Genomic DNA, 69,041 nt, shown 5'->3' on the forward strand with positions numbered 1-69,041 from the left:
GCGTTTCAGGGCCCAGACGGCCTTTCCCTCACAGAGGTTAGCCCGCAGGGAAGCAGACTAGCAGCAGGGTGTTTGGCCCTGAGCAGAAAGGCCGCCTCTCTCCCGCTTTGCAGTGGGCTAAGGATTGCTTGCCATCAGGCCCCACTGTGAATGTTGACACACACAGTCTGGGTGTGTGCAGGTTCCAAGCAGTGAAAGAGAAGCACATGCCACACCTTGCGAACTTCCACACACAGCGTAGCTCTGGAGAGGATCTGTGCATGGCCTAAGAGGGAGAAGGCTGTAGCTGGGCCCATGGGAAACTGTGACGTGCCAGGGCCTCCCCAGCAATGCACAGGGCAACCTGTCTATTGAGTGCAGGCAGGAGGCATCTGCCATGATCTGCTTGAGGTGCTGAGACGTGTGCTAAGTCTTGCCTGGGTGTGTGCTCAGCACGGGGTTTGCGTCCATGCAGCTCCAGGAGCCACCCTCAAGGCGACCCCACGGGTACTCACACCCGCACTCCAGCAATGCTCCTGAGGCAGCTTGCTAGCTGGGAAGCCTTTCTCTCCAAGGAGAGCTGCCTGCCTGGAACACCCCTTGGCACCCAACGGTGACTGCAAGCCTCCCTGCTGCTGGAGGGGGTTCTGAAGCGTGGGAGAGATTTGGGACACCCTGGCTTCCCCCATGGAAAAGGGTGTGGACTGAAGCATGGGATCCTTCGGGAAACCTCTCCCCTGGCAAGACTTCTCTGCCTGAGTTTGCTTGCCAACGGCTGGTTTCCTTTCTGGATAGGGATGGGGCAGCTCCCTGGGAGGCCTCTGGTGAAGGTGCCAACTCACCAGTCAGAGAGCGAGGGCTGTCGGTGAAGTCCTAGCAAGGAATGCAAAGCACCTGTGTCTTTCAGCTAGCCTCCTAAGTTCTCAGGGAGGCTTTCCACCAGGGAAGAGGAGACGGCCACACGGGGGCTATGCAGGCAGTTTGGAAGCCACAGCTAGCCTGCTGCCCCGGACGCACAATGCTGATTTTCCTCTCAGCCCCAGTGTTCCCCTTGCCAGCCAGCCTCTGTGGAGGCAGTCTCGGAGCCACCAAAAGACACACGCCACACACTGGCCATTCCAGGAAGACCCCTTGCACCCCAGGGGGTCGACATGCAGTGGAGGGCCTAAGGGAGGCAAAGGCCGAGAGAGACCAAGGGGACACGGGGACTAGGCCTGGCCTAGCCATGCTCAGGGAGACTGTCTGGTGTGGTGCCACTGGGTGCACTTGCCAATTGTTGGGAGAGCTAGAGAGCTCAGGGAGGAGATCTCAGCGTGAAGGCCAAAGCCCGAGTTTGGAGCAGGCCTCTCCAAGGTGGTCACCCGGACAGGCAAGCAGGGAGGGGGAAAGCTCCCTAGAGCTGCATTCCTGAGGCCAGTTCAAAGCAGGGAGCTCTCTGGCTAGCAACACTGGAGAGCCCTGCTGAGGGCTGTGCTCTACCAACCAAGCCCATTCCACGGGCGCCTGAGCTGCAGGCTGCCTTGGAGCCAGAACAGAGCTCTTCAGCACTCGCTGTTCCCCACTGGAAAAGCGAGTGGACCCGAGGCCTCCTTGCCTCCTTGCAAAGCATATTCAAGGGCAAGGCCCTCAATGAGCAAGGTTTCCTGCAAGCTGCTTCCTGCCTCTTGTGGGCTTCCAAAGGCAGCTCACATGGTGGCTCCAGGAGAAGGATGCCTTTCCAAAAGACAGCGTTGCAAAGGAGCACCTAGGAGTGGGTGGCCAGGTGCTTGCGTTTCAGGGCCCAGACGGCCTTTCCCTCACAGAGGTTAGCCCGCAGGGAAGCAGACTAGCAGCAGGGTGTTTGGCCCTGAGCAGAAAGGCCGCCTCTCTCCCGCTTTGCAGTGGGCTAAGGATTGCTTGCCATCAGGCCCCACTGTGAATGTTGACACACACAGTCTGGGTGTGTGCAGGTTCCAAGCAGTGAAAGAGAAGCACATGCCACACCTTGCGAACTTCCACACACAGCGTAGCTCTGGAGAGGATCTGTGCATGGCCTAAGAGGGAGAAGGCTGTAGCTGGGCCCATGGGAAACTGTGACGTGCCAGGGCCTCCCCAGCAATGCACAGGGCAACCTGTCTATTGAGTGCAGGCAGGAGGCATCTGCCATGATCTGCTTGAGGTGCTGAGACGTGTGCTAAGTCTTGCCTGGGTGTGTGCTCAGCACGGGGTTTGCGTCCATGCAGCTCCAGGAGCCACCCTCAAGGCGACCCCACGGGTACTCACACCCGCACTGCAGCAATGCTCCTGAGGCAGCTTGCTAGCTGGGAAGCCTTTCTCTCCATGGAGAGCTGCCTGCCTGGAACACCCCTTGGCACCCAACGGTGACTGCAAGCCTCCCTGCTGCTGGAGGGGGTTCTGAAGCGTGGGAGAGATTTGGGACACCCCGGCTTCCCCCATGGAAAAGGGTGTGGACTGAAGCATGGGATCCTTCGGGAAACCTCTCCCCTGGCAAGACTTCTCTGCCTGAGTTTGCTTGCCAACGGCTGGTTTCCTTTCTGGATGGGGATGGGGCAGCTCCCTGGGAGGCCTCTGGTGAAGGTGCCAACTCACCAGTCAGAGAGCGAGGGCTGTCGGTGAAGTCCTAGCAAGGAATGGAAAGCACCTGTGTCTTTCAGCTAGCCTCCTAAGTTCTCAGGGAGGCTTTCCACCAGGGAAGAGGAGACGGCCACACGGGGGCTATGCAGGCAGTTTGGAAGCCACAGCTAGCCTGCTGCCCCGGACGCACAATGCTGATTTTCCTCTCAGCCCCAGTGTTCCCCTTGCCAGCCAGCCTCTGTGGAGGCAGTCTCGGAGCCACCAAAAGACACACGCCACACACTGGCCATTCCAGGAAGACCCCTTGCACCCCAGGGGGTCGACATGCAGTGGAGGGCCTAAGGGAGGCAAAGGCCGAGAGAGACCAAGGGGACACGGGGACTAGGCCTGGCCTAGCCATGCTCAGGGAGACTGTCTGGTGTGGTGCCACTGGGTGCACTTGCCAATTGTTGGGAGAGCTAGAGAGCTCAGGGAGGAGATCTCAGCGTGAAGGCCAAAGCCCGAGTTTGGAGCAGGCCTCTCCAAGGTGGTCACCCGGACAGGCAAGCAGGGAGGGGGAAAGCTCCCTAGAGCTGCATTCCTGAGGCCGGTTCAAAGCAGGGGGCTCTCTGGCTAGACACACTGGAGAGCCCTGCTGAGGGCTGTGCTCTACCAACCAAGCCCATTCCACGGGCGCCTGAGCTGCAGGCTGCCTTGGAGCCAGAACAGAGCTCTTCAGCACTCGCTGTTCCCCACTGGAAAAGCGAGTGGACCCGAGGCCTCCTTGCCTCCTTGCAAAGCATATTCAAGGGCAAGGCCCTCAATGAGCAAGGTTTCCTGCAAGCTGCTTCCTGCCTCTTGTGGGCTTCCAAAGGCAGCTCACATGGTGGCTCCAGGAGAAGGATGCCTTTCCAAAAGACAGCGTTGCAAAGGAGCACCTAGGAGTGGGTGGCCAGGTGCTTGCGTTTCAGGGCCCAGATGGCCTTTCCCTCACAGAGGTTAGCCCGCAGGGAAGCAGACTAGCAGCAGGGTGTTTGGCCCTGAGCAGAAAGGCCGCCTCTCTCCCGCTTTGCAGTGGGCTAAGGATTGCTTGCCATCAGGCCCCACTGTGAATGTTGAAACACACAGTCTGGGTGTGTGCAGGTTCCAAGCAGTGAAAGAGAAGCACATGCCACACCTTGCGAACTTCCACACACAGCGTAGCTCTGGAGAGGATCTGTGCATGGCCTAAGAGGGAGAAGGCTGTAGCTGGGCCCATGGGAAACTGTGACGTGCCAGGGCCTCCCCAGCAATGCACAGGGCAACCTGTCTATTGAGTGCAGGCAGGAGGCATCTGCCATGATCTGCTTGAGGTGCTGAGACGTGTGCTAAGTCTTGCCTGGGTGTGTGCTCAGCACGGGGTTTGCGTCCATGCAGCTCCAGGAGCCACCCTCAAGGCGACCCCACGGGTACTCACACCCGCACTGCAGCAATGCTCCTGAGGCAGCTTGCTAGCTGGGAAGCCTTTCTCTCCATGGAGAGCTGCCTGCCTGGAACACCCCTTGGCACCCAACGGTGACTGCAAGCCTCCCTGCTGCTGGAGGGGGTTCTGAAGCGTGGGAGAGATTTGGGACACCCCGGCTTCCCCCATGGAAAAGGGTGTGGACTGAAGCATGGGATCCTTCGGGAAACCTCTCCCCTGGCAAGACTTCTCTGCCTGAGTTTGCTTGCCAACGGCTGGTTTCCTTTCTGGATGGGGATGGGGCAGCTCCCTGGGAGGCCTCTGGTGAAGGTGCCAACTCACCAGTCAGAGAGCGAGGGCTGTCGGTGAAGTCCTAGCAAGGAATGGAAAGCACCTGTGTCTTTCAGCTAGCCTCCTAAGTTCTCAGGGAAGCTTTCCACCAGGGAAGAGGAGACGGCCACACGGGGGCTATGCAGGCAGTTTGGAAGCCACAGCTAGCCTGCTGCCCCGGACGCACAATGCTGATTTTCCTCTCAGCCCCAGTGTTCCCCTTGCCAGCCAGCCTCTGTGGAGGCAGTCTCGGAGCCACCAAAAGACACACGCCACACACTGGCCATTCCAGGAAGACCCCTTGCACCCCAGGGGGTCGACATGCAGTGGAGGGCCTAAGGGAGGCAAAGGCCGAGAGAGACCAAGGGGACACGGGGACTAGGCCTGGCCTAGCCATGCTCAGGGAGACTGTCTGGTGTGGTGCCACTGGGTGCACTTGCCAATTGTTGGGAGAGCTAGAGAGCTCAGGGAGGAGATCTCAGCGTGAAGGCCAAAGCCCGAGTTTGGAGCAGGCCTCTCCAAGGTGGTCACCCGGACAGGCAAGCAGGGAGGGGGAAAGCTCCCTAGAGCTGCATTCCTGAGGCCGGTTCAAAGCAGGGGGCTCTCTGGCTAGACACACTGGAGAGCCCTGCTGAGGGCTGTGCTCTACCAACCAAGCCCATTCCACGGGCGCCTGAGCTGCAGGCTGCCTTGGAGCCAGAACAGAGCTCTTCAGCACTCGCTGTTCCCCACTGGAAAAGCGAGTGGACCCGAGGCCTCCTTGCCTCCTTGCAAAGCATATTCAAGGGCAAGGCCCTCAATGAGCAAGGTTTCCTGCAAGCTGCTTCCTGCCTCTTGTGGGCTTCCAAAGGCAGCTCACATGGTGGCTCCAGGAGAAGGATGCCTTTCCAAAAGACAGCGTTGCAAAGGAGCACCTAGGAGTGGGTGGCCAGGTGCTTGCGTTTCAGGGCCCAGACGGCCTTTCCCTCACAGAGGTTAGCCCGCAGGGAAGCAGACTAGCAGCAGGGTGTTTGGCCCTGAGCAGAAAGGCCGCCTCTCTCCCGCTTTGCAGTGGGCTAAGGATTGCTTGCCATCAGGCCCCACTGTGAATGTTGACACACACAGTCTGGGTGTGTGCAGGTTCCAAGCAGTGAAAGAGAAGCACATGCCACACCTTGCGAACTTCCACACACAGCGTAGCTCTGGAGAGGATCTGTGCATGGCCTAAGAGGGAGAAGGCTGTAGCTGGGCCCATGGGAAACTGTGACGTGCCAGGGCCTCCCCAGCAATGCACAGGGCAACCTGTCTATTGAGTGCAGGCAGGAGGCATCTGCCATGATCTGCTTGAGGTGCTGAGACGTGTGCTAAGTCTTGCCTGGGTGTGTGCTCAGCACGGGGTTTGCGTCCATGCAGCTCCAGGAGCCACCCTCAAGGCGACCCCACGGGTACTCACACCCGCACTCCAGCAATGCTCCTGAGGCAGCTTGCTAGCTGGGAAGCCTTTCTCTCCATGGAGAGCTGCCTGCCTGGAACACCCCTTGGCACCCAACGGTGACTGCAAGCCTCCCTGCTGCTGGAGGGGGTTCTGAAGCGTGGGAGAGATTTGGGACACCCCGGCTTCCCCCATGGAAAAGGGTGTGGACTGAAGCATGGGCTCCTTCGGGAAACCTCTCCCCTGGCAAGACTTCTCTGCCTGAGTTTGCTTGCCAACGGCTGGTTTCCTTTCTGGATGGGGATGGGGCAGCTCCCTGGGAGGCCTCTGGTGAAGGTGCCAACTCACCAGTCAGAGAGCGAGGGCTGTCGGTGAAGTCCTAGCAAGGAATGGAAAGCACCTGTGTCTTTCAGCTAGCCTCCTAAGTTCTCAGGGAGGCTTTCCACCAGGGAAGAGGAGACGGCCACACGGGGGCTATGCAGGCAGTTTGGAAGCCACAGCTAGCCTGCTGCCCCGGACGCACAATGCTGATTTTCCTCTCAGCCCCAGTGTTCCCCTTGCCAGCCAGCCTCTGTGGAGGCAGTCTCGGAGCCACCAAAAGACACACGCCACACACTGGCCATTCCAGGAAGACCCCTTGCACCCCAGGGGGTCGACATGCAGTGGAGGGCCTAAGGGAGGCAAAGGCCGAGAGAGACCAAGGGGACACGGGGACTAGGCCTGGCCTAGCCATGCTCAGGGAGACTGTCTGGTGTGGTGCCACTGGGTGCACTTGCCAATTGTTGGGAGAGCTAGAGAGCTCAGGGAGGAGATCTCAGCGTGAAGGCCAAAGCCCGAGTTTGGAGCAGGCCTCTCCAAGGTGGTCACCCGGACAGGCAAGCAGGGAGGGGGAAAGCTCCCTAGAGCTGCATTCCTGAGGCCGGTTCAAAGCAGGGGGCTCTCTGGCTAGACACACTGGAGAGCCCTGCTGAGGGCTGTGCTCTACCAACCAAGCCCATTCCACGGGCGCCTGAGCTGCAGGCTGCCTTGGAGCCAGAACAGAGCTCTTCAGCACTCGCTGTTCCCCACTGGAAAAGCGAGTGGACCCGAGGCCTCCTTGCCTCCTTGCAAAGCATATTCAAGGGCAAGGCCCTCAATGAGCAAGGTTTCCTGCAAGCTGCTTCCTGCCTCTTGTGGGCTTCCAAAGGCAGCTCACATGGTGGCTCCAGGAGAAGGATGCCTTTCCAAAAGACAGCGTTGCAAAGGAGCACCTAGGAGTGGGTGGCCAGGTGCTTGCGTTTCAGGGCCCAGACGGCCTTTCCCTCACAGAGGTTAGCCCGCAGGGAAGCAGACTAGCAGCAGGGTGTTTGGCCCTGAGCAGAAAGGCCGCCTCTCTCCCGCTTTGCAGTGGGCTAAGGATTGCTTGCCATCAGGCCCCACTGTGAATGTTGACACACACAGTCTGGGTGTGTGCAGGTTCCAAGCAGTGAAAGAGAAGCACATGCCACACCTTGCGAACTTCCACACACAGCGTAGCTCTGGAGAGGATCTGTGCATGGCCTAAGAGGGAGAAGGCTGTAGCTGGGCCCATGGGAAACTGTGACGTGCCAGGGCCTCCCCAGCAATGCACAGGGCAACCTGTCTATTGAGTGCAGGCAGGAGGCATCTGCCATGATCTGCTTGAGGTGCTGAGACGTGTGCTAAGTCTTGCCTGGGTGTGTGCTCAGCACGGGGTTTGCGTCCATGCAGCTCCAGGAGCCACCCTCAAGGCGACCCCACGGGTACTCACACCCGCACTGCAGCAATGCTCCTGAGGCAGCTTGCTAGCTGGGAAGCCTTTCTCTCCATGGAGAGCTGCCTGCCTGGAACACCCCTTGGCACCCAACGGTGACTGCAAGCCTCCCTGCTGCTGGAGGGGGTTCTGAAGCGTGGGAGAGATTTGGGACACCCCGGCTTCCCCCATGGAAAAGGGTGTGGACTGAAGCATGGGATCCTTCGGGAAACCTCTCCCCTGGCAAGACTTCTCTGCCTGAGTTTGCTTGCCAACGGCTGGTTTCCTTTCTGGATGGGGATGGGGCAGCTCCCTGGGAGGCCTCTGGTGAAGGTGCCAACTCACCAGTCAGAGAGCGAGGGCTGTCGGTGAAGTCCTAGCAAGGAATGGAAAGCACCTGTGTCTTTCAGCTAGCCTCCTAAGTTCTCAGGGAAGCTTTCCACCAGGGAAGAGGAGACGGCCACACGGGGGCTATGCAGGCAGTTTGGAAGCCACAGCTAGCCTGCTGCCCCGGACGCACAATGCTGATTTTCCTCTCAGCCCCAGTGTTCCCCTTGCCAGCCAGCCTCTGTGGAGGCAGTCTCGGAGCCACCAAAAGACACACGCCACACACTGGCCATTCCAGGAAGACCCCTTGCACCCCAGGGGGTCGACATGCAGTGGAGGGCCTAAGGGAGGCAAAGGCCGAGAGAGACCAAGGGGACACGGGGACTAGGCCTGGCCTAGCCATGCTCAGGGAGACTGTCTGGTGTGGTGCCACTGGGTGCACTTGCCAATTGTTGGGAGAGCTAGAGAGCTCAGGGAGGAGATCTCAGCGTGAAGGCCAAAGCCCGAGTTTGGAGCAGGCCTCTCCAAGGTGGTCACCCGGACAGGCAAGCAGGGAGGGGGAAAGCTCCCTAGAGCTGCATTCCTGAGGCCGGTTCAAAGCAGGGGGCTCTCTGGCTAGACACACTGGAGAGCCCTGCTGAGGGCTGTGCTCTACCAACCAAGCCCATTCCACGGGCGCCTGAGCTGCAGGCTGCCTTGGAGCCAGAACAGAGCTCTTCAGCACTCGCTGTTCCCCACTGGAAAAGCGAGTGGACCCGAGGCCTCCTTGCCTCCTTGCAAAGCATATTCAAGGGCAAGGCCCTCAATGAGCAAGGTTTCCTGCAAGCTGCTTCCTGCCTCTTGTGGGCTTCCAAAGGCAGCTCACATGGTGGCTCCAGGAGAAGGATGCCTTTCCAAAAGACAGCGTTGCAAAGGAGCACCTAGGAGTGGGTGGCCAGGTGCTTGCGTTTCAGGGCCCAGACGGCCTTTCCCTCACAGAGGTTAGCCCGCAGGGAAGCAGACTAGCAGCAGGGTGTTTGGCCCTGAGCAGAAAGGCCGCCTCTCTCCCGCTTTGCAGTGGGCTAAGGATTGCTTGCCATCAGGCCCCACTGTGAATGTTGACACACACAGTCTGGGTGTGTGCAGGTTCCAAGCAGTGAAAGAGAAGCACATGCCACACCTTGCGAACTTCCACACACAGCGTAGCTCTGGAGAGGATCTGTGCATGGCCTAAGAGGGAGAAGGCTGTAGCTGGGCCCATGGGAAACTGTGACGTGCCAGGGCCTCCCCAGCAATGCACAGGGCAACCTGTCTATTGAGTGCAGGCAGGAGGCATCTGCCATGATCTGCTTGAGGTGCTGAGACGTGTGCTAAGTCTTGCCTGGGTGTGTGCTCAGCACGGGGTTTGCGTCCATGCAGCTCCAGGAGCCACCCTCAAGGCGACCCCACGGGTACTCACACCCGCACTCCAGCAATGCTCCTGAGGCAGCTTGCTAGCTGGGAAGCCTTTCTCTCCATGGAGAGCTGCCTGCCTGGAACACCCCTTGGCACCCAACGGTGACTGCAAGCCTTCCTGCTGCTGGAGGGGGTTCTGAAGCGTGGGAGAGATTTGGGACACCCCGGCTTCCCCCATGGAAAAGGGTGTGGACTGAAGCATGGGATCCTTCGGGAAACCTCTCCCCTGGCAAGACTTCTCTGCCTGAGTTTGCTTGCCAACGGCTGGTTTCCTTTCTGGATGGGGATGGGGCAGCTCCCTGGGAGGCCTCTGGTGAAGGTGCCAACTCACCAGTCAGAGAGCGAGGGCTGTCGGTGAAGTCCTAGCAAGGAATGGAAAGCACCTGTGTCTTTCAGCTAGCCTCCTAAGTTCTCAGGGAGGCTTTCCACCAGGGAAGAGGAGACGGCCACACGGGGGCTATGCAGGCAGTTTGGAAGCCACAGCTAGCCTGCTGCCCCGGACGCACAATGCTGATTTTCCTCTCAGCCCCAGTGTTCCCCTTGCCAGCCAGCCTCTGTGGAGGCAGTCTCGGAGCCACCAAAAGACACACGCCACACACTGGCCATTCCAGGAAGACCCCTTGCACCCCAGGGGGTCGACATGCAGTGGAGGGCCTAAGGGAGGCAAAGGCCGAGAGAGACCAAGGGGACACGGGGACTAGGCCTGGCCTAGCCATGCTCAGGGAGACTGTCTGGTGTGGTGCCACTGGGTGCACTTGCCAATTGTTGGGAGAGCTAGAGAGCTCAGGGAGGAGATCTCAGCGTGAAGGCCAAAGCCCGAGTTTGGAGCAGGCCTCTCCAAGGTGGTCACCCGGACAGGCAAGCAGGGAGGGGGAAAGCTCCCTAGAGCTGCATTCCTGAGGCCGGTTCAAAGCAGGGGGCTCTCTGGCTAGACACACTGGAGAGCCCTGCTGAGGGCTGTGCTCTACCAACCAAGCCCATTCCACGGGCGCCTGAGCTGCAGGCTGCCTTGGAGCCAGAACAGAGCTCTTCAGCACTCGCTGTTCCCCACTGGAAAAGCGAGTGGACCCGAGGCCTCCTTGCCTCCTTGCAAAGCATATTCAAGGGCAAGGCCCTCAATGAGCAAGGTTTCCTGCAAGCTGCTTCCTGCCTCTTGTGGGCTTCCAAAGGCAGCTCACATGGTGGCTCCAGGAGAAGGATGCCTTTCCAAAAGACAGCGTTGCAAAGGAGCACCTAGGAGTGGGTGGCCAGGTGCTTGCGTTTCAGGGCCCAGACGGCCTTTCCCTCACAGAGGTTAGCCCGCAGGGAAGCAGACTAGCAGCAGGGTGTTTGGCCCTGAGCAGAAAGGCCGCCTCTCTCCCGCTTTGCAGTGGGCTAAGGATTGCTTGCCATCAGGCCCCACTGTGAATGTTGACACACACAGTCTGGGTGTGTGCAGGTTCCAAGCAGTGAAAGAGAAGCACATGCCACACCTTGCGAACTTCCACACACAGCGTAGCTCTGGAGAGGATCTGTGCATGGCCTAAGAGGGAGAAGGCTGTAGCTGGGCCCATGGGAAACTGTGACGTGCCAGGGCCTCCCCAGCAATGCACAGGGCAACCTGTCTATTGAGTGCAGGCAGGAGGCATCTGCCATGATCTGCTTGAGGTGCTGAGACGTGTGCTAAGTCTTGCCTGGGTGTGTGCTCAGCACGGGGTTTGCGTCCATGCAGCTCCAGGAGCCACCCTCAAGGCGACCCCACGGGTACTCACACCCGCACTGCAGCAATGCTCCTGAGGCAGCTTGCTAGCTGGGAAGCCTTTCTCTCCATGGAGAGCTGCCTGCCTGGAACACCCCTTGGCACCCAACGGTGACTGCAAGCCTCCCTGCTGCTGGAGGGGGTTCTGAAGCGTGGGAGAGATTTGGGACACCCCGGCTTCCCCCATGGAAAAGGGTGTGGACTGAAGCATGGGCTCCTTCGGGAAACCTCTCCCCTGGCAAGACTTCTCTGCCTGAGTTTGCTTGCCAACGGCTGGTTTCCTTTCTGGATGGGGATGGGGCAGCTCCCTGGGAGGCCTCTGGTGAAGGTGCCAACTCACCAGTCAGAGAGCGAGGGCTGTCGGTGAAGTCCTAGCAAGGAATGGAAAGCACCTGTGTCTTTCAGCTAGCCTCCTAAGTTCTCAGGGAGGCTTTCCACCAGGGAAGAGGAGACGGCCACACGGGGGCTATGCAGGCAGTTTGGAAGCCACAGCTAGCCTGCTGCCCCGGACGCACAATGCTGATTTTCCTCTCAGCCCCAGTGTTCCCCTTGCCAGCCAGCCTCTGTGGAGGCAGTCTCGGAGCCACCAAAAGACACACGCCACACACTGGCCATTCCAGGAAGACCCCTTGCACCCCAGGGGGTCGACATGCAGTGGAGGGCCTAAGGGAGGCAAAGGCCGAGAGAGACCAAGGGGACACGGGGACTAGGCCTGGCCTAGCCATGCTCAGGGAGACTGTCTGGTGTGGTGCCACTGGGTGCACTTGCCAATTGTTGGGAGAGCTAGAGAGCTCAGGGAGGAGATCTCAGCGTGAAGGCCAAAGCCCGAGTTTGGAGCAGGCCTCTCCAAGGTGGTCACCCGGACAGGCAAGCAGGGAGGGGGAAAGCTCCCTAGAGCTGCATTCCTGAGGCCGGTTCAAAGCAGGGGGCTCTCTGGCTAGACACACTGGAGAGCCCTGCTGAGGGCTGTGCTCTACCAACCAAGCCCATTCCACGGGCGCCTGAGCTGCAGGCTGCCTTGGAGCCAGAACAGAGCTCTTCAGCACTCGCTGTTCCCCACTGGAAAAGCGAGTGGACCCGAGGCCTCCTTGCCTCCTTGCAAAGCATATTCAAGGGCAAGGCCCTCAATGAGCAAGGTTTCCTGCAAGCTGCTTCCTGCCTCTTGTGGGCTTCCAAAGGCAGCTCACATGGTGGCTCCAGGAGAAGGATGCCTTTCCAAAAGACAGCGTTGCAAAGGAGCACCTAGGAGTGGGTGGCCAGGTGCTTGCGTTTCAGGGCCCAGACGGCCTTTCCCTCACAGAGGTTAGCCCGCAGGGAAGCAGACTAGCAGCAGGGTGTTTGGCCCTGAGCAGAAAGGCCGCCTCTCTCCCGCTTTGCAGTGGGCTAAGGATTGCTTGCCATCAGGCCCCACTGTGAATGTTGACACACACAGTCTGGGTGTGTGCAGGTTCCAAGCAGTGAAAGAGAAGCACATGCCACACCTTGCGAACTTCCACACACAGCGTAGCTCTGGAGAGGATCTGTGCATGGCCTAAGAGGGAGAAGGCTGTAGCTGGGCCCATGGGAAACTGTGACGTGCCAGGGCCTCCCCAGCAATGCACAGGGCAACCTGTCTATTGAGTGCAGGCAGGAGGCATCTGCCATGATCTGCTTGAGGTGCTGAGACGTGTGCTAAGTCTTGCCTGGGTGTGTGCTCAGCACGGGGTTTGCGTCCATGCAGCTCCAGGAGCCACCCTCAAGGCGACCCCACGGGTACTCACACCCGCACTGCAGCAATGCTCCTGAGGCAGCTTGCTAGCTGGGAAGCCTTTCTCTCCATGGAGAGCTGCCTGCCTGGAACACCCCTTGGCACCCAACGGTGACTGCAAGCCTCCCTGCTGCTGGAGGGGGTTCTGAAGCGTGGGAGAGATTTGGGACACCCCGGCTTCCCCCATGGAAAAGGGTGTGGACTGAAGCATGGGCTCCTTCGGGAAACCTCTCCCCTGGCAAGACTTCTCTGCCTGAGTTTGCTTGCCAACGGCTGGTTTCCTTTCTGGATGGGGATGGGGCAGCTCCCTGGGAGGCCTCTGGTGAAGGTGCCAACTCACCAGTCAGAGAGCGAGGGCTGTCGGTGAAGTCCTAGCAAGGAATGGAAAGCACCTGTGTCTTTCAGCTAGCCTCCTAAGTTCTCAGGGAGGCTTTCCACCAGGGAAGAGGAGACGGCCACACGGGGGCTATGCAGGCAGTTTGGAAGCCACAGCTAGCCTGCTGCCCCGGACGCACAATGCTGATTTTCCTCTCAGCCCCAGTGTTCCCCTTGCCAGCCAGCCTCTGTGGAGGCAGTCTCGGAGCCACCAAAAGACACACGCCACACACTGGCCATTCCAGGAAGACCCCTTGCACCCCAGGGGGTCGACATGCAGTGGAGGGCCTAAGGGAGGCAAAGGCCGAGAGAGACCAAGGGGACACGGGGACTAGGCCTGGCCTAGCCATGCTCAGGGAGACTGTCTGGTGTGGTGCCACTGGGTGCACTTGCCAATTGTTGGGAGAGCTAGAGAGCTCAGGGAGGAGATCTCAGCGTGAAGGCCAAAGCCCGAGTTTGGAGCAGGCCTCTCCAAGGTGGTCACCCGGACAGGCAAGCAGGGAGGGGGAAAGCTCCCTAGAGCTGCATTCCTGAGGCCGGTTCAAAGCAGGGGGCTCTCTGGCTAGACACACTGGAGAGCCCTGCTGAGGGCTGTGCTCTACCAACCAAGCCCATTCCACGGGCGCCTGAGCTGCAGGCTGCCTTGGAGCCAGAACAGAGCTCTTCAGCACTCGCTGTTCCCCACTGGAAAAGCGAGTGGACCCGAGGCCTCCTTGCCTCCTTGCAAAGCATATTCAAGGGCAAGGCCCTCAATGAGCAAGGTTTCCTGCAAGCTGCTTCCTGCCTCTTGTGGGCTTCCAAAGGCAGCTCACATGGTGGCTCCAGGAGAAGGATGCCTTTCCAAAAGACAGCGTTGCAAAGGAGCACCTAGGAGTGGGTGGCCAGGTGCTTGCGTTTCAGGGCCCAGACGGCCTTTCCCTCACAGAGGTTAGCCCGCAGGGAAGCAGACTAGCAGCAGGGTGTTTGGCCCTGAGCAGAAAGGCCGCCTCTCTCCCGCTTTGCAGTGGGCTAAGGATTGCTTGCCATCAGGCCCCACTGTGAATGTTGACACACACAGTCTGGGTGTGTGCAGGTTCCAAGCAGTGAAAGAGAAGCACATGCCACACCTTGCGAACTTCCACACACAGCGTAGCTCTGGAGAGGATCTGTGCATGGCCTAAGAGGGAGAAGGCTGTAGCTGGGCCCATGGGAAACTGTGACGTGCCAGGGCCTCCCCAGCAATGCACAGGGCAACCTGTCTATTGAGTGCAGGCAGGAGGCATCTGCCATGATCTGCTTGAGGTGCTGAGACGTGTGCTAAGTCTTGCCTGGGTGTGTGCTCAGCACGGGGTTTGCGTCCATGCAGCTCCAGGAGCCACCCTCAAGGCGACCCCACGGGTACTCACACCCGCACTGCAGCAATGCTCCTGAGGCAGCTTGCTAGCTGGGAAGCCTTTCTCTCCATGGAGAGCTGCCTGCCTGGAACACCCCTTGGCACCCAACGGTGACTGCAAGCCTTCCTGCTGCTGGAGGGGGTTCTGAAGCGTGGGAGAGATTTGGGACACCCCGGCTTCCCCCATGGAAAAGGGTGTGGACTGAAGCATGGGATCCTTCGGGAAACCTCTCCCCTGGCAAGACTTCTCTGCCTGAGTTTGCTTGCCAACGGCTGGTTTCCTTTCTGGATGGGGATGGGGCAGCTCCCTGGGAGGCCTCTGGTGAAGGTGCCAACTCACCAGTCAGAGAGCGAGGGCTGTCGGTGAAGTCCTAGCAAGGAATGGAAAGCACCTGTGTCTTTCAGCTAGCCTCCTAAGTTCTCAGGGAGGCTTTCCACCAGGGAAGAGGAGACGGCCACACGGGGGCTATGCAGGCAGTTTGGAAGCCACAGCTAGCCTGCTGCCCCGGACGCACAATGCTGATTTTCCTCTCAGCCCCAGTGTTCCCCTTGCCAGCCAGCCTCTGTGGAGGCAGTCTCGGAGCCACCAAAAGACACACGCCACACACTGGCCATTCCAGGAAGACCCCTTGCACCCCAGGGGGTCGACATGCAGTGGAGGGCCTAAGGGAGGCAAAGGCCGAGAGAGACCAAGGGGACACGGGGACTAGGCCTGGCCTAGCCATGCTCAGGGAGACTGTCTGGTGTGGTGCCACTGGGTGCACTTGCCAATTGTTGGGAGAGCTAGAGAGCTCAGGGAGGAGATCTCAGCGTGAAGGCCAAAGCCCGAGTTTGGAGCAGGCCTCTCCAAGGTGGTCACCCGGACAGGCAAGCAGGGAGGGGGAAAGCTCCCTAGAGCTGCATTCCTGAGGCCGGTTCAAAGCAGGGGGCTCTCTGGCTAGACACACTGGAGAGCCCTGCTGAGGGCTGTGCTCTACCAACCAAGCCCATTCCACGGGCGCCTGAGCTGCAGGCTGCCTTGGAGCCAGAACAGAGCTCTTCAGCACTCGCTGTTCCCCACTGGAAAAGCGAGTGGACCCGAGGCCTCCTTGCCTCCTTGCAAAGCATATTCAAGGGCAAGGCCCTCAATGAGCAAGGTTTCCTGCAAGCTGCTTCCTGCCTCTTGTGGGCTTCCAAAGGCAGCTCACATGGTGGCTCCAGGAGAAGGATGCCTTTCCAAAAGACAGCGTTGCAAAGGAGCACCTAGGAGTGGGTGGCCAGGTGCTTGCGTTTCAGGGCCCAGACGGCCTTTCCCTCACAGAGGTTAGCCCGCAGGGAAGCAGACTAGCAGCAGGGTGTTTGGCCCTGAGCAGAAAGGCCGCCTCTCTCCCGCTTTGCAGTGGGCTAAGGATTGCTTGCCATCAGGCCCCACTGTGAATGTTGACACACACAGTCTGGGTGTGTGCAGGTTCCAAGCAGTGAAAGAGAAGCACATGCCACACCTTGCGAACTTCCACACACAGCGTAGCTCTGGAGAGGATCTGTGCATGGCCTAAGAGGGAGAAGGCTGTAGCTGGGCCCATGGGAAACTGTGACGTGCCAGGGCCTCCCCAGCAATGCACAGGGCAACCTGTCTATTGAGTGCAGGCAGGAGGCATCTGCCATGATCTGCTTGAGGTGCTGAGACGTGTGCTAAGTCTTGCCTGGGTGTGTGCTCAGCACGGGGTTTGCGTCCATGCAGCTCCAGGAGCCACCCTCAAGGCGACCCCACGGGTACTCACACCCGCACTCCAGCAATGCTCCTGAGGCAGCTTGCTAGCTGGGAAGCCTTTCTCTCCATGGAGAGCTGCCTGCCTGGAACACCCCTTGGCACCCAACGGTGACTGCAAGCCTTCCTGCTGCTGGAGGGGGTTCTGAAGCGTGGGAGAGATTTGGGACACCCCGGCTTCCCCCATGGAAAAGGGTGTGGACTGAAGCATGGGATCCTTCGGGAAACCTCTCCCCTGGCAAGACTTCTCTGCCTGAGTTTGCTTGCCAACGGCTGGTTTCCTTTCTGGATGGGGATGGGGCAGCTCCCTGGGAGGCCTCTGGTGAAGGTGCCAACTCACCAGTCAGAGAGCGAGGGCTGTCGGTGAAGTCCTAGCAAGGAATGGAAAGCACCTGTGTCTTTCAGCTAGCCTCCTAAGTTCTCAGGGAGGCTTTCCACCAGGGAAGAGGAGACGGCCACACGGGGGCTATGCAGGCAGTTTGGAAGCCACAGCTAGCCTGCTGCCCCGGACGCACAATGCTGATTTTCCTCTCAGCCCCAGTGTTCCCCTTGCCAGCCAGCCTCTGTGGAGGCAGTCTCGGAGCCACCAAAAGACACACGCCACACACTGGCCATTCCAGGAAGACCCCTTGCACCCCAGGGGGTCGACATGCAGTGGAGGGCCTAAGGGAGGCAAAGGCCGAGAGAGACCAAGGGGACACGGGGACTAGGCCTGGCCTAGCCATGCTCAGGGAGACTGTCTGGTGTGGTGCCACTGGGTGCACTTGCCAATTGTTGGGAGAGCTAGAGAGCTCAGGGAGGAGATCTCAGCGTGAAGGCCAAAGCCCGAGTTTGGAGCAGGCCTCTCCAAGGTGGTCACCCGGACAGGCAAGCAGGGAGGGGGAAAGCTCCCTAGAGCTGCATTCCTGAGGCCGGTTCAAAGCAGGGGGCTCTCTGGCTAGACACACTGGAGAGCCCTGCTGAGGGCTGTGCTCTACCAACCAAGCCCATTCCACGGGCGCCTGAGCTGCAGGCTGCCTTGGAGCCAGAACAGAGCTCTTCAGCACTCGCTGTTCCCCACTGGAAAAGCGAGTGGACCCGAGGCCTCCTTGCCTCCTTGCAAAGCATATTCAAGGGCAAGGCCCTCAATGAGCAAGGTTTCCTGCAAGCTGCTTCCTGCCTCTTGTGGGCTTCCAAAGGCAGCTCACATGGTGGCTCCAGGAGAAGGATGCCTTTCCAAAAGACAGCGTTGCAAAGGAGCACCTAGGAGTGGGTGGCCAGGTGCTTGCGTTTCAGGGCCCAGACGGCCTTTCCCTCACAGAGGTTAGCCCGCAGGGAAGCAGACTAGCAGCAGGGTGTTTGGCCCTGAGCAGAAAGGCCGCCTCTCTCCCGCTTTGCAGTGGGCTAAGGATTGCTTGCCATCAGGCCCCACTGTGAATGTTGACACACACAGTCTGGGTGTGTGCAGGTTCCAAGCAGTGAAAGAGAAGCACATGCCACACCTTGCGAACTTCCACACACAGCGTAGCTCTGGAGAGGATCTGTGCATGGCCTAAGAGGGAGAAGGCTGTAGCTGGGCCCATGGGAAACTGTGACGTGCCAGGGCCTCCCCAGCAATGCACAGGGCAACCTGTCTATTGAGTGCAGGCAGGAGGCATCTGCCATGATCTGCTTGAGGTGCTGAGACGTGTGCTAAGTCTTGCCTGGGTGTGTGCTCAGCACGGGGTTTGCGTCCATGCAGCTCCAGGAGCCACCCTCAAGGCGACCCCACGGGTACTCACACCCGCACTGCAGCAATGCTCCTGAGGCAGCTTGCTAGCTGGGAAGCCTTTCTCTCCATGGAGAGCTGCCTGCCTGGAACACCCCTTGGCACCCAACGGTGACTGCAAGCCTCCCTGCTGCTGGAGGGGGTTCTGAAGCGTGGGAGAGATTTGGGACACCCCGGCTTCCCCCATGGAAAAGGGTGTGGACTGAAGCATGGGCTCCTTCGGGAAACCTCTCCCCTGGCAAGACTTCTCTGCCTGAGTTTGCTTGCCAACGGCTGGTTTCCTTTCTGGATGGGGATGGGGCAGCTCCCTGGGAGGCCTCTGGTGAAGGTGCCAACTCACCAGTCAGAGAGCGAGGGCTGTCGGTGAAGTCCTAGCAAGGAATGGAAAGCACCTGTGTCTTTCAGCTAGCCTCCTAAGTTCTCAGGGAGGCTTTCCACCAGGGAAGAGGAGACGGCCACACGGGGGCTATGCAGGCAGTTTGGAAGCCACAGCTAGCCTGCTGCCCCGGACGCACAATGCTGATTTTCCTCTCAGCCCCAGTGTTCCCCTTGCCAGCCAGCCTCTGTGGAGGCAGTCTCGGAGCCACCAAAAGACACACGCCACACACTGGCCATTCCAGGAAGACCCCTTGCACCCCAGGGGGTCGACATGCAGTGGAGGGCCTAAGGGAGGCAAAGGCCGAGAGAGACCAAGGGGACACGGGGACTAGGCCTGGCCTAGCCATGCTCAGGGAGACTGTCTGGTGTGGTGCCACTGGGTGCACTTGCCAATTGTTGGGAGAGCTAGAGAGCTCAGGGAGGAGATCTCAGCGTGAAGGCCAAAGCCCGAGTTTGGAGCAGGCCTCTCCAAGGTGGTCACCCGGACAGGCAAGCAGGGAGGGGGAAAGCTCCCTAGAGCTGCATTCCTGAGGCCGGTTCAAAGCAGGGGGCTCTCTGGCTAGACACACTGGAGAGCCCTGCTGAGGGCTGTGCTCTACCAACCAAGCCCATTCCACGGGCGCCTGAGCTGCAGGCTGCCTTGGAGCCAGAACAGAGCTCTTCAGCACTCGCTGTTCCCCACTGGAAAAGCGAGTGGACCCGAGGCCTCCTTGCCTCCTTGCAAAGCATATTCAAGGGCAAGGCCCTCAATGAGCAAGGTTTCCTGCAAGCTGCTTCCTGCCTCTTGTGGGCTTCCAAAGGCAGCTCACATGGTGGCTCCAGGAGAAGGATGCCTTTCCAAAAGACAGCGTTGCAAAGGAGCACCTAGGAGTGGGTGGCCAGGTGCTTGCGTTTCAGGGCCCAGACGGCCTTTCCCTCACAGAGGTTAGCCCGCAGGGAAGCAGACTAGCAGCAGGGTGTTTGGCCCTGAGCAGAAAGGCCGCCTCTCTCCCGCTTTGCAGTGGGCTAAGGATTGCTTGCCATCAGGCCCCACTGTGAATGTTGACACACACAGTCTGGGTGTGTGCAGGTTCCAAGCAGTGAAAGAGAAGCACATGCCACACCTTGCGAACTTCCACACACAGCGTAGCTCTGGAGAGGATCTGTGCATGGCCTAAGAGGGAGAAGGCTGTAGCTGGGCCCATGGGAAACTGTGACGTGCCAGGGCCTCCCCAGCAATGCACAGGGCAACCTGTCTATTGAGTGCAGGCAGGAGGCATCTGCCATGATCTGCTTGAGGTGCTGAGACGTGTGCTAAGTCTTGCCTGGGTGTGTGCTCAGCACGGGGTTTGCGTCCATGCAGCTCCAGGAGCCACCCTCAAGGCGACCCCACGGGTACTCACACCCGCACTGCAGCAATGCTCCTGAGGCAGCTTGCTAGCTGGGAAGCCTTTCTCTCCATGGAGAGCTGCCTGCCTGGAACACCCCTTGGCACCCAACGGTGACTGCAAGCCTCCCTGCTGCTGGAGGGGGTTCTGAAGCGTGGGAGAGATTTGGGACACCCCGGCTTCCCCCATGGAAAAGGGTGTGGACTGAAGCATGGGATCCTTCGGGAAACCTCTCCCCTGGCAAGACTTCTCTGCCTGAGTTTGCTTGCCAACGGCTGGTTTCCTTTCTGGATGGGGATGGGGCAGCTCCCTGGGAGGCCTCTGGTGAAGGTGCCAACTCACCAGTCAGAGAGCGAGGGCTGTCGGTGAAGTCCTAGCAAGGAATGCAAAGCACCTGTGTCTTTCAGCTAGCCTCCTAAGTTCTCAGGGAGGCTTTCCACCAGGGAAGAGGAGACGGCCACACGGGGGCTATGCAGGCAGTTTGGAAGCCACAGCTAGCCTGCTGCCCCGGACGCACAATGCTGATTTTCCTCTCAGCCCCAGTGTTCCCCTTGCCAGCCAGCCTCTGTGGAGGCAGTCTCGGAGCCACCAAAAGACACACGCCACACACTGGCCATTCCAGGAAGACCCCTTGCACCCCAGGGGGTCGACATGCAGTGGAGGGCCTAAGGGAGGCAAAGGCCGAGAGAGACCAAGGGGACACGGGGACTAGGCCTGGCCTAGCCATGCTCAGGGAGACTGTCTGGTGTGGTGCCACTGGGTGCACTTGCCAATTGTTGGGAGAGCTAGAGAGCTCAGGGAGGAGATCTCAGCGTGAAGGCCAAAGCCCGAGTTTGGAGCAGGCCTCTCCAAGGTGGTCACCCGGACAGGCAAGCAGGGAGGGGGAAAGCTCCCTAGAGCTGCATTCCTGAGGCCGGTTCAAAGCAGGGGGCTCTCTGGCTAGACACACTGGAGAGCCCTGCTGAGGGCTGTGCTCTCCAACCAAGCCCATTCCACGGGCGCCTGAGCTGCAGGCTGCCTTGGAGCCAGAACAGAGCTCTTCAGCACTCGCTGTTCCCCACTGGAAAAGCGAGTGGACCCGAGGCCTCCTTGCCTCCTTGCAAAGCATATTCAAGGGCAAGGCCCTCAATGAGCAAGGTTTCCTGCAAGCTGCTTCCTGCCTCTTGTGGGCTTCCAAAGGCAGCTCACATGGTTTCTCCAGGAGAAGGATGCCTTTCCAAAAGACAGCGTTGCAAAGGAGCACCTAGGAGTGGGTGGCCAGGTGCTTGCGTTTCAGGGCCCAGACGGCCTTTCCCTCACAGAGGTTAGCCCGCAGGGAAGCAGACTAGCAGCAGGGTGTTTGGCCCTGAGCAGAAAGGCCGCCTCTCTCCCGCTTTGCAGTGGGCTAAGGATTGCTTGCCATCAGGCCCCACTGTGAATGTTGACACACACAGTCTGGGTGTGTGCAGGTTCCAAGCAGTGAAAGAGAAGCACATGCCACACCTTGCGAACTTCCACACACAGCGTAGCTCTGGAGAGGATCTGTGCATGGCCTAAGAGGGAGAAGGCTGTAGCTGGGCCCATGGGAAACTGTGACGTGCCAGGGCCTCCCCAGCAATGCACAGGGCAACCTGTCTATTGAGTGCAGGCAGGAGGCATCTGCCATGATCTGCTTGAGGTGCTGAGACGTGTGCTAAGTCTTGCCTGGGTGTGTGCTCAGCACGGGGTTTGCGTCCATGCAGCTCCAGGAGCCACCCTCAAGGCGACCCCACGGGTACTCACACCCGCACTCCAGCAATGCTCCTGAGGCAGCTTGCTAGCTGGGAAGCCTTTCTCTCCATGGAGAGCTGCCTGCCTGGAACACCCCTTGGCACCCAACGGTGACTGCAAGCCTCCCTGCTGCTGGAGGGGGTTCTGAAGCGTGGGAGAGATTTGGGACACCCCGGCTTCCCCCATGGAAAAGGGTGTGGACTGAAGCATGGGATCCTTCGGGAAACCTCTCCCCTGGCAAGACTTCTCTGCCTGAGTTTGCTTGCCAACGGCTGGTTTCCTTTCTGGATGGGGATGGGGCAGCTCCCTGGGAGGCCTCTGGTGAAGGTGCCAACTCACCAGTCAGAGAGCGAGGGCTGTCGGTGAAGTCCTAGCAAGGAATGGAAAGCACCTGTGTCTTTCAGCTAGCCTCCTAAGTTCTCAGGGAGGCTTTCCACCAGGGAAGAGGAGACGGCCACACGGGGGCTATGCAGGCAGTTTGGAAGCCACAGCTAGCCTGCTGCCCCGGACGCACAATGCTGATTTTCCTCTCAGCCCCAGTGTTCCCCTTGCCAGCCAGCCTCTGTGGAGGCAGTCTCGGAGCCACCAAAAGACACATGCCACACACTGGCCATTCCAGGAAGACCCCTTGCACCCCAGGGGGTCGACATGCAGTGGAGGGCCTAAGGGAGGCAAAGGCCGAGAGAGACCAAGGGGACACGGGGACTAGGCCTGGCCTAGCCATGCTCAGGGAGACTGTCTGGTGTGGTGCCACTGGGTGCACTTGCCAATTGTTGGGAGAGCTAGAGAGCTCAGGGAGGAGATCTCAGCGTGAAGGCCAAAGCCCGAGTTTGGAGCAGGCCTCTCCAAGGTGGTCACCCGGACAGGCAAGCAGGGAGGGGGAAAGCTCCCTAGAGCTGCATTCCTGAGGCCGGTTCAAAGCAGGGGGCTCTCTGGCTAGACACACTGGAGAGCCCTGCTGAGGGCTGTGCTCTCCAACCAAGCCCATTCCACGGGCGCCTGAGCTGCAGGCTGCCTTGGAGCCAGAACAGAGCTCTTCAGCACTCGCTGTTCCCCACTGGAAAAGCGAGTGGACCCGAGGCCTCCTTGCCTCCTTGCAAAGCATATTCAAGGGCAAGGCCCTCAATGAGCAAGGTTTCCTGCAAGCTGCTTCCTGCCTCTTGTGGGCTTCCAAAGGCAGCTCACATGGTGGCTCCAGGAGAAGGATGCCTTTCCAAAAGACAGCGTTGCAAAGGAGCACCTAGGAGTGGGTGGCCAGGTGCTTGCGTTTCAGGGCCCAGACGGCCTTTCCCTCACAGAGGTTAGCCCGCAGGGAAGCAGACTAGCAGCAGGGTGTTTGGCCCTGAGCAGAAAGGCCGCCTCTCTCCCGCTTTGCAGTGGGCTAAGGATTGCTTGCCATCAGGCCCCACTGTGAATGTTGACACACACAGTCTGGGTGTGTGCAGGTTCCAAGCAGTGAAAGACAAGCACATGCCACACCTTGCGAACTTCCACACACAGCGTAGCTCTGGAGAGGATCTGTGCATGGCCTAAGAGGGAGAAGGCTGTAGCTGGGCCCATGGGAAACTCTGACGTGCCAGGGCCTCCCCAGCAATGCACAGGGCAACCTGTCTATTGAGTGCAGGCAGGAGGCATCTGCCATGATCTGCTTGAGGTGCTGAGACGTGTGCTAAGTCTTGCCTGGGTGTGTGCTCAGCACGGGGTTTGCGTCCATGCAGCTCCAGGAGCCACCCTCAAGGCGACCCCACGGGTACTCACACCCGCACTGCAGCAATGCTCCTGAGGCAGCTTGCTAGCTGGGAAGCCTTTCTCTCCATGGAGAGCTGCCTGCCTGGAACACCCCTTGGCACCCAACGGTGACTGCAAGCCTCCCTGCTGCTGGAGGGGGTTCTGAAGCGTGGGAGAGATTTGGGACACCCCGGCTTCCCCCATGGAAAAGGGTGTGGACTGAAGCATGGGCTCCTTCGGGAAACCTCTCCCCTGGCAAGACTTCTCTGCCTGAGTTTGCTTGCCAACGGCTGGTTTCCTTTCTGGATGGGGATGGGGCAGCTCCCTGGGAGGCCTCTGGTGAAGGTGCCAACTCACCAGTCAGAGAGCGAGGGCTGTCGGTGAAGTCCTAGCAAGGAATGGAAAGCACCTGTGTCTTTCAGCTAGCCTCCTAAGTTCTCAGGGAGGCTTTCCACCAGGGAAGAGGAGACGGCCACACGGGGGCTATGCAGGCAGTTTGGAAGCCACAGCTAGCCTGCTGCCCCGGACGCACAATGCTGATTTTCCTCTCAGCCCCAGTGTTCCCCTTGCCAGCCAGCCTCTGTGGAGGCAGTCTCGGAGCCACCAAAAGACACACGCCACACACTGGCCATTCCAGGAAGACCCCTTGCACCCCAGGGGGTCGACATGCAGTGGAGGGCCTAAGGGAGGCAAAGGCCGAGAGAGACCAAGGGGACACGGGGACTAGGCCTGGCCTAGCCATGCTCAGGGAGACTGTCTGGTGTGGTGCCACTGGGTGCACTTGCCAATTGTTGGGAGAGCTAGAGAGCTCAGGGAGGAGATCTCAGCGTGAAGGCCAAAGCCCGAGTTTGGAGCAGGCCTCTCCAAGGTGGTCACCCGGACAGGCAAGCAGGGAGGGGGAAAGCTCCCTAGAGCTGCATTCCTGAGGCCGGTTCAAAGCAGGGGGCTCTCTGGCTAGACACACTGGAGAGCCCTGCTGAGGGCTGTGCTCTCCAACCAAGCCCATTCCACGGGCGCCTGAGCTGCAGGCTGCCTTGGAGCCAGAACAGAGCTCTTCAGCACTCGCTGTTCCCCACTGGAAAAGCGAGTGGACCCGAGGCCTCCTTGCCTCCTTGCAAAGCATATTCAAGGGCAAGGCCCTCAATGAGCAAGGTTTCCTGCAAGCTGCTTCCTGCCTCTTGTGGGCTTCCAAAGGCAGCTCACATGGTGGCTCCAGGAGAAGGATGCCTTTCCAAAAGACAGCGTTGCAAAGGAGCACCTAGGAGTGGGTGGCCAGGTGCTTGCGTTTCAGGGCCCAGACGGCCTTTCCCTCACAGAGGTTAGCCCGCAGGGAAGCAGACAAGCAGCAGGGTGTTTGGCCCTGAGCAGAAAGGCCGCCTCTCTCCCGCTTTGCAGTGGGCTAAGGATTGCTTGCCATCAGGCCCCACTGTGAATGTTGACACACACAGTCTGGGTGTGTGCAGGTTCCAAGCAGTGAAAGAGAAGCACATGCCACACCTTGCGAACTTCCACACACAGCGTAGCTCTGGAGAGGATCTGTGCATGGCCTAAGAGGGAGAAGGCTGTAGCTGGGCCCATGGGAAACTGTGACGTGCCAGGGCCTCCCCAGCAATGCACAGGGCAACCTGTCTATTGAGTGCAGGCAGGAGGCATCTGCCATGATCTGCTTGAGGTGCTGAGACGTGTGCTAAGTCTTGCCTGGGTGTGTGCTCAGCACGGGGTTTGCGTCCATGCAGCTCCAGGAGCCACCCTCAAGGCGACCCCACGGGTACTCACACCCGCACTCCAGCAAAGCTCCTGAGGCAGCTTGCTAGCTGGGAAGCCTTTCTCTCCATGGAGAGCTGCCTGCCTGGAACACCCCTTGGCACCCAACGGTGACTGCAAGCCTCCCTGCTGCTGGAGGGGGTTCTGAAGCGTGGGAGAGATTTGGGACAGCCCGGCTTCCCCCATGGAAAAGGGTGTGGACTGAAGCATGGGCTCCTTCGGGAAACCTCTCCCCTGGCAAGACTTCTCTGCCTGAGTTTGCTTGCCAACGGCTGGTTTCCTTTCTGGATGGGGATGGGGCAGCTCCCTGGGAGGCCTCTGGTGAAGGTGCCAACTCACCAGTCAGAGAGCGAGGGCTGTCGGTGAAGTCCTAGCAAGGAATGCAAAGCACCTGTGTCTTTCAGCTAGCCTCCTAAGTTCTCAGGGAGGCTTTCCACCAGGGAAGAGGAGACGGCCACACGGGGGCTATGCAGGCAGTTTGGAAGCCACAGCTAGCCTGCTGCCCCGGACGCACAATGCTGATTTTCCTCTCAGCCCCAGTGTTCCCCTTGCCAGCCAGCCTCTGTGGAGGCAGTCTCGGAGCCACCAAAAGACACACGCCACACACTGGCCATTCCAGGAAGACCCCTTGCACCCCAGGGGGTCGACATGCAGTGGAGGGCCTAAGGGAGGCAAAGGCCGAGAGAGACCAAGGGGACACGGGGACTAGGCCTGGCCTAGCCATGCTCAGGGAGACTGTCTGGTGTGGTGCCACTGGGTGCACTTGCCAATTGTTGGGAGAGCTAGAGAGCTCAGGGAGGAGATCTCAGCGTGAAGGCCAAAGCCCGAGTTTGGAGCAGGCCTCTCCAAGGTGGTCACCCGGACAGGCAAGCAGGGAGGGGGAAAGCTCCCTAGAGCTGCATTCCTGAGGCCGGTTCAAAGCAGGGGGCTCTCTGGCTAGACACACTGGAGAGCCCTGCTGAGGGCTGTGCTCTACCAACCAAGCCCATTCCACGGGCGCCTGAGCTGCAGGCTGCCTTGGAGCCAGAACAGAGCTCTTCAGCACTCGCTGTTCCCCACTGGAAAAGCGAGTGGACCCGAGGCCTCCTTGCCTCCTTGCAAAGCATATTCAAGGGCAAGGCCCTCAATGAGCAAGGTTTCCTGCAAGCTGCTTCCTGCCTCTTGTGGGCTTCCAAAGGCAGCTCACATGGTGGCTCCAGGAGAAGGATGCCTTTCCAAAAGACAGCGTTGCAAAGGAGCACCTAGGAGTGGGTGGCCAGGTGCTTGCGTTTCAGGGCCCAGACGGCCTTTCCCTCACAGAGGTTAGCCCGCAGGGAAGCAGACTAGCAGCAGGGTGTTTGGCCCTGAGCAGAAAGGCCGCCTCTCTCCCGCTTTGCAGTGGGCTAAGGATTGCTTGCCATCAGGCCCCACTGTGAATGTTGACACACACAGTCTGGGTGTGTGCAGGTTCCAAGCAGTGAAAGACAAGCACATGCCACACCTTGCGAACTTCCACACACAGCGTAGCTCTGGAGAGGATCTGTGCATGGCCTAAGAGGGAGAAGGCTGTAGCTGGGCCCATGGGAAACTGTGACGTGCCAGGGCCTCCCCAGCAATGCACAGGGCAACCTGTCTATTGAGTGCAGGCAGGAGGCATCTGCCATGATCTGCTTGAGGTGCTGAGACGTGTGCTAAGTCTTGCCTGGGTGTGTGCTCAGCACGGGGTTTGCGTCCATGCAGCTCCAGGAGCCACCCTCAAGGCGACCCCACGGGTACTCACACCCGCACTCCAGCAAAGCTCCTGAGGCAGCTTGCTAGCTGGGAAGCCTTTCTCTCCATGGAGAGCTGCCTGCCTGGAACACCCCTTGGCACCCAACGGTGACTGCAAGCCTCCCTGCTGCTGGAGGGGGTTCTGAAGCGTGGGAGAGATTTGGGACACCCCGGCTTCCCCCATGGAAAAGGGTGTGGACTGAAGCATGGGATCCTTCGGGAAACCTCTCCCCTGGCAAGACTTCTCTGCCTGAGTTTGCTTGCCAACGGCTGGTTTCCTTTCTGGATGGGGATGGGGCAGCTCCCTGGGAGGCCTCTGGTGAAGGTGCCAACTCACCAGTCAGAGAGCGAGGGCTGTCGGTGAAGTCCTAGCAAGGAATGCAAAGCACCTGTGTCTTTCAGCTAGCCTCCTAAGTTCTCAGGGAGGCTTTCCACCAGGGAAGAGGAGACGGCCACACGGGGGCTATGCAGGCAGTTTGGAAGCCACAGCTAGCCTGCTGCCCCGGACGCACAATGCTGATTTTCCTCTCAGCCCCAGTGTTCCCCTTGCCAGCCAGCCTCTGTGGAGGCAGTCTCGGAGCCACCAAAAGACACACGCCACACACTGGCCATTCCAGGAAGACCCCTTGCACCCCAGGGGGTCGACATGCAGTGGAGGGCCTAAGGGAGGCAAAGGCCGAGAGAGACCAAGGGGACACGGGGACTAGGCCTGGCCTAGCCATGCTAAGGGAGACTGTCTGGTGTGGTGCCACTGGGTGCACTTGCCAATTGTTGGGAGAGCTAGAGAGCTCAGGGAGGAGATCTCAGCGTGAAGGCCAAAGCCCGAGTTTGGAGCAGGCCTCTCCAAGGTGGTCACCCGGACAGGCAAGCAGGGAGGGGGAAAGCTCCCTAGAGCTGCATTCCTGAGGCCGGTTCAAAGCAGGGGGCTCTCTGGCTAGACACACTGGAGAGCCCTGCTGAGGGCTGTGCTCTACCAACCAAGCCCATTCCACGGGCGCCTGAGCTGCAGGCTGCCTTGGAGCCAGAACAGAGCTCTTCAGCACTCGCTGTTCCCCACTGGAAAAGCGAGTGGACCCGAGGCCTCCTTGCCTCCTTGCAAAGCATATTCAAGGGCAAGGCCCTCAATGAGCAAGGTTTCCTGCAAGCTGCTTCCTGCCTCTTGTGGGCTTCCAAAGGCAGCTCACATGGTGGCTCCAGGAGAAGGATGCCTTTCCAAAAGACAGCGTTGCAAAGGAGCACCTAGGAGTGGGTGGCCAGGTGCTTGCGTTTCAGGGCCCAGACGGCCTTTCCCTCACAGAGGTTAGCCCGCAGGGAAGCAGACTAGCAGCAGGGTGTTTGGCCCTGAGCAGAAAGGCCGCCTCTCTCCCGCTTTGCAGTGGGCTAAGGATTGCTTGCCATCAGGCCCCACTGTGAATGTTGACACACACAGTCTGGGTGTGTGCAGGTTCCAAGCAGTGAAAGACAAGCACATGCCACACCTTGCGAACTTCCACACACAGCGTAGCTCTGGAGAGGATCTGTGCATGGCCTAAGAGGGAGAAGGCTGTAGCTGGGCCCATGGGAAACTGTGACGTGCCAGGGCCTCCCCAGCAATGCACAGGGCAACCTGTCTATTGAGTGCAGGCAGGAGGCATCTGCCATGATCTGCTTGAGGTGCTGAGACGTGTGCTAAGTCTTGCCTGGGTGTGTGCTCAGCACGGGGTTTGCGTCCATGCAGCTCCAGGAGCCACCCTCAAGGCGACCCCACGGGTACTCACACCCGCACTCCAGCAATGCTCCTGAGGCAGCTTGCTAGCTGGGAAGCCTTTCTCTCCATGGAGAGCTGCCTGCCTGGAACACCCCTTGGCACCCAACGGTGACTGCAAGCCTCCCTGCTGCTGGAGGGGGTTCTGAAGCGTGGGAGAGATTTGGGACACCCCGGCTTCCCCCATGGAAAAGGGTGTGGACTGAAGCATGGGCTCCTTCGGGAAACCTCTCCCCTGGCAAGACTTCTCTGCCTGAGTTTGCTTGCCAACGGCTGGTTTCCTTTCTGGATGGGGATGGGGCAGCTCCCTGGGAGGCCTCTGGTGAAGGTGCCAACTCACCAGTCAGAGAGCGAGGGCTGTCGGTGAAGTCCTAGCAAGGAATGCAAAGCACCTGTGTCTTTCAGCTAGCCTCCTAAGTTCTCAGGGAGGCTTTCCACCAGGGAAGAGGAGAGGGCCACACGGGGGCTATGCAGGCAGTTTGGAAGCCACAGCTAGCCTGCTGCCCCGGACGCACAATGCTGATTTTCCTCTCAGCCCCAGTGTTCCCCTTGCCAGCCAGCCTCTGTGGAGGCAGTCTCGGAGCCACCAAAAGACACACGCCACACACTGGCCATTCCAGGAAGACCCCTTGCACCCCAGGGGGTCGACATGCAGTGGAGGGCCTAAGGGAGGCAAAGGCCGAGAGAGACCAAGGGGACACGGGGACTAGGCCTGGCCTAGCCATGCTCAGGGAGACTGTCTGGTGTGGTGCCACTGGGTGCACTTGCCAATTGTTGGGAGAGCTAGAGAGCTCAGGGAGGAGATCTCAGCGTGAAGGCCAAAGCCCGAGTTTGGAGCAGGCCTCTCCAAGGTGGTCACCCGGACAGGCAAGCAGGGAGGGGGAAAGCTCCCTAGAGCTGCATTCCTGAGGCCGGTTCAAAGCAGGGGGCTCTCTGGCTAGACACACTGGAGAGCCCTGCTGAGGGCTGTGCTCTACCAACCAAGCCCATTCCACGGGCGCCTGAGCTGCAGGCTGCCTTGGAGCCAGAACAGAGCTCTTCAGCACTCACTGTTCCCCACTGGAAAAGCGAGTGGATCCGAGGCCTCCTTGCCTCCTTGCAAAGCATATTCAAGGGCAAGGCCCTCAATGAGCAAGGTTTCCTGCAAGCTGCTTCCTGCCTCTTGTGGGCTTCCAAAGGCAGCTCACATGGTGGCTCCAGGAGAAGGATGCCTTTCCAAAAGACAGCGTTGCAAAGGAGCACCTAGGAGTGGGTGGCCAGGTGCTTGCGTTTCAGGGCCCAGACGGCCTTTCCCTCACAGAGGTTAGCCCGCAGGGAAGCAGACTAGCAGCAGGGTGTTTGGCCCTGAGCAGAAAGGCCGCTTCTCTCCCGCTTTGCAGTGGGCTAAGGATTGCTTGCCATCAGGCCCCACTGTGAATGTTGACACACACAGTCTGGGTGTGTGCAGGTTCCAAGCAGTGAAAGAGAAGCACATGCCACACCTTGCGAACTTCCACACACAGCGTAGCTCTGGAGAGGATCTGTGCATGGCCTAAGAGGGAGAAGGCTGTAGCTGGGCCCATGGGAAACTGTGACGTGCCAGGGCCTCCCCAGCAATGCACAGGGCAACCTGTCTATTGAGTGCAGGCAGGAGGCATCTGCCATGATCTGCTTGAGGTGCTGAGACGTGTGCTAAGTCTTGCCTGGGTGTGTGCTCAGCACGGGGTTTGCGTCCATGCAGCTCCAGGAGCCACCCTCAAGGCGACCCCACGGGTACTCACACCCGCACTCCAGCAATGCTCCTGAGGCAGCTTGCTAGCTGGGAAGCCTTTCTCTCCATGGAGAGCTGCCTGCCTGGAACACCCCTTGGCACCCAACGGTGACTGCAAGCCTCCCTGCTGCTGGAGGGGGTTCTGAAGCGTGGGAGAGATTTGGGACACCCCGGCTTCCCCCATGGAAAAGGGTGTGGACTGAAGCATGGGATCCTTCGGGAAACCTCTCCCCTGGCAAGACTTCTCTGCCTGAGTTTGCTTGCCAACGGCTGGTTTCCTTTCTGGATGGGGATGGGGCAGCTCCCTGGGAGGCCTCTGGTGAAGGTGCCAACTCACCAGTCAGAGAGCGAGGGCTGTCGGTGAAGTCCTAGCAAGGAATGGAAAGCACCTGTGTCTTTCAGCTAGCCTCCTAAGTTCTCAGGGAGGCTTTCCACCAGGGAAGAGGAGACGGCCACACGGGGGCTATGCAGGCAGTTTGGAAGCCACAGCTAGCCTGCTGCCCCGGACGCACAATGCTGATTTTCCTCTCAGCCCCAGTGTTCCCCTTGCCAGCCAGCCTCTGTGGAGGCAGTCTCGGAGCCACCAAAAGACACACGCCACACACTGGCCATTCCAGGAAGACCCCTTGCACCCCAGGGGGTCGACATGCAGTGGAGGGCCTAAGGGAGGCAAAGGCCGAGAGAGACCAAGGGGACACGGGGACTAGGCCTGGCCTAGCCATGCTCAGGGAGACTGTCTGGTGTGGTGCCACTGGGTGCACTTGCCAATTGTTGGGAGAGCTAGAGAGCTCAGGGAGGAGATCTCAGCGTGAAGGCCAAAGCCCGAGTTTGGAGCAGGCCTCTCCAAGGTGGTCACCCGGACAGGCAAGCAGGGAGGGGGAAAGCTCCCTAGAGCTGCATTCCTGAGGCCGGATCAAAGCAGGGGGCTCTCTGGCTAGACACACTGGAGAGCCCTGCTGAGGGCTGTGCTCTACCAACCAAGCCCATTCCACGGGCGCCTGAGCTGCAGGCTGCCTTGGAGCCAGAACAGAGCTCTTCAGCACTCACTGTTCCCCACTGGAAAAGCGAGTGGATCCGAGGCCTCCTTGCCTCCTTGCAAAGCATATTCAAGGGCAAGGCCCTCAATGAGCAAGGTTTCCTGCAAGCTGCTTCCTGCCTCTTGTGGGCTTCCAAAGGCAGCTCACATGGTGGCTCCAGGAGAAGGATGCCTTTCCAAAAGACAGCGTTGCAAAGGAGCACCTAGGAGTGGGTGGCCAGGTGCTTGCGTTTCAGGGCCCAGACGGCCTTTCCCTCACAGAGGTTAGCCCGCAGGGAAGCAGACTAGCAGCAGGGTGTTTGGCCCTGAGCAGAAAGGCCGCCTCTCTCCCGCTTTGCAGTGGGCTAAGGATTGCTTGCCATCAGGCCCCACTGTGAATGTTGACACACACAGTCTGGGTGTGTGCAGGTTCCAAGCAGTGAAAGAGAAGCACATGCCACACCTTGCGAACTTCCACACACAGCGTAGCTCTGGAGAGGATCTGTGCATGGCCTAAGAGGGAGAAGGCTGTAGCTGGGCCCATGGGAAACTGTGACGTGCCAGGGCCTCCCCAGCAATGCACAGGGCAACCTGTCTATTGAGTGCAGGCAGGAGGCATCTGCCATGATCTGCTTGAGGTGCTGAGACGTGTGCTAAGTCTTGCCTGGGTGTGTGCTCAGCACGGGGTTTGCGTCCATGCAGCTCCAGGAGCCACCCTCAAGGCGACCCCACGGGTACTCACACCCGCACTGCAGCAATGCTCCTGAGGCAGCTTGCTAGCTGGGAAGCCTTTCTCTCCATGGAGAGCTGCCTGCCTGGAACACCCCTTGGCACCCAACCGTGACTGCAAGCCTCCCTGTTGCTGGAGGGGGTTCTGAAGCGTGGGAGAGATTTGGGACACCCCGGCTTCCCCCATGGAAAAGGGTGTGGACTGAAGCATGGGCTCCTTCGGGAAACCTCTCCCCTGGCAAGACTTCTCTGCCTGAGTTTGCTTGCCAACGGCTGGTTTCCTTTCTGGATGGGGATGGGGCAGCTCCCTGGGAGGCCTCTGGTGAAGGTGCCAACTCACCAGTCAGAGAGCGAGGGCTGTCGGTGAAGTCCTAGCAAGGAATGGAAAGCACCTGTGTCTTTCAGCTAGCCTCCTAAGTTCTCAGGGAGGCTTTCCACCAGGGAAGAGGAGACGGCCACCCGCGTGCTATGCAGGCAGTTTGGAAGCCACAGCTAGCCTGCTGCCCCGGACGCACAATGCTGATTTTCCTCTCAGCCCCAGTGTTCCCCTTGCCAGCCAGCCTCTGTGGAGGCAGTCTCGGAGCCACCAAAAGACACACGCCACACACTGGCCATTCCAGGAAGACCCCTTGCACCCCAGGGGGTCGACATGCAGTGGAGGGCCTAAGGGAGGCAAAGGCCGAGAGAGACCAAGGGGACACGGGGACTAGGCCTGGCCTAGCCATGCTCAGGGAGACTGTCTGGTGTGGTGCCACTGGGTGCACTTGCCAATTGTTGGGAGAGCTAGAGAGCTCAGGGAGGAGATCTCAGCGTGAAGGCCAAAGCCCGAGTTTGGAGCAGGCCTCTCCAAGGTGGTCACCCGGACAGGCAAGCAGGGAGGGGGAAAGCTCCCTAGAGCTGCATTCCTGAGGCCGGTTCAAAGCACGGGGCTCTCTGGCTAGACACACTGGAGAGCCCTGCTGAGGGCTGTGCTCTACCAACCAAGCCCATTCCACGGGCGCCTGAGCTGCAGGCTGCCTTGGAGCCAGAACAGAGCTCTTCAGCACTCGCTGTTCCCCACTGGAAAAGCGAGTGGACCCGAGGCCTCCTTGCCTCCTTGCAAAGCATATTCAAGGGCAAGGCCCTCAATGAGCAAGGTTTCCTGCAAGCTGCTTCCTGCCTCTTGTGGGCTTCCAAAGGCAGCTCACATGGTGGCTCCAGGAGAAGGATGCCTTTCCAAAAGACAGCGTTGCAAAGGAGCACCTAGGAGTGGGTGGCCAGGTGCTTGCGTTTCAGGGCCCAGACGGCCTTTCCCTCACAGAGGTTAGCCCGCAGGGAAGCAGACTAGCAGCAGGGTGTTTGGCCCTGAGCAGAAAGGCCGCCTCTCTCCCGCTTTGCAGTGGGCTAAGGATTGCTTGCCATCAGGCCCCACTGTGAATGTTGACACACACAGTCTGGGTGTGTGCAGGTTCCAAGCAGTGAAAGAGAAGCACATGCCACACCTTGCGAACTTCCACACACAGCGTAGCTCTGGAGAGGATCTGTGCATGGCCTAAGAGGGAGAAGGCTGTAGCTGGGCCCATGGGAAACTGTGACGTGCCAGGGCCTCCCCAGCAATGCACAGGGCAACCTGTCTATTGAGTGCAGGCAGGAGGCATCTGCCATGATCTGCTTGAGGTGCTGAGACGTGTGCTAAGTCTTGCCTGGGTGTGTGCTCAGCACGGGGTTTGCGTCCATGCAGCTCCAGGAGCCACCCTCAAGGCGACCCCACGGGTACTCACACCCGCACTCCAGCAAAGCTCCTGAGGCAGCTTGCTAGCTGGGAAGCCTTTCTCTCCATGGAGAGCTGCCTGCCTGGAACACCCCTTGGCACCCAACGGTGACTGCAAGCCTCCCTGCTGCTGGAGGGGGTTCTGAAGCGTGGGAGAGATTTGGGACACCCCGGCTTCCCCCATGGAAAAGGGTGTGGACTGAAGCATGGGATCCTTTGGGAAACCTCTCCCCTGGCAAGACTTCTCTGCCTGAGTTTGCTTGCCAACGGCTGGTTTCCTTTCTGGATGGGGATGGGGCAGCTCCCTGGGAGGCCTCTGGTGAAGGTGCCAACTCACCAGTCAGAGAGCGAGGGCTGTCGGTGAAGTCCTAGCAAGGAATGGAAAGCACCTGTGTCTTTCAGCTAGCCTCCTAAGTTCTCAGGGAGGCTTTCCACCAGGGAAGAGGAGACGGCCACACGGGGGCTATGCAGGCAGTTTGGAAGCCACAGCTAGCCTGCTGCCCCGGACGCACAATGCTGATTTTCCTCTCAGTCCCAGTGTTCCCCTTGCCAGCCAGCCTCTGTGGAGGCAGTCTCAGAGCCACCAAAAGACACACGCCACACACTGGCCATTCCAGGAAGACCCCTTGCACCCCAGGGGGTCGACATGCAGTGGAGGGCCTAAGGGAGGCAAAGGCCGAGAGAGACCAAGGGGACACGGGGACTAGGCCTGGCCTAGCCATGCTCAGGGAGACTGTCTGGTGTGGTGCCACTGGGTGCACTTGCCAATTGTTGGGAGAGCTAGAGAGCTCAGGGAGGAGATCTCAGCGTGAAGGCCAAAGCCCGAGTTTGGAGCAGGCCTCTCCAAGGTGGTCACCCGGACAGGCAAGCAGGGAGGGGGAAAGCTCCCTAGAGCTGCATTCCTGAGGCCGGTTCAAAGCAGGGGGCTCTCTGGCTAGACACACTGGAGAGCCCTGCTGAGGGCTATGCTCTACCAACCAAGCCCATTCCACGGGCGCCTGAGCTGCAGGCTGCCTTGGAGCCAGAACAGAGCTCTTCAGCACTCGCTGTTCCCCACTGGAAAAGCGAGTGGACCCGAGGCCTCCTTGCCTCCTTGCAAAGCATATTCAAGGGCAAGGCCCTCAATGAGCAAGGTTTCCTGCAAGCTGCTTCCTGCCTCTTGTGGGCTTCCAAAGGCAGCTCACATGGTGGCTCCAGGAGAAGGATGCCTTTCCAAAAGACAGCGTTGCAAAGGAGCACCTAGGAGTGGGTGGCCAGGTGCTTGCGTTTCAGGGCCCAGACGGCCTTTCCCTCACAGAGGTTAGCCCGCAGGGAAGCAGACTAGCAGCAGGGTGTTTGGCCCTGAGCAGAAAGGCCGCCTCTCTCCCGCTTTGCAGTGGGCTAAGGATTGCTTGCCATCAGGCCCCACTGTGAATGTTGACACACACAGTCTGGGTGTGTGCAGGTTCCAAGCAGTGAAAGAGAAGCACATGCCACACCTTGCGAACTTCCACACACAGCGTAGCTCTGGAGAGGATCTGTGCATGGCCTAAGAGGGAGAAGGCTGTAGCTGGGCCCATGGGAAACTGTGACGTGCCAGGGCCTCCCCAGCAATGCACAGGGCAACCTGTCTATTGAGTGCAGGCAGGAGGCATCTGCCATGATCTGCTTGAGGTGCTGAGACGTGTGCTAAGTCTTGCCTGGGTGTGTGCTCAGCACGGGGTTTGCGTCCATGCAGCTCCAGGAGCCACCCTCAAGGCGACCCCACGGGTACTCACACCCGCACTCCAGCAAAGCTCCTGAGGCAGCTTGCTAGCTGGGAAGCCTTTCTCTCCATGGAGAGCTGCCTGCCTGGAACACCCCTTGGCACCCAACGGTGACTGCAAGCCTCCCTGCTGCTGGAGGGGGTTCTGAAGCGTGGGAGAGATTTGGGACACCCTGGCTTCCCCCATGGAAAAGGGTGTGGACTGAAGCATGGGATCCTTCGGGAAACCTCTCTCCTGGCAAGACTTCTCTGCCTGAGTTTGCTTGCCAACGGCTGGTTTCCTTTCTGGATGGGGATGGGGCAGCTCCCTGGGAGGCCTCTGGTGAAGGTGCCAACTCACCAGTCAGAGAGCGAGGGCTGTCGGTGAAGTCCTAGCAAGGAATGGAAAGCACCTGTGTCTTTCAGCTAGCCTCCTAAGTTCTCAGGGAGGCTTTCCACCAGGGAAGAGGAGACGGCCACACGGGGGCTATGCAGGCAGTTTGGAAGCCACAGCTAGCCTGCTGCCCCGGACGCACAATGCTGATTTTCCTCTCAGTCCCAGTGTTCCCCTTGCCAGCCAGCCTCTGTGGAGGCAGTCTCAGAGCCACCAAAAGACACACGCCACACACTGGCCATTCCAGGAAGACCCCTTGCACCCCAGGGGGTCGACATGCAGTGGAGGGCCTAAGGGAGGCAAAGGCCGAGAGAGACCAAGGGGACACGGGGACTAGGCCTGGCCTAGCCATGCTCAGGGAGACTGTCTGGTGTGGTGCCACTGGGTGCACTTGCCAATTGTTGGGAGAGCTAGAGAGCTCAGGGAGGAGATCTCAGCGTGAAGGCCAAAGCCCGAGTTTGGAGCAGGCCTCTCCAAGGTGGTCACCCGGACAGGCAAGCAGGGAGGGGGAAAGCTCCCTAGAGCTGCATTCCTGAGGCCGGTTCAAAGCAGGGGGCTCTCTGGCTAGACACACTGGAGAGCCCTGCTGAGGGCTATGCTCTACCAACCAAGCCCATTCCACGGGCGCCTGAGCTGCAGGCTGCCTTGGAGCCAGAACAGAGCTCTTCAGCACTCGCTGTTCCCCACTGGAAAAGCGAGTGGACCCGAGGCCTCCTTGCCTCCTTGCAAAGCATATTCAAGGGCAAGGCCCTCAATGAGCAAGGTTTCCTGCAAGCTGCTTCCTGCCTCTTGTGGGCTTCCAAAGGCAGCTCACATGGTGGCTCCAGGAGAAGGATGCCTTTCCAAAAGACAGCGTTGCAAAGGAGCACCTAGGAGTGGGTGGCCAGGTGCTTGCGTTTCAGGGCCCAGACGGCCTTTCCCTCACAGAGGTTAGCCCGCAGGGAAGCAGACTAGCAGCAGGGTGTTTGGCCCTGAGCAGAAAGGCCGCCTCTCTCCCGCTTTGCAGTGGGCTAAGGATTGCTTGCCATCAGGCCCCACTGTGAATGTTGACACACACAGTCTGGGTGTGTGCAGGTTCCAAGCAGTGAAAGAGAAGCACATGCCACACCTTGCGAACTTCCACACACAGCGTAGCTCTGGAGAGGATCTGTGCATGGCCTAAGAGGGAGAAGGCTGTAGCTGGGCCCATGGGAAACTGTGACGTGCCAGGGCCTCCCCAGCAATGCACAGGGCAACCTGTCTATTGAGTGCAGGCAGGAGGCATCTGCCATGATCTGCTTGAGGTGCTGAGACGTGTGCTAAGTCTTGCCTGGGTGTGTGCTCAGCACGGGGTTTGCGTCCATGCAGCTCCAGGAGCCACCCTCAAGGCGACCCCACGGGTACTCACACCCGCACTCCAGCAAAGCTCCTGAGGCAGCTTGCTAGCTGGGAAGCCTTTCTCTCCATGGAGAGCTGCCTGCCTGGAACACCCCTTGGCACCCAACGGTGACTGCAAGCCTCCCTGCTGCTGGAGGGGGTTCTGAAGCGTGGGAGAGATTTGGGACACCCTGGCTTCCCCCATGGAAAAGGGTGTGGACTGAAGCATGGGATCCTTCGGGAAACCTCTCTCCTGGCAAGACTTCTCTGCCTGAGTTTGCTTGCCAACGGCTGGTTTCCTTTCTGGATGGGGATGGGGCAGCTCCCTGGGAGGCCTCTGGTGAAGGTGCCAACTCACCAGTCAGAGAGCGAGGGCTGTCGGTGAAGTCCTAGCAAGGAATGCAAAGCACCTGTGTCTTTCAGCTAGCCTCCTAAGTTCTCAGGGAGGCTTTCCACCAGGGAAGAGGAGACGGCCACACGGGGGCTATGCAGGCAGTTTGGAAGCCACAGCTAGCCTGCTGCCCCGGACGCACAATGCTGATTTTCCTCTCAGCCCCAGTGTTCCCCTTGCCAGCCAGCCTCTGTGGAGGCAGTCTCGGAGCCACCAAAAGACACACGCCACACACTGGCCATTCCAGGAAGACCCCTTGCACCCCAGGGGGTCGACATGCAGTGGAGGGCCTAAGGGAGGCAAAGGCCGAGAGAGACCAAGGGGACACGGGGACTAGGCCTGGCCTAGCCATGCTCAGGGAGACTGTCTGGTGTGGTGCCACTGGGTGCACTTGCCAATTGTTGGGAGAGCTAGAGAGCTCAGGGAGGAGATCTCAGCGTGAAGGCCAAAGCCCGAGTTTGGAGCAGGCCTCTCCAAGGTGGTCACCCGGACAGGCAAGCAGGGAGGGGGAAAGCTCCCTAGAGCTGCATTCCTGAGGCCGGTTCAAAGCAGGGGGCTCTCTGGCTAGACACACTGGAGAGCCCTGCTGAGGGCTGTGCTCTACCAACCAAGCCCATTCCACGGGCGCCTGAGCTGCAGGCTGCCTTGGAGCCAGAACAGAGCTCTTCAGCACTCGCTGTTCCCCACTGGAAAAGCGAGTGGACCCGAGGCCTCCTTGCCTCCTTGCAAAGCATATTCAAGGGCAAGGCCCTCAATGAGCAAGGTTTCCTGCAAGCTGCTTCCTGCCTCTTGTGGGCTTCCAAAGGCAGCTCACATGGTTTCTCCAGGAGAAGGATGCCTTTCCAAAAGACAGCGTTGCAAAGGAGCACCTAGGAGTAGGTGGCCAGGTGCTTGCGTTTCAGGGCCCAGACGGCCTTTCCCTCACAGAGGTTAGCCCGCAGGGAAGCAGACTAGCAGCAGGGTGTTTGGCCCTGAGCAGAAAGGCCGCCTCTCTCCCGCTTTGCAGTGGGCTAAGGATTGCTTGCCATCAGGCCCCACTGTGAATGTTGACACACACAGTCTGGGTGTGTGCAGGTTCCAAGCAGTGAAAGAGAAGCACATGCCACACCTTGCGAACTTCCACACACAGCGTAGCTCTGGAGAGGATCTGTGCATGGCCTAAGAGGGAGAAGGCTGTAGCTGGGCCCATGGGAAACTGTGACGTGCCAGGGCCTCCCCAGCAATGCACAGGGCAACCTGTCTATTGAGTGCAGGCAGGAGGCATCTGCCATGATCTGCTTGAGGTGCTGAGACGTGTGCTAAGTCTTGCCTGGGTGTGTGCTCAGCACGGGGTTTGCGTCCATGCAGCTCCAGGAGCCACCCTCAAGGCGACCCCACGGGTACTCACACCCGCACTCCAGCAAAGCTCCTGAGGCAGCTTGCTAGCTGGGAAGCCTTTCTCTCCATGGAGAGCTGCCTGCCTGGAACACCCCTTGGCACCCAACGGTGACTGCAAGCCTCCCTGCTGCTGGAGGGGGTTCTGAAGCGTGGGAGAGATTTGGGACACCCTGGCTTCCCCCATGGAAAAGGGTGTGGACTGAAGCATGGGATCCTTCGGGAAACCTCTCCCCTGGCAAGACTTCTCTGCCTGAGTTTGCTTGCCAACGGCTGGTTTCCTTTCTGGATGGGGATGGGGCAGCTCCCTGGGAGGCCTCTGGTGAAGGTGCCAACTCACCAGTCAGAGAGCGAGGGCTGTCGGTGAAGTCCTAGCAAGGAATGCAAAGCACCTGTGTCTTTCAGCTAGCCTCCTAAGTTCTCAGGGAGGCTTTCCACCAGGGAAGAGGAGACGGCCACACGGGGGCTATGCAGGCAGTTTGGAAGCCACAGCTAGCCTGCTGCCCCGGACGCACAATGCTGATTTTCCTCTCAGCCCCAGTGTTCCCCTTGCCAGCCAGCCTCTGTGGAGGCAGTCTCGGAGCCACCAAAAGACACACGCCACACACTGGCCATTCCAGGAAGACCCCTTGCACCCCAGGGGGTCGACATGCAGTGGAGGGCCTAAGGGAGGCAAAGGCCGAGAGAGACCAAGGGGACACGGGGACTAGGCCTGGCCTAGCCATGCTCAGGGAGACTGTCTGGTGTGGTGCCACTGGGTGCACTTGCCAATTGTTGGGAGAGCTAGAGAGCTCAGGGAGGAGATCTCAGCGTGAAGGCCAAAGCCCGAGTTTGGAGCAGGCCTCTCCAAGGTGGTCACCCGGACAGGCAAGCAGGGAGGGGGAAAGCTCCCTAGAGCTGCATTCCTGAGGCCGGTTCAAAGCAGGGGGCTCTCTGGCTAGACACACTGGAGAGCCCTGCTGAGGGCTGTGCTCTACCAACCAAGCCCATTCCACGGGCGCCTGAGCTGCAGGCTGCCTTGGAGCCAGAACAGAGCTCTTCAGCACTCGCTGTTCCCCACTGGAAAAGCGAGTGGACCCGAGGCCTCCTTGCCTCCTTGCAAAGCATATTCAAGGGCAAGGCCCTCAATGAGCAAGGTTTCCTGCAAGCTGCTTCCTGCCTCTTGTGGGCTTCCAAAGGCAGCTCACATGGTGGCTCCAGGAGAAGGATGCCTTTCCAAAAGACAGCGTTGCAAAGGAGCACCTAGGAGTGGGTGGCCAGGTGCTTGCGTTTCAGGGCCCAGACGGCCTTTCCCTCACAGAGGTTAGCCCGCAGGGAAGCAGACTAGCAGCAGGGTGTTTGGCCCTGAGCAGAAAGGCCGCCTCTCTCCCGCTTTGCAGTGGGCTAAGGATTGCTTGCCATCAGGCCCCACTGTGAATGTTGACACACACAGTCTGGGTGTGTGCAGGTTCCAAGCAGTGAAAGAGAAGCACATGCCACACCTTGCGAACTTCCACACACAGCGTAGCTCTGGAGAGGATCTGTGCATGGCCTAAGAGGGAGAAGGCTGTAGCTGGGCCCATGGGAAACTGTGACGTGCCAGGGCCTCCCCAGCAATGCACAGGGCAACCTGTCTATTGAGTGCAGGCAGGAGGCATCTGCCATGATCTGCTTGAGGTGCTGAGACGTGTGCTAAGTCTTGCCTGGGTGTGTGCTCAGCACGGGGTTTGCGTCCATGCAGCTCCAGGAGCCACCCTCAAGGCGACCCCACGGGTACTCACACCCGCACTCCAGCAAAGCTCCTGAGGCAGCTTGCTAGCTGGGAAGCCTTTCTCTCCATGGAGAGCTGCCTGCCTGGAACACCCCTTGGCACCCAACGGTGACTGCAAGCCTCCCTGCTGCTGGAGGGGGTTCTGAAGCGTGGGAGAGATTTGGGACACCCCGGCTTCCCCCATGGAAAAGGGTGTGGACTGAAGCATGGGATCCTTCGGGAAACCTCTCCCCTGGCAAGACTTCTCTGCCTGAGTTTGCTTGCCAACGGCTGGTTTCCTTTCTGGATGGGGATGGGGCAGCTCCCTGGGAGGCCTCTGGTGAAGGTGCCAACTCACCAGTCAGAGAGCGAGGGCTGTCGGTGAAGTCCTAGCAAGGAATGGAAAGCACCTGTGTCTTTCAGCTAGCCTCCTAAGTTCTCAGGGAGGCTTTCCACCAGGGAAGAGGAGACGGCCACACGGGGGCTATGCAGGCAGTTTGGAAGCCACAGCTAGCCTGCTGCCCCGGACGCACAATGCTGATTTTCCTCTCAGTCCCAGTGTTCCCCTTGCCAGCCAGCCTCTGTGGAGGCAGTCTCGGAGCCACCAAAAGACACACGCCACACACTGGCCATTCCAGGAAGACCCCTTGCACCCCAGGGGGTCGACATGCAGTGGAGGGCCTAAGGGAGGCAAAGGCCGAGAGAGACCAAGGGGACACGGGGACTAGGCCTGGCCTAGCCATGCTCAGGGAGACTGTCTGGTGTGGTGCCACTGGGTGCACTTGCCAATTGTTGGGAGAGCTAGAGAGCTCAGGGAGGAGATCTCAGCGTGAAGGCCAAAGCCCGAGTTTGGAGCAGGCCTCTCCAAGGTGGTCACCCGGACAGGCAAGCAGGGAGGGGGAAAGCTCCCTAGAGCTGCATTCCTGAGGCCGGTTCAAAGCAGGGGGCTCTCTGGCTAGACACACTGGAGAGCCCTGCTGAGGGCTGTGCTCTACCAACCAAGCCCATTCCACGGGCGCCTGAGCTGCAGGCTGCCTTGGAGCCAGAACAGAGCTCTTCAGCACTCGCTGTTCCCCACTGGAAAAGCGAGTGGACCCGAGGCCTCCTTGCCTCCTTGCAAAGCATATTCAAGGGCAAGGCCCTCAATGAGCAAGGTTTCCTGCAAGCTGCTTCCTGCCTCTTGTGGGCTTCCAAAGGCAGCTCACATGGTGGCTCCAGGAGAAGGATGCCTTTCCAAAAGACAGCGTTGCAAAGGAGCACCTAGGAGTGGGTGGCCAGGTGCTTGCGTTTCAGGGCCCAGACGGCCTTTCCCTCACAGAGGTTAGCCCGCAGGGAAGCAGACTAGCAGCAGGGTGTTTGGCCCTGAGCAGAAAGGCCGCCTCTCTCCCGCTTTGCAGTGGGCTAAGGATTGCTTGCCATCAGGCCCCACTGTGAATGTTGACACACACAGTCTGGGTGTGTGCAGGTTCCAAGCAGTGAAAGAGAAGCACATGCCACACCTTGCGAACTTCCACACACAGCGTAGCTCTGGAGAGGATCTGTGCATGGCCTAAGAGGGAGAAGGCTGTAGCTGGGCCCATGGGAAACTGTGACGTGCCAGGGCCTCCCCAGCAATGCACAGGGCAACCTGTCTATTGAGTGCAGGCAGGAGGCATCTGCCATGATCTGCTTGAGGTGCTGAGACGTGTGCTAAGTCTTGCCTGGGTGTGTGCTCAGCACGGGGTTTGCGTCCATGCAGCTCCAGGAGCCACCCTCAAGGCGACCCCACGGGTACTCACACCCGCACTCCAGCAAAGCTCCTGAGGCAGCTTGCTAGCTGGGAAGCCTTTCTCTCCATGGAGAGCTGCCTGCCTGGAACACCCCTTGGCACCCAACGGTGACTGCAAGCCTCCCTGCTGCTGGAGGGGGTTCTGAAGCGTGGGAGAGATTTGGGACACCCCGGCTTCCCCCATGGAAAAGGGTGTGGACTGAAGCATGGGATCCTTTGGGAAACCTCTCCCCTGGCAAGACTTCTCTGCCTGAGTTTGCTTGCCAACGGCTGGTTTCCTTTCTGGATGGGGATGGGGCAGCTCCCTGGGAGGCCTCTGGTGAAGGTGCCAACTCACCAGTCAGAGAGCGAGGGCTGTCGGTGAAGTCCTAGCAAGGAATGGAAAGCACCTGTGTCTTTCAGCTAGCCTCCTAAGTTCTCAGGGAGGCTTTCCACCAGGGAAGAGGAGACGGCCACACGGGGGCTATGCAGGCAGTTTGGAAGCCACAGCTAGCCTGCTGCCCCGGACGCACAATGCTGATTTTCCTCTCAGTCCCAGTGTTCCCCTTGCCAGCCAGCCTCTGTGGAGGCAGTCTCGGAGCCACCAAAAGACACACGCCACACACTGGCCATTCCAGGAAGACCCCTTGCACCCCAGGGGGTCGACATGCAGTGGAGGGCCTAAGGGAGGCAAAGGCCGAGAGAGACCAAGGGGACACGGGGACTAGGCCTGGCCTAGCCATGCTCAGGGAGACTGTCTGGTGTGGTGCCACTGGGTGCACTTGCCAATTGTTGGGAGAGCTAGAGAGCTCAGGGAGGAGATCTCAGCGTGAAGGCCAAAGCCCGAGTTTGGAGCAGGCCTCTCCAAGGTGGTCACCCGGACAGGCAAGCAGGGAGGGGGAAAGCTCCCTAGAGCTGCATTCCTGAGGCCGGTTCAAAGCAGGGGGCTCTCTGGCTAGACACACTGGAGAGCCCTGCTGAGGGCTGTGCTCTACCAACCAAGCCCATTCCACGGGCGCCTGAGCTGCAGGCTGCCTTGGAGCCAGAACAGAGCTCTTCAGCACTCGCTGTTCCCCACTGGAAAAGCGAGTGGACCCGAGGCCTCCTTGCCTCCTTGCAAAGCATATTCAAGGGCAAGGCCCTCAATGAGCAAGGTTTCCTGCAAGCTGCTTCCTGCCTCTTGTGGGCTTCCAAAGGCAGCTCACATGGTGGCTCCAGGAGAAGGATGCCTTTCCAAAAGACAGCGTTGCAAAGGAGCACCTAGGAGTGGGTGGCCAGGTGCTTGCGTTTCAGGGCCCAGACGGCCTTTCCCTCACAGAGGTTAGCCCGCAGGGAAGCAGACTAGCAGCAGGGTGTTTGGCCCTGAGCAGAAAGGCCGCCTCTCTCCCGCTTTGCAGTGGGCTAAGGATTGCTTGCCATCAGGCCCCACTGTGAATGTTGACACACACAGTCTGGGTGTGTGCAGGTTCCAAGCAGTGAAAGAGAAGCACATGCCACACCTTGCGAACTTCCACACACAGCGTAGCTCTGGAGAGGATCTGTGCATGGCCTAAGAGGGAGAAGGCTGTAGCTGGGCCCATGGGAAACTGTGACGTGCCAGGGCCTCCCCAGCAATGCACAGGGCAACCTGTCTATTGAGTGCAGGCAGGAGGCATCTGCCATGATCTGCTTGAGGTGCTGAGACGTGTGCTAAGTCTTGCCTGGGTGTGTGCTCAGCACGGGGTTTGCGTCCATGCAGCTCCAGGAGCCACCCTCAAGGCGACCCCACGGGTACTCACACCCGCACTCCAGCAAAGCTCCTGAGGCAGCTTGCTAGCTGGGAAGCCTTTCTCTCCATGGAGAGCTGCCTGCCTGGAACACCCCTTGGCACCCAACGGTGACTGCAAGCCTCCCTGCTGCTGGAGGGGGTTCTGAAGCGTGGGAGAGATTTGGGACACCCTGGCTTCCCCCATGGAAAAGGGTGTGGACTGAAGCATGGGATCCTTTGGGAAACCTCTCCCCTGGCAAGACTTCTCTGCCTGAGTTTGCTTGCCAACGGCTGGTTTCCTTTCTGGATGGGGATGGGGCAGCTCCCTGGGAGGCCTCTGGTGAAGGTGCCAACTCACCAGTCAGAGAGCGAGGGCTGTCGGTGAAGTCCTAGCAAGGAATGGAAAGCACCTGTGTCTTTCAGCTAGCCTCCTAAGTTCTCAGGGAGGCTTTCCACCAGGGAAGAGGAGACGGCCACACGGGGGCTATGCAGGCAGTTTGGAAGCCACAGCTAGCCTGCTGCCCCGGACGCACAATGCTGATTTTCCTCTCAGTCCCAGTGTTCCCCTTGCCAGCCAGCCTCTGTGGAGGCAGTCTCGGAGCCACCAAAAGACACACGCCACACACTGGCCATTCCAGGAAGACCCCTTGCACCCCAGGGGGTCGACATGCAGTGGAGGGCCTAAGGGAGGCAAAGGCCGAGAGAGACCAAGGGGACACGGGGACTAGGCCTGGCCTAGCCATGCTCAGGGAGACTGTCTGGTGTGGTGCCACTGGGTGCACTTGCCAATTGTTGGGAGAGCTAGAGAGCTCAGGGAGGAGATCTCAGCGTGAAGGCCAAAGCCCGAGTTTGGAGCAGGCCTCTCCAAGGTGGTCACCCGGACAGGCAAGCAGGGAGGGGGAAAGCTCCCTAGAGCTGCATTCCTGAGGCCGGTTCAAAGCAGGGGGCTCTCTGGCTAGACACACTGGAGAGCCCTGCTGAGGGCTGTGCTCTACCAACCAAGCCCATTCCACGGGCGCCTGAGCTGCAGGCTGCCTTGGAGCCAGAACAGAGCTCTTCAGCACTCGCTGTTCCCCACTGGAAAAGCGAGTGGACCCGAGGCCTCCTTGCCTCCTTGCAAAGCATATTCAAGGGCAAGGCCCTCAATGAGCAAGGTTTCCTGCAAGCTGCTTCCTGCCTCTTGTGGGCTTCCAAAGGCAGCTCACATGGTGGCTCCAGGAGAAGGATGCCTTTCCAAAAGACAGCGTTGCAAAGGAGCACCTAGGAGTGGGTGGCCAGGTGCTTGCGTTTCAGGGCCCAGACGGCCTTTCCCTCACAGAGGTTAGCCCGCAGGGAAGCAGACTAGCAGCAGGGTGTTTGGCCCTGAGCAGAAAGGCCGCCTCTCTCCCGCTTTGCAGTGGGCTAAGGATTGCTTGCCATCAGGCCCCACTGTGAATGTTGACACACACAGTCTGGGTGTGTGCAGGTTCCAAGCAGTGAAAGAGAAGCACATGCCACACCTTGCGAACTTCCACACACAGCGTAGCTCTGGAGAGGATCTGTGCATGGCCTAAGAGGGAGAAGGCTGTAGCTGGGCCCATGGGAAACTGTGACGTGCCAGGGCCTCCCCAGCAATGCACAGGGCAACCTGTCTATTGAGTGCAGGCAGGAGGCATCTGCCATGATCTGCTTGAGGTGCTGAGACGTGTGCTAAGTCTTGCCTGGGTGTGTGCTCAGCACGGGGTTTGCGTCCATGCAGCTCCAGGAGCCACCCTCAAGGCGACCCCACGGGTACTCACACCCGCACTCCAGCAAAGCTCCTGAGGCAGCTTGCTAGCTGGGAAGCCTTTCTCTCCATGGAGAGCTGCCTACCTGGAACACCCCTTGGCACCCAACGGTGACTGCAAGCCTCCCTGCTGCTGGAGGGGGTTCTGAAGCGTGGGAAAGATTTGGGACACCCCGGCTTCCCCCATGGAAAAGGATGTGGACTGAAGCATGGGATCCTTTGGGAAACCTCTCCCCTGGCAAGACTTCTCTGCCTGAGTTTGCTTGCCAACGGCTGGTTTCCTTTCTGGATGGGGATGGGGCAGCTCCCTGGGAGGCCTCTGGTGAAGGTGCCAACTCACCAGTCAGAGAGCGAGGGCTGTCGGTGAAGTCCTAGCAAGGAATGCAAAGCACCTGTGTCTTTCAGCTAGCCTCCTAAGTTCTCAGGGAGGCTTTCCACCAGGGAAGAGGAGACGGCCACACGGGGGCTATGCAGGCAGTTTGGAAGCCACAGCTAGCCTGCTGCCCCGGACGCACAATGCTGATTTTCCTCTCAGCCCCAGTGTTCCCCTTGCCAGCCAGCCTCTGTGGAGGCAGTCTCGGAGCCACCAAAAGACACACGCCACACACTGGCCATTCCAGGAAGACCCCTTGCACCCCAGGGGGTCGACATGCAGTGGAGGGCCTAAGGGAGGCAAAGGCCGAGAGAGACCAAGGGGACACGGGGACTAGGCCTGGCCTAGCCATGCTCAGGGAGACTGTCTGGTGTGGTGCCACTGGGTGCACTTGCCAATTGTTGGGAGAGCTAGAGAGCTCAGGGAGGAGATCTCAGCGTGAAGGCCAAAGCCCGAGTTTGGAGCAGGCCTCTCCAAGGTGGTCACCCGGACAGGCAAGCAGGGAGGGGGAAAGCTCCCTAGAGCTGCATTCCTGAGGCCGGTTCAAAGCACGGGGCTCTCTGGCTAGACACACTGGAGAGCCCTGCTGAGGGCTGTGCTCTACCAACCAAGCCCATTCCACGGGCGCCTGAGCTGCAGGCTGCCTTGGAGCCAGAACAGAGCTCTTCAGCACTCGCTGTTCCCCACTGGAAAAGCGAGTGGACCCGAGGCCTCCTTGCCTCCTTGCAAAGCATATTCAAGGGCAAGGCCCTCAATGAGCAAGGTTTCCTGCAAGCTGCTTCCTGCCTCTTGTGGGCTTCCAAAGGCAGCTCACATGGTGGCTCCAGGAGAAGGATGCCTTTCCAAAAGACAGCGTTGCAAAGGAGCACCTAGGAGTGGGTGGCCAGGTGCTTGCGTTTCAGGGCCCAGACGGCCTTTCCCTCACAGAGGTTAGCCCGCAGGGAAGCAGACTAGCAGCAGGGTGTTTGGCCCTGAGCAGAAAGGCCGCCTCTCTCCCGCTTTGCAGTGGGCTAAGGATTGCTTGCCATCAGGCCCCACTGTGAATGTTGACACACACAGTCTGGGTGTGTGCAGGTTCCAAGCAGTGAAAGAGAAGCACATGCCACACCTTGCGAACTTCCACACACAGCGTAGCTCTGGAGAGGATCTGTGCATGGCCTAAGAGGGAGAAGGCTGTAGCTGGGCCCATGGGAAACTGTGACGTGCCAGGGCCTCCCCAGCAATGCACAGGGCAACCTGTCTATTGAGTGCAGGCAGGAGGCATCTGCCATGATCTGCTTGAGGTGCTGAGACGTGTGCTAAGTCTTGCCTGGGTGTGTGCTCAGCACGGGGTTTGCGTCCATGCAGCTCCAGGAGCCACCCTCAAGGCGACCCCACGGGTACTCACACCCGCACTCCAGCAAAGCTCCTGAGGCAGCTTGCTAGCTGGGAAGCCTTTCTCTCCATGGAGAGCTGCCTGCCTGGAACACCCCTTGGCACCCAACGGTGACTGCAAGCCTCCCTGCTGCTGGAGGGGGTTCTGAAGCGTGGGAGAGATTTGGGACACCCCGGCTTCCCCCATGGAAAAGGGTGTGGACTGAAGCATGGGATCCTTTGGGAAACCTCTCCCCTGGCAAGACTTCTCTGCCTGAGTTTGCTTGCCAACGGCTGGTTTCCTTTCTGGATGGGGATGGGGCAGCTCCCTGGGAGGCCTCTGGTGAAGGTGCCAACTCACCAGTCAGAGAGCGAGGGCTGTCGGTGAAGTCCTAGCAAGGAATGGAAAGCACCTGTGTCTTTCAGCTAGCCTCCTAAGTTCTCAGGGAGGCTTTCCACCAGGGAAGAGGAGACGGCCACACGGGGGCTATGCAGGCAGTTTGGAAGCCACAGCTAGCCTGCTGCCCCGGACGCACAATGCTGATTTTCCTCTCAGTCCCAGTGTTCCCCTTGCCAGCCAGCCTCTGTGGAGGCAGTCTCAGAGCCACCAAAAGACACACGCCACACACTGGCCATTCCAGGAAGACCCCTTGCACCCCAGGGGGTCGACATGCAGTGGAGGGCCTAAGGGAGGCAAAGGCCGAGAGAGACCAAGGGGACACGGGGACTAGGCCTGGCCTAGCCATGCTCAGGGAGACTGTCTGGTGTGGTGCCACTGGGTGCACTTGCCAATTGTTGGGAGAGCTAGAGAGCTCAGGGAGGAGATCTCAGCGTGAAGGCCAAAGCCCGAGTTTGGAGCAGGCCTCTCCAAGGTGGTCACCCGGACAGGCAAGCAGGGAGGGGGAAAGCTCCCTAGAGCTGCATTCCTGAGGCCGGTTCAAAGCAGGGGGCTCTCTGGCTAGACACACTGGAGAGCCCTGCTGAGGGCTGTGCTCTACCAACCAAGCCCATTCCACGGGCGCCTGAGCTGCAGGCTGCCTTGGAGCCAGAACAGAGCTCTTCAGCACTCGCTGTTCCCCACTGGAAAAGCGAGTGGACCCGAGGCCTCCTTGCCTCCTTGCAAAGCATATTCAAGGGCAAGGCCCTCAATGAGCAAGGTTTCCTGCAAGCTGCTTCCTGCCTCTTGTGGGCTTCCAAAGGCAGCTCACATGGTGGCTCCAGGAGAAGGATGCCTTTCCAAAAGACAGCGTTGCAAAGGAGCACCTAGGAGTGGGTGGCCAGGTGCTTGCGTTTCAGGGCCCAGACGGCCTTTCCCTCACAGAGGTTAGCCCGCAGGGAAGCAGACTAGCAGCAGGGTGTTTGGCCCTGAGCAGAAAGGCCGCCTCTCTCCCGCTTTGCAGTGGGCTAAGGATTGCTTGCCATCAGGCCCCACTGTGAATGTTGACACACACAGTCTGGGTGTGTGCAGGTTCCAAGCAGTGAAAGAGAAGCACATGCCACACCTTGCGAACTTCCACACACAGCGTAGCTCTGGAGAGGATCTGTGCATGGCCTAAGAGGGAGAAGGCTGTAGCTGGGCCCATGGGAAACTGTGACGTGCCAGGGCCTCCCCAGCAATGCACAGGGCAACCTGTCTATTGAGTGCAGGCAGGAGGCATCTGCCATGATCTGCTTGAGGTGCTGAGACGTGTGCTAAGTCTTGCCTGGGTGTGTGCTCAGCACGGGGTTTGCGTCCATGCAGCTCCAGGAGCCACCCTCAAGGCGACCCCACGGGTACTCACACCCGCACTCCAGCAATGCTCCTGAGGCAGCTTGCTAGCTGGGAAGCCTTTCTCTCCATGGAGAGCTGCCTGCCTGGAACACCCCTTGGCACCCAACGGTGACTGCAAGCCTCCCTGCTGCTGGAGGGGGTTCTGAAGCGTGGGAGAGATTTGGGACACCCCGGCTTCCCCCATGGAAAAGGGTGTGGACTGAAGCATGGGATCCTTCGGGAAACCTCTCCCCTGGCAAGACTTCTCTGCCTGAGTTTGCTTGCCAACGGCTGGTTTCCTTTCTGGATGGGGATGGGGCAGCTCCCTGGGAGGCCTCTGGTGAAGGTGCCAACTCACCAGTCAGAGAGCGAGGGCTGTCGGTGAAGTCCTAGCAAGGAATGGAAAGCACCTGTGTCTTTCAGCTAGCCTCCTAAGTTCTCAGGGAGGCTTTCCACCAGGGAAGAGGAGACGGCCACACGGGGGCTATGCAGGCAGTTTGGAAGCCACAGCTAGCCTGCTGCCCCGGACGCACAATGCTGATTTTCCTCTCAGCCCCAGTGTTCCCCTTGCCAGCCAGCCTCTGTGGAGGCAGTCTCGGAGCCACCAAAAGACACACGCCACACACTGGCCATTCCAGGAAGACCCCTTGCACCCCAGGGGGTCGACATGCAGTGGAGGGCCTAAGGGAGGCAAAGGCCGAGAGAGACCAAGGGGACACGGGGACTAGGCCTGGCCTAGCCATGCTCAGGGAGACTGTCTGGTGTGGTGCCACTGGGTGCACTTGCCAATTGTTGGGAGAGCTAGAGAGCTCAGGGAGGAGATCTCAGCGTGAAGGCCAAAGCCCGAGTTTGGAGCAGGCCTCTCCAAGGTGGTCACCCGGACAGGCAAGCAGGGAGGGGGAAAGCTCCCTAGAGCTGCATTCCTGAGGCCGGTTCAAAGCACGGGGCTCTCTGGCTAGACACACTGGAGAGCCCTGCTGAGGGCTGTGCTCTACCAACCAAGCCCATTCCACGGGCGCCTGAGCTGCAGGCTGCCTTGGAGCCAGAACAGAGCTCTTCAGCACTCACTGTTCCCCACTGGAAAAGCGAGTGGACCCGAGGCCTCCTTGCCTCCTTGCAAAGCATATTCAAGGGCAAGGCCCTCAATGAGCAAGGTTTCCTGCAAGCTGCTTCCTGCCTCTTGTGGGCTTCCAAAGGCAGCTCACATGGTGGCTCCAGGAGAAGGATGCCTTTCCAAAAGACAGCGTTGCAAAGGAGCACCTAGGAGTGGGTGGCCAGGTGCTTGCGTTTCAGGGCCCAGACGGCCTTTCCCTCACAGAGGTTAGCCCGCAGGGAAGCAGACTAGCAGCAGGGTGTTTGGCCCTGAGCAGAAAGGCCGCCTCTCTCCCGCTTTGCAGTGGGCTAAGGATTGCTTGCCATCAGGCCCCACTGTGAATGTTGACACACACAGTCTGGGTGTGTGCAGGTTCCAAGCAGTGAAAGAGAAGCACATGCCACACCTTGCGAACTTCCACACACAGCGTAGCTCTGGAGAGGATCTGTGCATGGCCTAAGAGGGAGAAGGCTGTAGCTGGGCCCATGGGAAACTGTGACGTGCCAGGGCCTCCCCAGCAATGCACAGGGCAACCTGTCTATTGAGTGCAGGCAGGAGGCATCTGCCATGATCTGCTTGAGGTGCTGAGACGTGTGCTAAGTCTTGCCTGGGTGTGTGCTCAGCACGGGGTTTGCGTCCATGCAGCTCCAGGAGCCACCCTCAAGGCGACCCCACGGGTACTCACACCCGCACTCCAGCAAAGCTCCTGAGGCAGCTTGCTAGCTGGGAAGCCTTTCTCTCCATGGAGAGCTGCCTGCCTGGAACACCCCTTGGCACCCAACGGTGACTGCAAGCCTCCCTGCTGCTGGAGGGGGTTCTGAAGCGTGGGAGAGATTTGGGACACCCCGGCTTCCCCCATGGAAAAGGGTGTGGACTGAAGCATGGGCTCCTTCGGGAAACCTCTCCCCTGGCAAGACTTCTCTGCCTGAGTTTGCTTGCCAACGGCTGGTTTCCTTTCTGGATGGGGATGGGGCAGCTCCCTGGGAGGCCTCTGGTGAAGGTGCCAACTCACCAGTCAGAGAGCGAGGGCTGTCGGTGAAGTCCTAGCAAGGAATGCAAAGCACCTGTGTCTTTCAGCTAGCCTCCTAAGTTCTCAGGGAGGCTTTCCACCAGGGAAGAGGAGACGGCCACCCGCGTGCTATGCAGGCAGTTTGGAAGCCACAGCTAGCCTGCTGCCCCGGACGCACAATGCTGATTTTCCTCTCAGCCCCAGTGTTCCCCTTGCCAGCCAGCCTCTGTGGAGGCAGTCTCGGAGCCACCAAAAGACACACGCCACACACTGGCCATTCCAGGAAGACCCCTTGCACCCCAGGGGGTCGACATGCAGTGGAGGGCCTAAGGGAGGCAAAGGCCGAGAGAGACCAAGGGGACACGGGGACTAGGCCTGGCCTAGCCATGCTCAGGGAGACTGTCTGGTGTGGTGCCACTGGGTGCACTTGCCAATTGTTGGGAGAGCTAGAGAGCTCAGGGAGGAGATCTCAGCGTGAAGGCCAAAGCCCGAGTTTGGAGCAGGCCTCTCCAAGGTGGTCACCCGGACAGGCAAGCAGGGAGGGGGAAAGCTCCCTAGAGCTGCATTCCTGAGGCCGGTTCAAAGCACGGGGCTCTCTGGCTAGACACACTGGAGAGCCCTGCTGAGGGCTGTGCTCTACCAACCAAGCCCATTCCACGGGCGCCTGAGCTGCAGGCTGCCTTGGAGCCAGAACAGAGCTCTTCAGCACTCGCTGTTCCCCACTGGAAAAGCGAGTGGACCCGAGGCCTCCTTGCCTCCTTGCAAAGCATATTCAAGGGCAAGGCCCTCAATGAGCAAGGTTTCCTGCAAGCTGCTTCCTGCCTCTTGTGGGCTTCCAAAGGCAGCTCACATGGTGGCTCCAGGAGAAGGATGCCTTTCCAAAAGACAGCGTTGCAAAGGAGCACCTAGGAGTGGGTGGCCAGGTGCTTGCGTTTCAGGGCCCAGACGGCCTTTCCCTCACAGAGGTTAGCCCGCAGGGAAGCAGACTAGCAGCAGGGTGTTTGGCCCTGAGCAGAAAGGCCGCCTCTCTCCCGCTTTGCAGTGGGCTAAGGATTGCTTGCCATCAGGCCCCACTGTGAATGTTGACACACACAGTCTGGGTGTGTGCAGGTTCCAAGCAGTGAAAGAGAAGCACATGCCACACCTTGCGAACTTCCACACACAGCGTAGCTCTGGAGAGGATCTGTGCATGGCCTAAGAGGGAGAAGGCTGTAGCTGGGCCCATGGGAAACTGTGACGTGCCAGGGCCTCCCCAGCAATGCACAGGGCAACCTGTCTATTGAGTGCAGGCAGGAGGCATCTGCCATGATCTGCTTGAGGTGCTGAGACGTGTGCTAAGTCTTGCCTGGGTGTGTGCTCAGCACGGGGTTTGCGTCCATGCAGCTCCAGGAGCCACCCTCAAGGCGACCCCACGGGTACTCACACCCGCACTCCAGCAAAGCTCCTGAGGCAGCTTGCTAGCTGGGAAGCCTTTCTCTCCATGGAGAGCTGCCTGCCTGGAACACCCCTTGGCACCCAACGGTGACTGCAAGCCTCCCTGCTGCTGGAGGGGGTTCTGAAGCGTGGGAGAGATTTGGGACACCCCGGCTTCCCCCATGGAAAAGGGTGTGGACTGAAGCATGGGCTCCTTCGGGAAACCTCTCCCCTGGCAAGACTTCTCTGCCTGAGTTTGCTTGCCAACGGCTGGTTTCCTTTCTGGATGGGGATGGGGCAGCTCCCTGGGAGGCCTCTGGTAAAGGTGCCAACTCACCAGTCAGAGAGCGAGGGCTGTCGGTGAAGTCCTAGCAAGGAATGGAAAGCACCTGTGTCTTTCAGCTAGCCTCCTAAGTTCTCAGGGAGGCTTTCCACCAGGGAAGAGGAGACGGCCACACGGGGGCTATGCAGGCAGTTTGGAAGCCACAGCTAGCCTGCTGCCCCGGACGCACAATGCTGATTTTCCTCTCAGCCCCAGTGTTCCCCTTGCCAGCCAGCCTCTGTGGAGGCAGTCTCGGAGCCACCAAAAGACACACGCCACACACTGGCCATTCCAGGAAGACCCCTTGCACCCCAGGGGGTCGACATGCAGTGGAGGGCCTAAGGGAGGCAAAGGCCGAGAGAGACCAAGGGGACACGGGGACTAGGCCTGGCCTAGCCATGCTCAGGGAGACTGTCTGGTGTGGTGCCACTGGGTGCACTTGCCAATTGTTGGGAGAGCTAGAGAGCTCAGGGAGGAGATCTCAGCGTGAAGGCCAAAGCCCGAGTTTGGAGCAGGCCTCTCCAAGGTGGTCACCCGGACAGGCAAGCAGGGAGGGGGAAAGCTCCCTAGAGCTGCATTCCTGAGGCCGGTTCAAAGCACGGGGCTCTCTGGCTAGACACACTGGAGAGCCCTGCTGAGGGCTGTGCTCTACCAACCAAGCCCATTCCACGGGCGCCTGAGCTGCAGGCTGCCTTGGAGCCAGAACAGAGCTCTTCAGCACTCGCTGTTCCCCACTGGAAAAGCGAGTGGACCCGAGGCCTCCTTGCCTCCTTGCAAAGCATATTCAAGGGCAAGGCCCTCAATGAGCAAGGTTTCCTGCAAGCTGCTTCCTGCCTCTTGTGGGCTTCCAAAGGCAGCTCACATGGTGGCTCCAGGAGAAGGATGCCTTTCCAAAAGACAGCGTTGCAAAGGAGCACCTAGGAGTGGGTGGCCAGGTGCTTGCGTTTCAGGGCCCAGACGGCCTTTCCCTCACAGAGGTTAGCCCGCAGGGAAGCAGACTAGCAGCAGGGTGTTTGGCCCTGAGCAGAAAGGCCGCCTCTCTCCCGCTTTGCAGTGGGCTAAGGATTGCTTGCCATCAGGCCCCACTGTGAATGTTGACACACACAGTCTGGGTGTGTGCAGGTTCCAAGCAGTGAAAGAGAAGCACATGCCACACCTTGCGAACTTCCACACACAGCGTAGCTCTGGAGAGGATCTGTGCATGGCCTAAGAGGGAGAAGGCTGTAGCTGGGCCCATGGGAAACTGTGACGTGCCAGGGCCTCCCCAGCAATGCACAGGGCAACCTGTCTATTGAGTGCAGGCAGGAGGCATCTGCCATGATCTGCTTGAGGTGCTGAGACGTGTGCTAAGTCTTGCCTGGGTGTGTGCTCAGCACGGGGTTTGCGTCCATGCAGCTCCAGGAGCCACCCTCAAGGCGACCCCACGGGTACTCACACCCGCACTCCAGCAAAGCTCCTGAGGCAGCTTGCTAGCTGGGAAGCCTTTCTCTCCATGGAGAGCTGCCTGCCTGGAACACCCCTTGGCACCCAACGGTGACTGCAAGCCTCCCTGCTGCTGGAGGGGGTTCTGAAGCGTGGGAGAGATTTGGGACACCCCGGCTTCCCCCATGGAAAAGGGTGTGGACTGAAGCATGGGATCCTTTGGGAAACCTCTCCCCTGGCAAGACTTCTCTGCCTGAGTTTGCTTGCCAACGGCTGGTTTCCTTTCTGGATGGGGATGGGGCAGCTCCCTGGGAGGCCTCTGGTGAAGGTGCCAACTCACCAGTCAGAGAGCGAGGGCTGTCGGTGAAGTCCTAGCAAGGAATGGAAAGCACCTGTGTCTTTCAGCTAGCCTCCTAAGTTCTCAGGGAGGCTTTCCACCAGGGAAGAGGAGACGGCCACACGGGGGCTATGCAGGCAGTTTGGAAGCCACAGCTAGCCTGCTGCCCCGGACGCACAATGCTGATTTTCCTCTCAGTCCCAGTGTTCCCCTTGCCAGCCAGCCTCTGTGGAGGCAGTCTCAGAGCCACCAAAAGACACACGCCACACACTGGCCATTCCAGGAAGACCCCTTGCACCCCAGGGGGTCGACATGCAGTGGAGGGCCTAAGGGAGGCAAAGGCCGAGAGAGACCAAGGGGACACGGGGACTAGGCCTGGCCTAGCCATGCTCAGGGAGACTGTCTGGTGTGGTGCCACTGGGTGCACTTGCCAATTGTTGGGAGAGCTAGAGAGCTCAGGGAGGAGATCTCAGCGTGAAGGCCAAAGCCCGAGTTTGGAGCAGGCCTCTCCAAGGTGGTCACCCGGACAGGCAAGCAGGGAGGGGGAAAGCTCCCTAGAGCTGCATTCCTGAGGCCGGTTCAAAGCAGGGGGCTCTCTGGCTAGACACACTGGAGAGCCCTGCTGAGGGCTGTGCTCTACCAACCAAGCCCATTCCACGGGCGCCTGAGCTGCAGGCTGCCTTGGAGCCAGAACAGAGCTCTTCAGCACTCGCTGTTCCCCACTGGAAAAGCGAGTGGACCCGAGGCCTCCTTGCCTCCTTGCAAAGCATATTCAAGGGCAAGGCCCTCAATGAGCAAGGTTTCCTGCAAGCTGCTTCCTGCCTCTTGTGGGCTTCCAAAGGCAGCTCACATGGTGGCTCCAGGAGAAGGATGCCTTTCCAAAAGACAGCGTTGCAAAGGAGCACCTAGGAGTGGGTGGCCAGGTGCTTGCGTTTCAGGGCCCAGACGGCCTTTCCCTCACAGAGGTTAGCCCGCAGGGAAGCAGACTAGCAGCAGGGTGTTTGGCCCTGAGCAGAAAGGCCGCCTCTCTCCCGCTTTGCAGTGGGCTAAGGATTGCTTGCCATCAGGCCCCACTGTGAATGTTGACACACACAGTCTGGGTGTGTGCAGGTTCCAAGCAGTGAAAGAGAAGCACATGCCACACCTTGCGAACTTCCACACACAGCGTAGCTCTGGAGAGGATCTGTGCATGGCCTAAGAGGGAGAAGGCTGTAGCTGGGCCCATGGGAAACTGTGACGTGCCAGGGCCTCCCCAGCAATGCACAGGGCAACCTGTCTATTGAGTGCAGGCAGGAGGCATCTGCCATGATCTGCTTGAGGTGCTGAGACGTGTGCTAAGTCTTGCCTGGGTGTGTGCTCAGCACGGGGTTTGCGTCCATGCAGCTCCAGGAGCCACCCTCAAGGCGACCCCACGGGTACTCACACCCGCACTCCAGCAATGCTCCTGAGGCAGCTTGCTAGCTGGGAAGCCTTTCTCTCCATGGAGAGCTGCCTGCCTGGAACACCCCTTGGCACCCAACGGTGACTGCAAGCCTCCCTGCTGCTGGAGGGGGTTCTGAAGCGTGGGAGAGATTTGGGACACCCCGGCTTCCCCCATGGAAAAGGGTGTGGACTGAAGCATGGGATCCTTCGGGAAACCTCTCCCCTGGCAAGACTTCTCTGCCTGAGTTTGCTTGCCAACGGCTGGTTTCCTTTCTGGATGGGGATGGGGCAGCTCCCTGGGAGGCCTCTGGTGAAGGTGCCAACTCACCTGTCAGAGAGCGAGGGCTGTCGGTGAAGTCCTAGCAAGGAATGGAAAGCACCTGTGTCTTTCAGCTAGCCTCCTAAGTTCTCAGGGAGGCTTTCCACCAGGGAAGAGGAGACGGCCACACGGGGGCTATGCAGGCAGTTTGGAAGCCACAGCTAGCCTGCTGCCCCGGACGCACAATGCTGATTTTCCTCTCAGCCCCAGTGTTCCCCTTGCCAGCCAGCCTCTGTGGAGGCAGTCTCGGAGCCACCAAAAGACACACGCCACACACTGGCCATTCCAGGAAGACCCCTTGCACCCCAGGGGGTCGACATGCAGTGGAGGGCCTAAGGGAGGCAAAGGCCGAGAGAGACCAAGGGGACACGGGGACTAGGCCTGGCCTAGCCATGCTCAGGGAGACTGTCTGGTGTGGTGCCACTGGGTGCACTTGCCAATTGTTGGGAGAGCTAGAGAGCTCAGGGAGGAGATCTCAGCGTGAAGGCCAAAGCCCGAGTTTGGAGCAGGCCTCTCCAAGGTGGTCACCCGGACAGGCAAGCAGGGAGGGGGAAAGCTCCCTAGAGCTGCATTCCTGAGGCCGGTTCAAAGCACGGGGCTCTCTGGCTAGACACACTGGAGAGCCCTGCTGAGGGCTGTGCTCTACCAACCAAGCCCATTCCACGGGCGCCTGAGCTGCAGGCTGCCTTGGAGCCAGAACAGAGCTCTTCAGCACTCACTGTTCCCCACTGGAAAAGCGAGTGGACCCGAGGCCTCCTTGCCTCCTTGCAAAGCATATTCAAGGGCAAGGCCCTCAATGAGCAAGGTTTCCTGCAAGCTGCTTCCTGCCTCTTGTGGGCTTCCAAAGGCAGCTCACATGGTGGCTCCAGGAGAAGGATGCCTTTCCAAAAGACAGCGTTGCAAAGGAGCACCTAGGAGTGGGTGGCCAGGTGCTTGCGTTTCAGGGCCCAGACGGCCTTTCCCTCACAGAGGTTAGCCCGCAGGGAAGCAGACTAGCAGCAGGGTGTTTGGCCCTGAGCAGAAAGGCCGCCTCTCTCCCGCTTTGCAGTGGGCTAAGGATTGCTTGCCATCAGGCCCCACTGTGAATGTTGACACACACAGTCTGGGTGTGTGCAGGTTCCAAGCAGTGAAAGAGAAGCACATGCCACACCTTGCGAACTTCCACACACAGCGTAGCTCTGGAGAGGATCTGTGCATGGCCTAAGAGGGAGAAGGCTGTAGCTGGGCCCATGGGAAACTGTGACGTGCCAGGGCCTCCCCAGCAATGCACAGGGCAACCTGTCTATTGAGTGCAGGCAGGAGGCATCTGCCATGATCTGCTTGAGGTGCTGAGACGTGTGCTAAGTCTTGCCTGGGTGTGTGCTCAGCACGGGGTTTGCGTCCATGCAGCTCCAGGAGCCACCCTCAAGGCGACCCCACGGGTACTCACACCCGCACTCCAGCAAAGCTCCTGAGGCAGCTTGCTAGCTGGGAAGCCTTTCTCTCCATGGAGAGCTGCCTGCCTGGAACACCCCTTGGCACCCAACGGTGACTGCAAGCCTCCCTGCTGCTGGAGGGGGTTCTGAAGCGTGGGAGAGATTTGGGACACCCCGGCTTCCCCCATGGAAAAGGGTGTGGACTGAAGCATGGGCTCCTTCGGGAAACCTCTCCCCTGGCAAGACTTCTCTGCCTGAGTTTGCTTGCCAACGGCTGGTTTCCTTTCTGGATGGGGATGGGGCAGCTCCCTGGGAGGCCTCTGGTGAAGGTGCCAACTCACCAGTCAGAGAGCGAGGGCTGTCGGTGAAGTCCTAGCAAGGAATGCAAAGCACCTGTGTCTTTCAGCTAGCCTCCTAAGTTCTCAGGGAGGCTTTCCACCAGGGAAGAGGAGACGGCCACACGGGGGCTATGCAGGCAGTTTGGAAGCCACAGCTAGCCTGCTGCCCCGGACGCACAATGCTGATTTTCCTCTCAGCCCCAGTGTTCCCCTTGCCAGCCAGCCTCTGTGGAGGCAGTCTCGGAGCCACCAAAAGACACACGCCACACCCTGGCCATTCCAGGAAGACCCCTTGCACCCCAGGGGGTCGACATGCAGTGGAGGGCCTAAGGGAGGCAAAGGCCGAGAGAGACCAAGGGGACACGGGGACTAGGCCTGGCCTAGCCATGCTCAGGGAGACTGTCTGGTGTGGTGCCACTGGGTGCACTTGCCAATTGTTGGGAGAGCTAGAGAGCTCAGGGAGGAGATCTCAGCGTGAAGGCCAAAGCCCGAGTTTGGAGCAGGCCTCTCCAAGGTGGTCACCCGGACAGGCAAGCAGGGAGGGGGAAAGCTCCCTAGAGCTGCATTCCTGAGGCCGGTTCAAAGCAGGGGGCTCTCTGGCTAGACACACTGGAGAGCCCTGCTGAGGGCTGTGCTCTACCAACCAAGCCCATTCCACGGGCGCCTGAGCTGCAGGCTGCCTTGGAGCCAGAACAGAGCTCTTCAGCACTCACTGTTCCCCACTGGAAAAGCGAGTGGACCCGAGGCCTCCTTGCCTCCTTGCAAAGCATATTCAAGGGCAAGGCCCTCAATGAGCAAGGTTTCCTGCAAGCTGCTTCCTGCCTCTTGTGGGCTTCCAAAGGCAGCTCACATGGTGGCTCCAGGAGAAGGATGCCTTTCCAAAAGACAGCGTTGCAAAGGAGCACCTAGGAGTGGGTGGCCAGGTGCTTGCGTTTCAGGGCCCAGACGGCCTTTCCCTCACAGAGGTTAGCCCGCAGGGAAGCAGACTAGCAGCAGGGTGTTTGGCCCTGAGCAGAAAGGCCGCCTCTCTCCCGCTTTGCAGTGGGCTAAGGATTGCTTGCCATCAGGCCCCACTGTGAATGTTGACACACACAGTCTGGGTGTGTGCAGGTTCCAAGCAGTGAAAGAGAAGCACATGCCACACCTTGCGAACTTCCACACACAGCGTAGCTCTGGAGAGGATCTGTGCATGGCCTAAGAGGGAGAAGGCTGTAGCTGGGCCCATGGGAAACTGTGACGTGCCAGGGCCTCCCCAGCAATGCACAGGGCAACCTGTCTATTGAGTGCAGGCAGGAGGCATCTGCCATGATCTGCTTGAGGTGCTGAGACGTGTGCTAAGTCTTGCCTGGGTGTGTGCTCAGCACGGGGTTTGCGTCCATGCAGCTCCAGGAGCCACCCTCAAGGCGACCCCACGGGTACTCACACCCGCACTCCAGCAAAGCTCCTGAGGCAGCTTGCTAGCTGGGAAGCCTTTCTCTCCATGGAGAGCTGCCTGCCTGGAACACCCCTTGGCACCCAACGGTGACTGCAAGCCTCCCTGCTGCTGGAGGGGGTTCTGAAGCGTGGGAGAGATTTGGGACACCCCGGCTTCCCCCATGGAAAAGGGTGTGGACTGAAGCATGGGATCCTTCGGGAAACCTCTCCCCTGGCAAGACTTCTCTGCCTGAGTTTGCTTGCCAACGGCTGGTTTCCTTTCTGGATGGGGATGGGGCAGCTCCCTGGGAGGCCTCTGGTGAAGGTGCCAACTCACCAGTCAGAGAGCGAGGGCTGTCGGTGAAGTCCTAGCAAGGAATGGAAAGCACCTGTGTCTTTCAGCTAGCCTCCTAAGTTCTCAGGGAGGCTTTCCACCAGGGAAGAGGAGACGGCCACACGGGGGCTATGCAGGCAGTTTGGAAGCCACAGCTAGCCTGCTGCCCCGGACGCACAATGCTGATTTTCCTCTCAGCCCCAGTGTTCCCCTTGCCAGCCAGCCTCTGTGGAGGCAGTCTCGGAGCCACCAAAGGACACACGCCACACCCTGGCCATTCCAGGAAGACCCCTTGCACCCCAGGGGGTCGACATGCAGTGGAGGGCCTAAGGGAGGCAAAGGCCGAGAGAGACCAAGGGGACACGGGGACTAGGCCTGGCCTAGCCATGCTCAGGGAGACTGTCTGGTGTGGTGCCACTGGGTGCACTTGCCAATTGTTGGGAGAGCTAGAGAGCTCAGGGAGGAGATCTCAGCGTGAAGGCCAAAGCCCGAGTTTGGAGCAGGCCTCTCCAAGGTGGTCACCCGGACAGGCAAGCAGGGAGGGGGAAAGCTCCCTAGAGCTGCATTCCTGAGGCCGGTTCAAAGCACGGGGCTCTCTGGCTAGACACACTGGAGAGCCCTGCTGAGGGCTGTGCTCTACCAACCAAGCCCATTCCACGGGCGCCTGAGCTGCAGGCTGCCTTGGAGCCAGAACAGAGCTCTTCAGCACTCGCTGTTCCCCACTGGAAAAGCGAGTGGACCCGAGGCCTCCTTGCCTCCTTGCAAAGCATATTCAAGGGCAAGGCCCTCAATGAGCAAGGTTTCCTGCAAGCTGCTTCCTGCCTCTTGTGGGCTTCCAAAGGCAGCTCACATGGTGGCTCCAGGAGAAGGATGCCTTTCCAAAAGACAGCGTTGCAAAGGAGCACCTAGGAGTGGGTGGCCAGGTGCTTGCGTTTCAGGGCCCAGACGGCCTTTCCCTCACAGAGGTTAGCCCGCAGGGAAGCAGACTAGCAGCAGGGTGTTTGGCCCTGAGCAGAAAGGCCGCCTCTCTCCCGCTTTGCAGTGGGCTAAGGATTGCTTGCCATCAGGCCCCACTGTGAATGTTGACACACACAGTCTGGGTGTGTGCAGGTTCCAAGCAGTGAAAGAGAAGCACATGCCACACCTTGCGAACTTCCACACACAGCGTAGCTCTGGAGAGGATCTGTGCATGGCCTAAGAGGGAGAAGGCTGTAGCTGGGCCCATGGGAAACTGTGACGTGCCAGGGCCTCCCCAGCAATGCACAGGGCAACCTGTCTATTGAGTGCAGGCAGGAGGCATCTGCCATGATCTGCTTGAGGTGCTGAGACGTGTGCTAAGTCTTGCCTGGGTGTGTGCTCAGCACGGGGTTTGCGTCCATGCAGCTCCAGGAGCCACCCTCAAGGCGACCCCACGGGTACTCACACCCGCACTCCAGCAAAGCTCCTGAGGCAGCTTGCTAGCTGGGAAGCCTTTCTCTCCATGGAGAGCTGCCTGCCTGGAACACCCCTTGGCACCCAACGGTGACTGCAAGCCTCCCTGCTGCTGGAGGGGGTTCTGAAGCGTGGGAGAGATTTGGGACAGCCCGGCTTCCCCCATGGAAAAGGGTGTGGACTGAAGCATGGGATCCTTCGGGAAACCTCTCCCCTGGCAAGACTTCTCTGCCTGAGTTTGCTTGCCAACGGCTGGTTTCCTTTCTGGATGGGGATGGGGCAGCTCCCTGGGAGGCCTCTGGTGAAGGTGCCAACTCACCAGTCAGAGAGCGAGGGCTGTCGGTGAAGTCCTAGCAAGGAATGCAAAGCACCTGTGTCTTTCAGCTAGCCTCCTAAGTTCTCAGGGAGGCTTTCCACCAGGGAAGAGGAGACGGCCACACGGGGGCTATGCAGGCAGTTTGGAAGCCACAGCTAGCCTGCTGCCCCGGACGCACAATGCTGATTTTCCTCTCAGCCCCAGTGTTCCCCTTGCCAGCCAGCCTCTGTGGAGGCAGTCTCGGAGCCACCAAAAGACACACGCCACACACTGGCCATTCCAGGAAGACCCCTTGCACCCCAGGGGGTCGACATGCAGTGGAGGGCCTAAGGGAGGCAAAGGCCGAGAGAGACCAAGGGGACACGGGGACTAGGCCTGGCCTAGCCATGCTCAGGGAGACTGTCTGGTGTGGTGCCACTGGGTGCACTTGCCAATTGTTGGGAGAGCTAGAGAGCTCAGGGAGGAGATCTCAGCGTGAAGGCCAAAGCCCGAGTTTGGAGCAGGCCTCTCCAAGGTGGTCACCCGGACAGGCAAGCAGGGAGGGGGAAAGCTCCCTAGAGCTGCATTCCTGAGGCCGGTTCAAAGCAGGGGGCTCTCTGGCTAGACACACTGGAGAGCCCTGCTGAGGGCTGTGCTCTACCAACCAAGCCCATTCCACGGGCGCCTGAGCTGCAGGCTGCCTTGGAGCCAGAACAGAGCTCTTCAGCACTCGCTGTTCCCCACTGGAAAAGCGAGTGGACCCGAGGCCTCCTTGCCTCCTTGCAAAGCATATTCAAGGGCAAGGCCCTCAATGAGCAAGGTTTCCTGCAAGCTGCTTCCTGCCTCTTGTGGGCTTCCAAAGGCAGCTCACATGGTGGCTCCAGGAGAAGGATGCCTTTCCAAAAGACAGCGTTGCAAAGGAGCACCTAGGAGTAGGTGGCCAGGTGCTTGCGTTTCAGGGCCCAGACGGCCTTTCCCTCACAGAGGTTAGCCCGCAGGGAAGCAGACTAGCAGCAGGGTGTTTGGCCCTGAGCAGAAAGGCCGCCTCTCTCCCGCTTTGCAGTGGGCTAAGAATTGCTTGCCATCAGGCCCCACTGTGAATGTTGACACACACAGTCTGGGTGTGTGCAGGTTCCAAGCAGTGAAAGAGAAGCACATGCCACACCTTGCGAACTTCCACACACAGCGTAGCTCTGGAGAGGATCTGTGCATGGCCTAAGAGGGAGAAGGCTGTAGCTGGGCCCATGGGAAACTGTGACGTGCCAGGGCCTCCCCAGCAATGCACAGGGCAACCTGTCTATTGAGTGCAGGCAGGAGGCATCTGCCATGATCTGCTTGAGGTGCTGAGACGTGTGCTAAGTCTTGCCTGGGTGTGTGCTCAGCACGGGGTTTGCGTCCATGCAGCTCCAGGAGCCACCCTCAAGGCGACCCCACGGGTACTCACACCCGCACTCCAGCAATGCTCCTGAGGCAGCTTGCTAGCTGGGAAGCCTTTCTCTCCATGGAGAGCTGCCTGCCTGGAACACCCCTTGGCACCCAACGGTGACTGCAAGCCTCCCTGCTGCTGGAGGGGGTTCTGAAGCGTGGGAGAGATTTGGGACAGCCCGGCTTCCCCCATGGAAAAGGGTGTGGACTGAAGCATGGGATCCTTCGGGAAACCTCTCCCCTGGCAAGACTTCTCTGCCTGAGTTTGCTTGCCAACGGCTGGTTTCCTTTCTGGATGGGGATGGGGCAGCTCCCTGGGAGGCCTCTGGTGAAGGTGCCAACTCACCAGTCAGAGAGCGAGGGCTGTCGGTGAAGTCCTAGCAAGGAATGGAAAGCACCTGTGTCTTTCAGCTAGCCTCCTAAGTTCTCAGGGAGGCTTTCCACCAGGGAAGAGGAGACGGCCACACGGGGGCTATGCAGGCAGTTTGGAAGCCACAGCTAGCCTGCTGCCCCGGACGCACAATGCTGATTTTCCTCTCAGCCCCAGTGTTCCCCTTGCCAGCCAGCCTCTGTGGAGGCAGTCTCGGAGCCACCAAAAGACACACGCCACACACTGGCCATTCCAGGAAGACCCCTTGCACCCCAGGGGGTCGACATGCAGTGGAGGGCCTAAGGGAGGCAAAGGCCGAGAGAGACCAAGGGGACACGGGGACTAGGCCTGGCCTAGCCATGCTCAGGGAGACTGTCTGGTGTGGTGCCACTGGGTGCACTTGCCAATTGTTGGGAGAGCTAGAGAGCTCAGGGAGGAGATCTCAGCGTGAAGGCCAAAGCCCGAGTTTGGAGCAGGCCTCTCCAAGGTGGTCACCCGGACAGGCAAGCAGGGAGGGGGAAAGCTCCCTAGAGCTGCATTCCTGAGGCCGGTTCAAAGCAGGGGGCTCTCTGGCTAGACACACTGGAGAGCCCTGCTGAGGGCTGTGCTCTACCAACCAAGCCCATTCCACGGGCGCCTGAGCTGCAGGCTGCCTTGGAGCCAGAACAGAGCTCTTCAGCACTCGCTGTTCCCCACTGGAAAAGCGAGTGGACCCGAGGCCTCCTTGCCTCCTTGCAAAGCATATTCAAGGGCAAGGCCCTCAATGAGCAAGGTTTCCTGCAAGCTGCTTCCTGCCTCTCGTGGGCTTCCAAAGGCAGCTCACATGGTGGCTCCAGGAGAAGGATGCCTTTCCAAAAGACAGCGTTGCAAAGGAGCACCTAGGAGTAGGTGGCCAGGTGCTTGCGTTTCAGGGCCCAGACGGCCTTTCCCTCACAGAGGTTAGCCCGCAGGGAAGCAGACTAGCAGCAGGGTGTTTGGCCCTGAGCAGAAAGGCCGCCTCTCTCCCGCTTTGCAGTGGGCTAAGGATTGCTTGCCATCAGGCCCCACTGTGAATGTTGACACACACAGTCTGGGTGTGTGCAGGTTCCAAGCAGTGAAAGAGAAGCACATGCCACACCTTGCGAACTTCCACACACAGCGTAGCTCTGGAGAGGATCTGTGCATGGCCTAAGAGGGAGAAGGCTGTAGCTGGGCCCATGGGAAACTGTGACGTGCCAGGGCCTCCCCAGCAATGCACAGGGCAACCTGTCTATTGAGTGCAGGCAGGAGGCATCTGCCATGATCTGCTTGAGGTGCTGAGACGTGTGCTAAGTCTTGCCTGGGTGTGTGCTCAGCACGGGGTTTGCGTCCATGCAGCTCCAGGAGCCACCCTCAAGGCGACCCCACGGGTACTCACACCCGCACTCCAGCAATGCTCCTGAGGCAGCTTGCTAGCTGGGAAGCCTTTCTCTCCATGGAGAGCTGCCTGCCTGGAACACCCCTTGGCACCCAACGGTGACTGCAAGCCTCCCTGCTGCTGGAGGGGGTTCTGAAGCGTGGGAGAGATTTGGGACAGCCCGGCTTCCCCCATGGAAAAGGGTGTGGACTGAAGCATGGGATCCTTCGGGAAACCTCTCCCCTGGCAAGACTTCTCTGCCTGAGTTTGCTTGCCAACGGCTGGTTTCCTTTCTGGATGGGGATGGGGCAGCTCCCTGGGAGGCCTCTGGTGAAGGTGCCAACTCACCAGTCAGAGAGCGAGGGCTGTCGGTGAAGTCCTAGCAAGGAATGGAAAGCACCTGTGTCTTTCAGCTAGCCTCCTAAGTTCTCAGGGAGGCTTTCCACCAGGGAAGAGGAGACGGCCACACGGGGGCTATGCAGGCAGTTTGGAAGCCACAGCTAGCCTGCTGCCCCGGACGCACAATGCTGATTTTCCTCTCAGCCCCAGTGTTCCCCTTGCCAGCCAGCCTCTGTGGAGGCAGTCTCGGAGCCACCAAAAGACACACGCCACACACTGGCCATTCCAGGAAGACCCCTTGCACCCCAGGGGGTCGACATGCAGTGGAGGGCCTAAGGGAGGCAAAGGCCGAGAGAGACCAAGGGGACACGGGGACTAGGCCTGGCCTAGCCATGCTCAGGGAGACTGTCTGGTGTGGTGCCACTGGGTGCACTTGCCAATTGTTGGGAGAGCTAGAGAGCTCAGGGAGGAGATCTCAGCGTGAAGGCCAAAGCCCGAGTTTGGAGCAGGCCTCTCCAAGGTGGTCACCCGGACAGGCAAGCAGGGAGGGGGAAAGCTCCCTAGAGCTGCATTCCTGAGGCCGGTTCAAAGCACGGGGCTCTCTGGCTAGACACACTGGAGAGCCCTGCTGAGGGCTGTGCTCTACCAACCAAGCCCATTCCACGGGCGCCTGAGCTGCAGGCTGCCTTGGAGCCAGAACAGAGCTCTTCAGCACTCGCTGTTCCCCACTGGAAAAGCGAGTGGACCCGAGGCCTCCTTGCCTCCTTGCAAAGCATATTCAAGGGCAAGGCCCTCAATGAGCAAGGTTTCCTGCAAGCTGCTTCCTGCCTCTTGTGGGCTTCCAAAGGCAGCTCACATGGTGGCTCCAGGAGAAGGATGCCTTTCCAAAAGACAGCGTTGCAAAGGAGCACCTAGGAGTGGGTGGCCAGGTGCTTGCGTTTCAGGGCCCAGACGGCCTTTCCCTCACAGAGGTTAGCCCGCAGGGAAGCAGACTAGCAGCAGGGTGTTTGGCCCTGAGCAGAAAGGCCGCCTCTCTCCCGCTTTGCAGTGGGCTAAGGATTGCTTGCCATCAGGCCCCACTGTGAATGTTGACACACACAGTCTGGGTGTGTGCAGGTTCCAAGCAGTGAAAGAGAAGCACATGCCACACCTTGCGAACTTCCACACACAGCGTAGCTCTGGAGAGGATCTGTGCATGGCCTAAGAGGGAGAAGGCTGTAGCTGGGCCCATGGGAAACTGTGACGTGCCAGGGCCTCCCCAGCAATGCACAGGGCAACCTGTCTATTGAGTGCAGGCAGGAGGCATCTGCCATGATCTGCTTGAGGTGCTGAGACGTGTGCTAAGTCTTGCCTGGGTGTGTGCTCAGCACGGGGTTTGCGTCCATGCAGCTCCAGGAGCCACCCTCAAGGCGACCCCACGGGTACTCACACCCGCACTCCAGCAAAGCTCCTGAGGCAGCTTGCTAGCTGGGAAGCCTTTCTCTCCATGGAGAGCTGCCTGCCTGGAACACCCCTTGGCACCCAACGGTGACTGCAAGCCTCCCTGCTGCTGGAGGGGGTTCTGAAGCGTGGGAGAGATTTGGGACAGCCCGGCTTCCCCCATGGAAAAGGGTGTGGACTGAAGCATGGGATCCTTCGGGAAACCTCTCCCCTGGCAAGACTTCTCTGCCTGAGTTTGCTTGCCAACGGCTGGTTTCCTTTCTGGATGGGGATGGGGCAGCTCCCTGGGAGGCCTCTGGTGAAGGTGCCAACTCACCAGTCAGAGAGCGAGGGCTGTCGGTGAAGTCCTAGCAAGGAATGGAAAGCACCTGTGTCTTTCAGCTAGCCTCCTAAGTTCTCAGGGAGGCTTTCCACCAGGGAAGAGGAGACGGCCACACGGGGGCTATGCAGGCAGTTTGGAAGCCACAGCTAGCCTGCTGCCCCGGACGCACAATGCTGATTTTCCTCTCAGCCCCAGTGTTCCCCTTGCCAGCCAGCCTCTGTGGAGGCAGTCTCAGAGCCACCAAAAGACACACGCCACACACTGGCCATTCCAGGAAGACCCCTTGCACCCCAGGGGGTCGACATGCAGTGGAGGGCCTAAGGGAGGCAAAGGCCGAGAGAGACCAAGGGGACACGGGGACTAGGCCTGGCCTAGCCATGCTCAGGGAGACTGTCTGGTGTGGTGCCACTGGGTGCACTTGCCAATTGTTGGGAGAGCTAGAGAGCTCAGGGAGGAGATCTCAGCGTGAAGGCCAAAGCCCGAGTTTGGAGCAGGCCTCTCCAAGGTGGTCACCCGGACAGGCAAGCAGGGAGGGGGAAAGCTCCCTAGAGCTGCATTCCTGAGGCCGGTTCAAAGCAGGGGGCTCTCTGGCTAGACACACTGGAGAGCCCTGCTGAGGGCTGTGCTCTACCAACCAAGCCCATTCCACGGGCGCCTGAGCTGCAGGCTGCCTTGGAGCCAGAACAGAGCTCTTCAGCACTCACTGTTCCCCACTGGAAAAGCGAGTGGACCCGAGGCCTCCTTGCCTCCTTGCAAAGCATATTCAAGGGCAAGGCCCTCAATGAGCAAGGTTTCCTGCAAGCTGCTTCCTGCCTCTTGTGGGCTTCCAAAGGCAGCTCACATGGTGGCTCCAGGAGAAGGATGCCTTTCCAAAAGACAGCGTTGCAAAGGAGCACCTAGGAGTGGGTGGCCAGGTGCTTGCGTTTCAGGGCCCAGACGGCCTTTCCCTCACAGAGGTTAGCCCGCAGGGAAGCAGACTAGCAGCAGGGTGTTTGGCCCTGAGCAGAAAGGCCGCCTCTCTCCCGCTTTGCAGTGGGCTAAGGATTGCTTGCCATCAGGCCCCACTGTGAATGTTGACACACACAGTCTGGGTGTGTGCAGGTTCCAAGCAGTGAAAGAGAAGCACATGCCACACCTTGCGAACTTCCACACACAGCGTAGCTCTGGAGAGGATCTGTGCATGGCCTAAGAGGGAGAAGGCTGTAGCTGGGCCCATGGGAAACTGTGACGTGCCAGGGCCTCCCCAGCAATGCACAGGGCAACCTGTCTATTGAGTGCAGGCAGGAGGCATCTGCCATGATCTGCTTGAGGTGCTGAGACGTGTGCTAAGTCTTGCCTGGGTGTGTGCTCAGCACGGGGTTTGCGTCCATGCAGCTCCAGGAGCCACCCTCAAGGCGACCCCACGGGTACTCACACCCGCACTCCAGCAAAGCTCCTGAGGCAGCTTGCTAGCTGGGAAGCCTTTCTCTCCATGGAGAGCTGCCTGCCTGGAACACCCCTTGGCACCCAACGGTGACTGCAAGCCTCCCTGCTGCTGGAGGGGGTTCTGAAGCGTGGGAGAGATTTGGGACACCCCGGCTTCCCCCATGGAAAAGGGTGTGGACTGAAGCATGGGATCCTTCGGGAAACCTCTCCCCTGGCAAGACTTCTCTGCCTGAGTTTGCTTGCCAACGGCTGGTTTCCTTTCTGGATGGGGATGGGGCAGCTCCCTGGGAGGCCTCTGGTGAAGGTGCCAACTCACCAGTCAGAGAGCGAGGGCTGTCGGTGAAGTCCTAGCAAGGAATGGAAAGCACCTGTGTCTTTCAGCTAGCCTCCTAAGTTCTCAGGGAGG

This window comes from Hippopotamus amphibius, chromosome 17 (assembly GCF_030028045.1).
Source record: "Hippopotamus amphibius kiboko isolate mHipAmp2 chromosome 17, mHipAmp2.hap2, whole genome shotgun sequence".
Classification (NCBI taxonomy): Eukaryota; Metazoa; Chordata; class Mammalia; order Artiodactyla; family Hippopotamidae; genus Hippopotamus; species Hippopotamus amphibius.